This window comes from Ostrinia nubilalis, chromosome 19 (assembly GCF_963855985.1).
Source record: "Ostrinia nubilalis chromosome 19, ilOstNubi1.1, whole genome shotgun sequence".
Taxonomy (NCBI): domain Eukaryota; kingdom Metazoa; phylum Arthropoda; class Insecta; order Lepidoptera; family Crambidae; genus Ostrinia; species Ostrinia nubilalis.
In genome coordinates, this window is record NC_087106.1 from 1,384,696 (window position 1) to 1,456,784 (window position 72,089).

A 72,089-nucleotide genomic window follows, 5' to 3' on the forward strand; every position below is an offset into this window, starting at 1 on the left:
GATTATTTTGGACCAGTTGAAGTTGCCATCGGTCGCAGGAAGGAGAAACGTTGGGTGGCATTATTCACGTGCATGGTCGAGAGCCATCCACCTTGAGATCGTTGCAAGCCTCCCTGCGGATACGGCTATTATGTGTTTCCAGAGGTTTATCGCACATCGAGCGCCAATCTCTCCGATGATGGCACGTCATTTGTTGGAGCAAATCGGCAACTTCGGGTCCTCTACGATACTGCGGTTTCGGACTACACTGCGATCAATAAAATCGTCTGGCGCTTCATACTCCCTTCGGCTCCATTTATGGGCGGCACCTGGGATCGACTCGTGCGAAGAGTCAAGACTGATTTGATGGGTAGGAGCTGTTGGCGGAAGGTGCTCCGACTGGGTAGTAGATGCGAAAAATCGTTTTCCTTTAAAAAAGGGGAGGATGTCCACGAATGGACACTTTTTTATAAATATGTATACTTTTTTACGCTATGTTTTTTTATTGTCTATTAACTTTCGATGTTCGCTTTTTTTTATTAATGTCACTTGAGGAAGAATAGACGGTATACGTTTCTGAAACTGGTTTTTATTGATACGACAGAATTAGAATAGTTAGTTCGATTAACACCAAGATTCCAAAATGGTATAATACTGTAAGAAAACTAGTCGCAAAAAAGATATGCGTACCATTTTTACAAGCACTTCGCTTGTTAGTAGTATGGGATAAATCTTGCAACTAAATTTAAAACCAGTTCTCCTCAACCAATTGAGCTGAAATTTGGTATACTTATGTAAGTACGATGACAATGCAATATTATGGTATCATTGAGCTGGATGGAGTCTGGAGGTGGCCATAGGAACTTCTAAATGAAACGGCGGAATTGCATCTAGTTTAGGTTCGTTAGATTTGTCTTTTCAAGCACTTTGGTGCTAGATGATGTCCAGGATCCTGATGATGAAGTCAAGAGGTGGCCAGGAGCTGGCCATAGGAACTCCTTAACGAAATAGTGGAAGCTTATCGAGTTTGGGTTCGTTGGATTTGTCTTCTCGGGCACTTGGGCCATGAGATTGAGAAACAACTAAAAAGTTTAAAATAAAGTTGTAATCGCGCATGGAATTTATTCCTCTTTTTTTCTGTTTGCGCTACAAACTTTCGAAATTATTTGAACCTTGCATTCAATTATTTTTATAGTTAAATTCTTTCGTAAAATTTCGCATTAATGCTTGTTCTTAAAAAAGTTTTTTTTTATTATAACTTTATTTTACACTTTTTAGTTGTTTCTCAATCTCATGGTCCAAGTGCTCGGGAAGTCAAATTCAACGAACCCAAACTCGATAATCATCCGCCATTTCGATTAGGAGTTCCTTTGGCCAGCTCCTGGTCACCTCTTGACTTCATCATCAGGACCATGGACATCATCTAGCACTAAAGTGCTCGAAAAGATGTCCAACGAACCCAAACTAGTTGCGATTCCGCCGTTTCGTTTAGAAGTTCCTATGGCCACCTCCAGACTCCATCCAGCTCAATGATACCATAATATTGCAATGTCATCGTACTTACATAAGTATACCAAATTTCAGCTCAATTGGTTGAGGAGAACTGGTTTTAAATTTAATTGCAAGATTTATCCCATACTAACTAACAAGCGAAGTACTTGTAAAAATGGTACGCATATCTTTTTTGCGACTAGTTTTCTTAGAGTATTATACCATTTTGGAATCTTGGATAGTTGCGTCAACTTTATAATAAACTTGCCGCAGTAGTGTTCATACTGTTTTTTTTACAAAACGACGAGTCAAAGTGGAGTGAAAGTAAAAATCGTTCAAAATTTTAAGGAAATATCATATTTTGATTAACTTTTGTGTAAAAACTGCAAGGATTCTGAGGGTTTTAAGAATTAGGGTGGACAGCAGCACTACTTAAGTTGCCGATACAAACAAAAAAACAGAAGTATTTGAAAAATTGTGGTCGTGGTAATGTAAAATATCATAAGGGGTGTCAACTTTCGACGAATTTCATAATTTATTGTGTAACTTAAAAAATAATTGAGATATATTTTTTTTCTTATTTTTCCTAAAGTAGTCATGACTATGTCCACCCTGCGGCGCCGGCTTATCCTTGAATTTTGGGACACGTTGTATATTTGGTCTTATTTAATGCAGGATTAAATGCCCTTCAACCGTCAGGAAGACCACTTTTCGATAGTCCTTTACGCGGTATAACCGGAAAACCTATAAAGCGTCTCCGTAAACTCCGTCGAAGTCGAAAACCTAGGAGAGTCTTAATGGGCAACCAATGAAGCCATTAAAGCGATAAAATCTTTTGTAGGAATTATTTAGTAAAAACTCAGTAAAACTCATTTATTTCTGTAAGTAGGCTTTATTAAAAAAGCACTTTTACACGACCCAGTATTAACCCTACCACTGCTTCAGGACAATAAATGGGCCAGTGCTGAGAAGAAGCAGCGCAAGAAACTCAGACACTATTGTCAGCCTTAAAATGTAATTCACATTTCCGATTTAAAATGTAATTCTACTGGCCTATAATGTTTAAATTTAGACTAGCATCTATAGATACCACATTTCTACCCTTCAAGCGGCCAGATTTGTATTTTTTTCTATAGGTATATACATTTATTTTATGAGTTTACGTAGGTAGCCGAGATTATACTTTTTTAATCGATTTTAATATAATATCGATTATCAATATTTCGAGAAAACAGGCGAACTATTTAAATTTTATTAATTCAGTCACGATCCAATCTACTATAGTTGGTTGATTTATTATAAAATATAGATTCATTTTTTTTATGAGTGAATATAGCTAACCTTTTTAATCGATTATCATATCGATCATGTTTCGAGATTATTGAAAGCTAGTGACGGTAGATTAAGAGCAAGGTGTTTTAGAGACTCAAGTAAAAAAGCGGATAATTAAAAAATGAGGTTTACTATTATTTAACAAAAAACGTATGACAAAAGATCATTTTACAAACTACATTTGAAAAACTAATCATTTTTAAAAATTTTAAAAACTTTTAATAAATAATTCTTTAGAATCGTGTTTTCCAAACTTAGAAATTGCCTTGCGCATTTACATGTCTCTCATGATCACTAACTGCAGTGGCGAACGTTCTTTTTCAACATTAAAACGTATTAAAAATGAATTAAGGAACACGATGGGACAAGAACGTCTTAATCATCTTACTTTGTTGAATATAGAGCATGATTTGCTTAAATAAGTTGATATTGAAAGTGTTATCTCTAAATTTTCCCACATTAAATCAAGAAAAGTTCATTTGTAACAGTTAATTTTGTTTCATTTAATACCCTAAACTTGAGAACCTAAAGCAAACCAAGGGCCCCTTGATATAAATTTGCTACAGGCCCCGCGCTGGCTTAATCCGGCACTGCGTAAGATGTTAGCTGATGTCAGTAGCTGCTCTGAACGTCTGCCGTGTAGGACGCGCTCAGTCCGTAACGCTGTTTTGACAAAAGTCTTGTATCGTCGCAATGCATTCTCGGAAACGGAAAACATCACGGGCGCGGGAGCTGAGGGCAAAACATATTGTATGTAAACATATGTTCACGATAATAGATGTTTGCTTTGTACTGCACAGTCAAAGTCATCGCTCGCATATACAGAGGACACGTTATGTAATCGAAGTGCAGTATTAACAACAGTTATCGCGGCTACTATCAGTATTTCACTTCGCGGTCAAACTTTTTGGAACATACCTACAAGTCTGTCTACCTAGTTGATGCAATAGTACGAATTAAAGTCATGTTATCGACTACGATAGTTTATCAAAGTATCACACGTTGCATACAATTAAATGTATGACTTGTGGCCTTATAACCAGATATATTCCTATGTTTCGTGTAAATAAATTGACGGATTGATAAGTCTCGTGCCTATAAATTGGGAAACTGATAGCCTAGACCGACTCTCATCGTATGAACTTCTGAGACTGCAGAACGTATTCAACCGTCTCGCTGTTGGCTAGTGTTTTCCGCGTCATACGGAAACTATATTTCCTCTTAATCTCAATGAATTTGAAAGGAAAAAAGTCGACGTCAAAACGCCGCCGCGTCTCTGAAAATACGGCTGCACCATCACCACCGCTCTCAACATCGAAGCAGCCAGTTATCTTCTCCTTGGAGATGATTCTCTACATGGCCAACTTCATGTGCTTCCAAGACTACAAACGGTTTGTTCAATCCTTTTATCCCGATAACGTCGTGAATGATCTCATTCGGAAAAAGTTGTGGGAGCTATCCACTTGATAAGCCAATGGTGATCGAGTACAACTTCAACCCCTCAAGACCAAAAGAACATCACATACTGATGAACGTCAAATCTTTGTCACCTATTTTTGGTGGAATCATGTCTGAAACAATGAAGGAATTCACAGGGGTTCCTGAGCTAACGGATTTCATCGATGTGCACGTCCATTTGAATCAGTGCTCAAGACGTCAATTCGCTAGCTGCCCGTGTCACTTGGTTAACCCGAAAAGCCAAGATTTTGAAGCCTTCAGAAATCGTTCAAATCTGTCAGCCCCGAGCAACCTTCTATTGTGAACACCGCCTTCGGGTATATCGTCGCAGGCAGCAGTAACTCAATTGTAAATCAAAAACAAAACCAGGTGATATCTTTATTTTGTAGAGAATGCTCAAGAGAACAACGTGTTTGACAGTGTGACAATTTTCCAAGCTGAAATGAAGGCCCGATTGGGTCTTCGAGAGGCTCTTGTGGGTAAGGTTCTAAACACTGAGTACACGGGCTCCGAGCTAGCTGCCATCAATCAAGTGAAGATGGTATGGGAACACTCGGGCTACAAAGCAGTCCTGTTCATGATCGCCTTCATAGAGGCCCGCAGTGCCGTTTTAGAAATAGAAGCAGTGCTAGATCAGGTCTTGCCCTGAAATTCGCAATGGACCAAGCGAAGACCCAACCTCACTTCCCATTCTCGCGGGTTATCAACCCCAATGCACATCCCGAGCTGACACACAAGAACTTCAATCATCTATACGTGGCTGCCATAGCCTATGCGAAAAAGATGAAGAGCGTGGGAGAGAACTTCCGCACGTCGGAGGCCATTAAGAGCAACCAGCTCTCCCTCATTAATAGATACCTTGAAGAAGACGCCAAGCTCTCCATCTCTGAGCCCTCAGATGCTGTGTTGGAGAAGATGCGCATTCTGGGCCTTGGGACCAGAAGACGCCGTCGACGTGACGGGGATAGCTCAGATGAAGAGGACGCAGAGCCTCGTCGCAGAAAGCGTAGGCACTAAGCTTCTGATAGGTGTCGCCATACAATTGTCTTTAAGAAAAACGAGTGAACAAGTGTTGCCACAATACTGACCCAAGAAGCCATGGATTATGAGTAGGGTATGCAAAACCGAAAGTTTATCAAAAACCGATTTTTTTTTCGGTTTCCAAGAAAAAAAACCGGTTTTCGGTTTTTAATCGGTTATTATCGTTCTGTTTTTTTTTTTCAATCAACTAGTAGTTACATACAGCGATTTGTTACGTTCTGTCCGTTTTGTGTTAGATTACATTATTTAAGAGAGGGTTATAACAGTTTTGATAAATTTAGCTTATTCATTAGGAATTAAAGGCACATAATGCATAATGAATAAGCTAAATTTAACTCAAGGGATGGTAGTTTATCTCCATTGTACGTAATAATTGTCAACGAATACGTTTTTAAAATTCATTACTCTGTCGGTTTTTAGTATTTTGTTAATTACCACCATGTAGGTACGTAATGTACATCAAAAACGTATTTGTTTACAATTACGATTGATATAAGCAATATCTTAAATTAAAAAGTATAATAAAATGTAAAAAGCTTTATTTGTGAACGTTAGGTCATGTCAGGTGGCGGGCGCGGGCGGTACGAGTCTTAAATAATTATCGGGGATTCCCCGTTCAAAGGTAAACGACGGAGTAACCAAGTGACAATGTTTCCAAGTTATAAATTGTAAAATAACCAAATATTCGTCAAATATCAAAATACCCAGGTTATATTATAGGCCAGTAGAATTAGATTTTAAATCGGAAATAATTCCTACAAAAGATTTTATTGCTGTAATGGCTTCATTGGTCGCCCATTAAGACTCTCCTAGGTTTTCGACTTCGACGGAGTTGTGCTTAAGTGGTGGGGGCCCCCGAAAGGGGCGCTTTTTTGGTTTTCCGGTTATACCGCGTAAAGGACTTACCCTATCTAAAAGTGGTCTTCCTGACGATTGAAGGGCATTTGATCCTGTATTAAATAAGACCAAATTCATATGTTTTGGACAAACCGTTCTCCCGCAAATGTTCGGCAAAGTAGAAAATATGTGTATAATTAATGACCCTCTCCACGTCAAATAGCTCGTCACCCGTAGGCTCCCTAGCCTTGTAAAGGGTCGCCTTAACCAGCGTATCCCTGTCAAGGCTCACGAGTTGGATTCGCTTATCCTTGTTCGTCCCAGCCGTTCCTTAACTGCGGTTGCTGTACCTCTTCCTGGCACTCTCCTGAACGACTCTGTGTTACCTAATGTGGCTACCCCTCTTCCTTGTACCCTCCTGTACGATTACATTGCTTAGCCATATGCCTGGTCGAAGGTTCGACGCCACAAAATCAACTTTGTACGCGTGAAAATAGTTTAAATACTATTTTCCGTGCTTGCAACATTTTTCTTTACTGCTTCGCCTCTATTAGTCGTAGAGTGATTGTATATATCCTATAGCCTTCCTCAATTTATGAGCTCTTCAACACAAAAATAATTATTTCAATCAAACTAGTAAATCTTGAGATTAGCGCGTTTAAACAAACAAACAAAAAACTCTTCAGCGTTTTAATATGAACTTGTTGAGGTTGATTTTTGGCGTCGAACCTTAGACCAGGCATACGGCTAGGCAACGTAGTTGTACAGGAGGATACAAGGAAGAGGGACAGCCACAGTAGGTAACACAGAGTCGTTCAGGTGAGTGCCAGGAAGAGGTGCAGCAACCGCAGTTAAGGAACGGCTGGGACGAACAAGGATAGGCGCATCCAGCTCGTAAGCCTTGATAGGGTTACACTGGTTGAGGCGCTCCTTTTCAAGACTTGGAAGCCTGCGGGTAACGAGCCATTGGACGTGGAGAGGGTCATTAATTGTACACATATTTTCTACTTTGCCGAATATTTGCACGAGAACGGTTTGTTCAAAACATATGAATTTGGTCTTATTTAATACAGGATTAAATGCCCTTCAACCGTCAGGAAGACCACTTTTCGATAGGGTAAGTCCTTTACGCGGTATAACTTGAAAACCGAAAAAGCGCCCCTTTCGGGGGCCCCCACCACTTAAGCACAACTCCGTCGAAGTCGAAAACCTAGGAGAGTCTTTATGGGCAACTAATGAAGCCATTAAAGCACTAAAATCTTTAGTAGGAATTATTTCCGATTTAATTCATTTTTGTGTTTAATTCTACTGGCCTATTATAATAAAATGATATTGCTTATTTATGGAATTGGTTACGTGTATACAGATAGAATAACCGATTTAAATCCGGGTTTCGATTTTTAAAACCGGTTTTAGAATTCGTCGAAAAAGGGCGGTTTTTCCGATTTTTCGGTTTCCGATTAACCGGTTTTGCATTCCCTAATTATGAGGACGAGTATCCCTTGACCCTACCAACCGATAAGACAGGATTAACAGTTGCAGGAGTTGCCGGGGTGCCTACGACCATGCCCTTGAGCAAAGGAGGCGTGAGCACCAGAGGAAAAGCCAGGAAACCCCCTGAGAAGAATGCAAGATATAGAACTCATCCAATTTGTTCCTTGCCCCCTTAAACGTCGTGCCGTTGTCACAGTAGACATCGCTGGGCAAATTCCTTCTTGCAATAAAGCGCTTGAAGCACGCGAGAAAGCACTCGGTTGTCAAATCTGAGCAAAGTTCAAGGTGGATAGCCTTCGTGTAATAGTAATAGTTATTGTAATTTGTATTATGTAATTAGCGCATTATTTCTATTTCTTGTATGTAAGTTTGTAGAGATTGAACATTGAACCATGTATTAACGTAGATAATATATGTATGTTATTGTAATTAGCGCATTATTTTTTATTTCTTATTTAAAGGGGGGGAGTACTGTGCCGGTATGCGCAATACTTAATATCTTATCTTGATCACGTTCACAGTGTCAGCACATTTATCACGTATAGTGCTGATGCTGTGACGTCATTTATCTATAATCTACATCGTATAAATACTCGTGTAAAACAGACTAATAACAGAGACTAATACCAACTGTTGTATCATTCATACGGTCTCCCAACATGGCACAGAAGGCATTAAGAAAATTCATTCATTAAGTTTTTATTTACAAAAATTAAGCGACGCTCAATGAAATGTCTCAACATTCGATAGATAACAACTTGGAATCTATATCTATCTATATTAAGAATTTCCAAAGATTGGTGGAAAGCAAACCACGACTGTGAAAACGTAACTTACAAGAAAACAGAAAACAGCACGTATACCACTAGATCAGGAAGAACTGTCAAGCCAGTGGTTCAATTTTGTTAGATACGAACTCATCTTTATAAACATGTCACCATTTTTCACTACATAGATTTACTTTACAGTACAAATGTATTAACGTAGATATTTATTGTAATTAGCGCATCATTGTTTATTCCTATTTAAAGGGGGGAGTACTGTGCCGGTATGCACATAATTTAATCATTATCTTGATCACGTTCAGTGTCAGCAGATTTACCACGTAGTGTTAAGATGCTGTGACGTTATTTATCTTTTATCTGTATAAATACTCATGTGATATAATTAATAAATCAGACTAATAACAACCTTTGTCTCATTTATACGCTCCCCTACCATAACAAACTTCCCATCAGAAAACTTTCTGAAGAAGTTTCAGAATCCCACATCGTATAAATAATCACGTAGACCAACCAACAACCAGACCAACAACAACCTTTGTCTCATTCATACGGTCCCTACCATGGCACAGTAAGCGACATATCATAATCTCCAACAACTGGCAAGTTTTCAACTATTAAAGAACAGCTAATTAGTTGTTTTGAAGAATTGGAACAACAGCGGTTACATACTGTATAATCATCTATACAACTGTTATCAGATTTAGACCTGGGAGATCTGAAGCCATCACACCTTCAGCGCCGGATGCGGGAGTTAGGACGCGAGATATCTAATCGACGATAAAACTATTCGAGTTTTATGGCTCAGGTTATTATTACCATTTAATGTGAATTCTGTTTTGACCGTATCAGAAACTTCAGATTTAGACAAAATAAGCCAAATAGCTGATAAAATATTAGAGAATGCCAACATTAATGAAGTCAATGACAACGGCAACAAAATTCAAGAGACCAAACAATTGAAAATGTGTGCACTTTGTGTGTGCTCTCGTAGCACACACAAAGACGGAAGAAAACCATAATGGCAAAGATTCTGAAAATCATGACTATGGCCGCGTACGTTGGCAGTATCCTGTGCTGCGTATCCATTCACTCAATCAAGGGCATGATTGGGCTGATCCCCTACAAGGCAGACTGCACGTACCTGCTCAACGGGAGCCCGGTCTCTGCTGAGAGCCTAACGACACTGAGGTCATATGGTCTGATACAGGCTTCATGTTCAGACTGCATGACTAGTCATGTGTCCAAGTTTGAGGGGTGTGATGACTGCTGGATCTGCTCACACAATGAGGAAATAGCTGAATGCAGGTCTCGGGTTGTCCCAGTCATATGGTGCATCCTACAAAACCTGCGACTTCAGTATGGATTTCAAGTCACATTCGAGCTGTTTGGGGGCAGGCCTCTGTTGGAACTCTAAAGAATGCCAGCAGGGGGTCAGGCTATCAGCAGTCGGGCCTAAAGCCTACACACTCAACGATGCTCAAGTAGGCTGCAGGCTAGTGCCAAACATGGACGACCCTTGCACACATAGGCAGAAGTGTGTCTGGTATTACTGGGATATTGTGCCGGTGGTGGACAGGTGCGATGTAATATACCATTTGCTGGGAACAACTAAAATGGTCCACTACACACATAAGTCCATTGAAGGGAACGTGGTGTCATTTTCTCTATCACTGGAAAACCCACTGCTCACCGAGCCAGTAATAGTCCACCTTGGGTCGATAGATACTGAGTTTTACCCCACATACCCCAGCGTTAGGAAGCATGGAGAGATCCCACTTGGTGTGAATGCTGCCCTTAAGAATGAGGGGCTAGCTGGACTCTTAGGTGACCTGCAGCTCCCTCTCATGGGGGTGAACAACACTGCAAAATGGTCTTATCCGCTGCATGACATCATATGCCAACCGGACGGCAGAACAGTGGCCTGCAGCCCCCCCCCCCCCCCTTTACTCCACAACAATAGCAGAGAACTCAAGGCACGTTTTAGAGGGTTCATTTGATGACTCTGGCCTGCTCTTCAGACGAGTGAGAAACATCAGGGGAGTCATCAGCATGATGCTCAGAGCAGAACCCATAGTGGGTCAGGTGATAGAGCAGGCATCATGTGAGATAGAAGTGGAGTCAACCTATGGCTGCACCTCATGTGATGAAATGCCCTATGTCATAATCGGGCCACGCTCTGTTCAAAAGACTGGACTGGTGAGATTCGAGAGCAACTGTAGTTTCTACCTACCTGAGGTGTTCTGCTCTGATCAACCCCAGATCCTCAGGCTGACTCATCGGCCCGAATCATACAGTCTAAAGTTCAAAGACACCAATCAGACCATTGTCATCAACCTCAACTATGAGTTCTTGGGGCAAATTTATTTCAGAGGTGTTATGACCTACAAACCTGAAGAGACATTCTCAAGCAAGATGCGGCTGGCCATCCAAAGCCCAGATTTCCTAACCAGTTTGCAATATTCAATGATGGTGGGGTTCATCACAGCCACAACAGTCGGCCTCATTAAGGCCGCTCTGAGGTTCTGGGCGTTTAGGCAGGGGGCAAAAGAAGAGATCAGACCCCTTGCTTAAAATCCATAAAACACAAAGACTGTACTGTGCACTATTTGTAAACAGAATCATTTCTTATTTAATTGTGAATCATTTCGAGCTCTTCCTATTGAAACCCGTATCCAAAAGGCGTCAGAGGCCAAAGTTTGTTTAAATTGTCTTAGACCAGGTCATGTAGAAAATAAATGCAGTCTTGTGCCTTGTAAATATTGCAAAAGAATGCATAACACTCTTTTGCATTTACATGAATCAAACCCCACGCCTGGACCTTCTGTCCCAATTAACAATTTTGCAAATTCCACCGACATTAATAAGCAGATTACTACTCCGCCACATGTTTTGCTTTCCACAGCGATGGTGAAGGTGCTGGACAGCAAGGGCGCTTCAACAGTTCTTCAAAGAAACTTCTTAGTCGACAAGATAAACAGCTATTTAAATGCGCAGCCATATCCTTGGAATTCCGACAAAACGACAAATTATTAGGAACCCCCTATTATTTTGAATTGAACAATTGAAAGAAAGAAAGAAAGAAAATATTTTATTTGGCCCAACATATTAAATTATTACACAGTATACAGCTTGCAATACTTGCACATTTGTGGACAAAAATGGCATCCGCTCAGCATTGTGTCCTGCTCTGAGGTAGACCCCAGAACAGGACGCTGTTATTCTGCGGAGGCCATTGAATTAGAAGAACCCACACGTTCTGCGTGGCAGACTTTGCTCTATATCAAATAGTCAAAACTGCAACGATATTGTTATCAAAAATTTAGATTTTTCAGACTGTAGGCAGGAATACTACAAATTATTAAAATTGCATCAAAATCTTGTTGCTGCAAGAAATAAAATCAATTAATTTCATCTTGTGAGAAAATGATGTTTTTTTCATTCAACATTGTGAACATTGTTAGGAGAATAACGTTCTTTAGTGAATGCAGAGAAACTGCGTAAAATATAAATTTCAAATGGATGGAGTATAAGAAAAATAAAAATAAACGAACAGTTCTTGTTGAACGTTTTGATATTGCTGCTTGGAGACATCGTTTTACAACTAGAGTAGGAGGAACAAACAAGGTCCCAAAACCACCCCAACAGGAGGCAGCAGACAGAATTTCCTAGTCTTTTATCGATCAGACCTTACGATCAATCGGACACAAGAAAGCATGTCATCAAAAGGTATTGGGTCCTGGAGTGAACAGGTGGCCCTTGATTTACCTGCAGTAATTGATGATATCCCTCCTGGAGGCCTGCCCTATGACAATAACTTAATTCAATCAATGGGAGTCCCTGACCCAGGAGCCTATTTTGACCCGGATTGCCAAGTAGAGATTCCAGAGTTTTCGGCTACTGGGGAGGAACCTAGTCCCCAACCTGTTGACAAGGAAAGTCCTGCAACAAAAAAGAATCCTCAGCAGGAAGAAGGACAACAAAAACCTCCCCCTGACCCTATCAAGATCTTTAAGGCTAGATGGGGTGGGCTCCGGAAAGACTGCATTGAGCCCAAAACAACACGAACTGTAGTGATGACAATGAGGAAGGATGTCCTCACTTGCTTCAGAGACTCCAAGCTACTGGGGCAAGACACCCTAGATATGCTAGATCAAAACTGGGAGATGTTAGGGAGCGACAGGGTTTGCTCCTTTGTAGATCTGTTTCTGCAGAAAACTCCAAACCCTGCTTTGACCCAGAACACTGGCCCTTTTGCTTACCTGACAGGACTAATTGATTCAATGAGGGCAACTCAAAGTGACCTTTTCCTCAATTACATGGAGTCCCAAGCAACCATAACAGCTGACTTGAAGATGGCCGCAGCCTCCATATAGGGGTTTAGAAAATCAATCTCGGATGCTGAGAGTGTATGGCGAGCTCAATCATCTCTTTGCTCATCATACATGGCAAACTTGGAGAGTCAACTCAAATTACTCAAACTACATATTGAGACCCCTACAACACAAGCTCCCAAAATGTCGACCCCTCAACCAAAACCACAGTCTGCCTCCCTTTCCAATCCCCATTCCCCTTACCACTACATTAAAACATCCTCTGGCTATGACATTCAGTATGAAGGAGAGCAGACCCAAAAGATCAAGAATGTAATTACTCAAGTGAAATCAATAATGAACTCAGTGAGGATGCGTCCCCGCTAATTAGAGTACACCCAGAGGCAATCCATCTTCAATTCAAGGAAAAGTACAAATCGTGTAAGGACCCTCGGAAGGCAGTGGAAGCAATAATGATCAATCTGACACGGGGGATCAATTAAGAGTCTTCCCCTCCAACAGACCTCCGAAAAACCCACTCAACTGACCAAATTATAAATTATCAAAGAGGCAATCACCCCACCGCAGCACAAAAATCTCTTCGAAGAGATAAATGATGCAGCCAACTCCAGGGTGTGAGCGCTTCCTTTACTGACTGACTGAGTTTAATATTTTGTTTCTTTTCATTTGTAGCTACTGGATTGTGAATTGTGAGCTGTAGAAAACAAGCAGATCCCTGGTTCTCATAATAATGTTACTGCTGTTGGAGATAGGACCAGACCCCACGCTAAAGTTGCGTGACCATCCAAGAGCTGTGAGTATTTTTATAAACTCCTATCAGCGACCCATCCAAGTATAACCATTAAAATTTCTAAGCAAAGAGTTTGTCGTGTGCCCCGGCCCTCAAAGTGTCTTGTAAGCTTCAACGAAATTAATGTTAACTTTTCTATACTCAGATTACCGATCTCAAGATGTCCCATGGAAGGGACAAAGCGCCGAGTGCTTCGCGCGTTATTAAAGAAGCAGGGGTGTGCAGGAGCCGGGCTGGACTACACTTTTGTAATGATACGGGTCTATTTAGGGGTATTTATAAATATGTAAATAAAAATTATTAATAACTTCTTGGTATCATTGACGTAGAATAAGCTGACGCCACATAACGTCCAGTACAGTCTGTGGTACATAAGCGTACGGTCCATAACTTCGAAATGGAGCATCGCAGGGAGGTGATGAATACATTTTTATACTCAGGGGAAAAAGGTATATAATGCAATGTTTTCCAAGCTTCAGCCGTAAAGTCCAAATTATTTGACTATAAGAATGATCGGATGGTTCAAAAGTACGCACTGTGGCGCCCGTATCGCCTTAGCAGTTTTCATAGCATTGATCTACTTGTATCAATCTCGGCTGTTCATGTTCACATGCAGGCAGTGAAAACTTATTTTATCTCACGTAGTACATGTGGCGGGTTCGTTACTCCAGCTACACAGTTTTGTGGAAATGCAAGTTGATCTGCACGTGCGATAAGATGATAGCGGAAAACAAGTGTGAACGGCTCTTAATACGAACACACCTGTCACTTTCGGTTGAAGAGTGATACAGCATGAAGTTCGTAGCGTGAACGGCACGTTAGACGACGAACTTAAAACTCTATGACATGCATAGCGAGACGCGACTACGGTTAATATGGCTGGACCACACGGCGTACAAACCATACTGGACCTTTACACGTCAAGAGACGTCTGCACGACAGTTTCGACGCTCAATGTAAAAAAAAAAGTTGTATGAGTTTAGTGTCGCAACGTTCCTGTATTTCATCATTGGCTCTTATCTTAGTCTCGAAGTGCACGCCGTTCGCACGTGAATAAAAATGCAAATCCAAGGTGATAAACATCTGCATAACATAAAACATATTGTGGACATCTAACAATAATGGCCATGTGTGATAACACGTAGCAGCGATATCATAAATATTCATTTAAATGGCAATGCCAGATTTTGTATGGAAGGTGGCGTCTTTTTTTTATCGCGCGGCCATCGACCAAACTTTATTTTTTGATTACAGAATAGTGTAATAAACCAAACTTATTATCGCATGTATACCTCTAAACTCAGTCTGAACTGAGTTACGAGGATTAGAAGTTTGATGATTTTCATACTAGATTTGCTTTTTGCGCGCAAGTTTTGTAAGAAAGAAATTGCAACAAAATATTGCGCAATATTTTAATTGCGCTGATTCTGCTGCATACTGATGTCAGGAGCCTTTAATGGATGGTATTGTTTGTTTACACATACAATGTCACTATTTTGTTGCAATTTCTTACAAAACTTGCGCGCAAAAAGCAAATCTAGCATGAAAATCATCAAACTTCTAATGCTCGTAACTCACTTTAGACTGAGTTTAGAGGTATACATGTCATAGTAAGTTTGGTTTATTACACTATTTTGTAATCAAAAAACAAGGTTTGGTCGATGGCCGCGCGAAAAAAAAAAGACGCCAATTTCCGGCATTGTCTTTTAAACGTAAGATGTTAGCTGATGTCAGTAGCTGCTCTGAACGTCTGCCGTGTAGGACGCGCTCAGTCCGTAACGCTGTTTTAACAAAAGTCTTGTATCGTCGCAATGCATTCTCGGAAACGGAAAACATCACGGGCGCGGGAGCTGAGGGCAAAACATATTGTATGTAAACATATGTTCACGATAATAGATGTTTGCTTTGTACTGCACAGTCAAAGTCATCGCTCGCATATACAGAGGACACGTTATGTAATCGAAGTGCAGTATTAACAACAGTTATCGCGGCTACTATCAGTATTTCACTTCGCGGTCAAACTTTTTGGAACATACCTACAAGTCGGTCTACCCAGTTGATGCAATAGTACGAATTAAAGTCATGTTATCGACTACGATAGTTTATCAAAGTATCACACGTTGCATACAATTAAATGTATGACTTGTGGCCTTATAACCAGATATATTCCTATGTTTCGTGTAAATAAATTGACGGATTGATAAGTCTCGTGCCTATAAATTGGGAAACTGATAGCCTAGACCGACTCTCATCGTATGAACTTCTGAGACTGCAGAACGTATTCAACCGTCTCGCTGTTGGCTAGTGTTTTCCGCGTCATACGGAAACTATATTTCCTCTTAATCTCAATGAATTTGAAAGGAAAAAAGTCGACATCAAAACGCCGCCGCGTCTCTGAAAATACGGCTGCACCATCACCACCGCTCTCAACATCGAAGCAGCCAGTTATCTTCTCCTTGGAGATGATTCTCTACATGGCCAACTTCATGAGCTTCCAAGACTACAAACGGTTTGTTCAATCCTTTTATCCCGATAACTTCGTGAATGATCTCATTCGGAAAAAGTTGTGGGAGCTATCCACTTGAGAAGCCAATGGTGATCGAGTACAACTTCAACCCCTCAAGACCAAAAGAACATCACATACTGATGAACGTCAAATCTTTGTCACCTATTTTTGGTGGAATCATGTCTGAAACAATGAAGGAATTCACAGGGGTTCCTGAGCTAACGGATTTCATCGATGTGCACGTCCATTTGAATCAGTGCTCAAGACGTCAATTCGCTAGCTGCCCGTGTCACTTGGTTAACCCGAAAAGCCAAGATTTTGAAGCCTTCAGAAATCGTTCAAATCTGTCAGCCCCGAGCAACCTTCTATTGTGAACACCGCCTTCGGGTATATCGTCGCAGGCAGCAGTAACTCAATTGTAAATCAAAAACAAAACCAGGTGATATCTTTATTTTGTAGAGAATGCTCAAGAGAACAACGTATTTGACAGTGTCACAATTTTCCAAGCTGAAATGAAGGCCCGATTGGGTCTTCGAGAGGCTCTTGTGGGTAAGGTTCTAAACACTGAGTACACGGGCTCCGAGCTAGCTGCCATCAATCAAGTGAAGATGGTATGGGAACACTCGGGCTACAAAGCCGTCCTGTTCATGATCGCCTTCATAGAGGCCCGCAGTGCCGTTTTAGAAATAGAAGCAGTGCTAGATCAGGCTCTTGCCCTGAAATTCGCAATGGACCAAGCGAAGACCCAACCTCACTTCCCATTCTCGCGGGTTATCAACCCCAATGCACATCCCGAGCTTACACACAAGAACTACAATCATCTATACGTGGCTGCCATAGCCTATGCGAAAAAGATGAAGAGCGTGGGAGAGAACTTCCGCACGTCGGAGGCCATTAAGAGCAACCAGCTCTCCCTCATTAATAGATACCTGGAAGAAGACGCCAAGCTCTCCATCTCTGAGCCCTCAGATGCTGTGTTGGAGAAGATGCGCATTCTGGGCCTTGGGACCAGAAGACGCCGTCGACGTGACGGGGATAGCTCAGATGAAGAGGACGCAGAGCCCCGTCGCAGAAAGCGTAGGCACTAAGCTTCTGATAGGTGTCGCCATACAATTGTCTTTAAGAAAAACGAGTGAACAAGTGTTGCCACAATACTGACCCAAGAAGCCATGGATTATGAGGACGAGTATCCCTTGACCCTACCAACCGATAAGACAGGATTAACAGTTGCAGGAGTTGCCGGGGTGCCTACGACCATGCCCTTGAGCAAAAGAGGCGTGAGCACCAGAGGAAAAGCCAGGAAACCCCCTGAGAAAAATGCAAGATATAGAACTCATCCAATTTGTTCCTTGCCCCCTTAAACGTCGTGCCGTTGTCACAGTAGACATCGCTGGGCAAATTCCTTCTTGCAATAAAGCGCTTGAAGCACGCGAGAAAGCACTCGGTTGTCAAATCTGAGCAAAGTTCAAGGTGGATAGCCTTCGTGACGAAACATACGAATAGTGCAATGTAACCTTTTCCAATCACGGGTTTCCTGATGCGACTGTTTTTTACGGCAACCGGTCCAGCGAAGTCTACCCCGACCTTCTCAAACGGGCGGCATGCGTTGACTCGTGCTGAAGGCAAGGAACCCATCAGTTGAGTTGCTGCAGCGGCTTTCAATCTGTGACAGGTTACACATTTATGAATAACCTTTTTTACAGTGCGCAATCCATCAGGAATCCAAAATCTTTGTTTGATAGATGATAAAACCAGCCTTTGACTTGCATGCAGGAGCATAATGTGTTCATTCCTAATAATCAATTCGGTGATAATCGATTTTTTGGGCAATATTGCGGGGTGCCGATTTGCATAGGGAAGTAATGCATTTTGTAGCCGACCACCGACCCTAATAACACCGACACCGTCTATAAAAGGTGAAAGTTGCATCAAGCTACCTGTGACTTGTTTGCCAGATTGCAGAGACTTAATTTCATCTGGATAAAATTGATATTGTTCATGCTTCACTATCAACAGCAATGCATTGTCAAGTTCATCTGCGGTGACAAATCCTTTCCTTTTAACAGAGTTGGCCCCTATATTATTACAAAATCTAATGACGTATGCAAGAATTCTAGTCATTTTGTTTATACTCGAATACTTTTTTAGCCCATCAAAAATACTGCAATGAGTATCAACAGTTGTTGTACAAACAATTAAACTATTGTTCTTTTTTAATTCAGGTAGCTGTATCTCAGTTCGAGGAACTGGCAAGAATGCATAATTTCGATCATGCAAGAACGAAGGGCCGTGCCACCACGAAACATGGTTTTGTAGTTCGTGTGGTTGAATACCTCTGCTAAGACAATCTGAAGGATTATCACTGGTGTTAACATAATGCCACTCATAGCTGTGTGTGAGTTCCCCTATCGACCTGACTCTATTTGCGACGTATGTTTGCAACTGAGTGACGTCAGTTCTCAACCAGGCTAATACAATTTGCGAATCTGAGAAGAAATGAGTATCGTTGACTAAGAATTTTTTAAGTAACGTACCTTTTACTTTTTTAGCTAGCGTAGCCAATAATATCGCAGCATTCAGCTCAAGTTTAGGCATGGTAAGCTTTTTTTTACACGGATTTATACGTGACTTCGAACAAAGCAAATGCAAATGAACGTTACCTTGCTCGTCAATGGAACGCAATTTTTTTTTTTTTTTTTGGAAATAGGCTTTAAAAAAGCGCTTTTACACGTCCCAATATTAACCCTACCACTGCTTCGGGACAATAAATGGGCCAGTGCTGAGAAGAAGCAGCGCAAGAAACTCAGTCACTATTGTCAGCCTCCTTTTCAAGGTTTTACAGTCTTTAAAATATACAAATTATAGTCATAAGTATTAATGCGAGCTAGGTAGTTAAACATTCCAAACATTATTATCCTTTATATAATCATCAACTTTATAGTAGCCCTTTTTCATTAAGGTGCTTTTGATATGTGCTTTAAATTTATGAATGGACAATTCTACAACAGTTTGTGGTAATTTATTAAAAAGTTTAATACATTTCCCCATAAATGAATTACCAATCTTGTGCAGTCTGAAATTTGGAACGGCAAGTTTATTTTTGTTTCTTGTATTGAACTTGTGTAAATCACTCTTTCTAGTAAATTGCTCTATATTTTTGCGAACATATAAAAGGTTTTCATAAATGAACTGTGAAGCTACTGTCAGTATATTAATCTCCTTAAAGAATTCTCTCAAGGAAAATCGGGGTCCAAGGTTATAATAATATAATATAGGCAACACCCGTAAGCTACAGAAGATGCATCTGCAAATCCTATAAGCTGAATGCTTACTGCATTTATACTATACATATTTGGTTATACCTAATCGTAAGCATGTTACATTGTATCTTGTTTGTGGTGAGAAATAAATTCCATTTTTTATTTATTTATTTATTATTATTTTTTTATTTATTGGTTTGACACATCGCGGGATGTTAATGGTATTCATCTGTGAAAGATTTTTAACAAAGTCAAGCCACATTTGACGAATATTGTCTGGAGGAGTGGCGTCCCAGTCCGAATGAAATTTAATGAGTGAATAATTTATATCATTCTAAATATTAAAATTAACTTCTAACCCAAAAAACGTTTCGATCGCTAAAGCCTATCCACGCCTCAAGTTTATCGTCGTTGTCGGACCCGGAAGAAGTTGTTTTAACTGGACGTAGAATACCAGACAGAGTAAACATATTTGATGAACACGATGGTGAAAATTTCCGCGTCAGATATCGTGTTTCTAAAGCTTTTGGATTTAGAACCATTAACACAACGAAATTAAGCCATAGATGGCATAACCCAATTATTAATTTGTTTGAGATTCTTTGCCACTGGATCTTTTCAGCGGGTACTATAGGTGATTTAACCAATATTCACAAATCGACAGTATTCGATAGTATGTCGAATAAAACAGAGTGACGCGCAAGCTTGCAGATCTGAGCTCAGAATATATTAAAATGCCAGATAGGCAAGAGCTGAGAACAGTTGCAGAGAAATTCTATGAGATTATTGGATTTCCTGGGGTTGCAGGAGCCCTAGGTTGCATCCATATCAAAATAGTTAGCCGAGGAGGGTCGTAAGCTGAATTGTATCGTTGTAGAAAAGGGTAGTTCTCAATTAACGTTCAAGCTGTATGCGATGCTTCTCTAAAAATAAGAGATTGAATTATTCGATGGCTCGGATCTGTACACGATTCTACAATTTTCAATAATTCCCATTTGTGTGCAGATTTTGAAAAGGGAAAATATAGCCCATACCATTCATTAGGAGATAGTGGCTACTTTAATAAGAATTATTTGCTGACCCCTTTTTTGAACCCTCAAAATGGCGCAGAGGAAGCTTATAATAAAAGCCACATTTCCACCAGAAACACTGCGGAGAGATACTTTGGGGTACTTAAACGTCGCTGCCCATGCTTAGAAAAAGAAATTACTTTGAACAAAACTTCAACAGTTCTTCAGGTGATTGTGGCATGTGTGGTGTTACATTTGTATTGAGTTAAATGAAGTTGATCCTCCAAACGACATTGAAATTTCTAGATGAAAAACCAGGAAATAACAAATGGATCGACAAGATTCCAAGATAGTACAATTAATATCCCAGTCGTGCACTGCGAACGGACTATTTCAACTCCTTGGAAAGTCATCAGTAAACATACGGGAACAAGACGGACACAGTACCATATTATTTAATCAGCACAGCCAAAAACTGGAGATATAATTCAAAGCTTGGGAAAGCTATTGCAGGTGAGCAACGCATATGTAGTCAAATTACTCGTATATGTGGTCAGTGCATGTATGACCACATTACTACCGGCGATAATCGTGACACACTGAAGACGTTCTTAGTCGACAAGATAAACAGCTATTTAAATGCGCAGCCATATCCTTGGAATTCCGACAAAACGACAAACTATTAAGAACCCCTATTATTTTGAAATGAACAATTGAATTAGAAGAACTCGCACGTTTTCCGTGGCAGATTTTGCTCTATATCAAATAGTCAAAACTGCAACGATATTGTTATCAAAAATATAGATTTTTCAGTCTGTAGTCAGGAAAACTACAAATGATTAAAAATGCATCAAAATCTTGTTGCTGCAAGAAATAAAATCAATGAATTTCATGTTGTGAGAAAATAACGTTTTTTTCATTCAACATTGTGAACATTGTTAGAAGAATAACGTTCTTTAGTAAATGCAGAGAAACTGCGTATAATATTAATTTCAAATGGATATGAGCATAAGAAAAATAAAAATAAACGAATAGTTCTTGTTGAACATTTTGATATTGCTGCTTGGAGACTTCGTTATGAACAAGAAATTGTTGTTAAACGAGCGGAAGGAAAACCACTCATTTATTTAGATGAAACGTATGTATACAAAAATTATAAGCAAGAGGCAAAGTCCAATAAGTGCTTCACCGTAACCAAGGCATCTTGAACACAACTGACGACTAACGGCGACAGGTTTTTTAAGCAGCTCCAGTATATTAATAATGGACCGTTTTGTGGTATTTGGGACATCAGGAACCACCAGCACGCTACTATAAACCGTCGATTTTATAAGTGGAGCGCATCAGTTCACGCGTGCAAGTAGACATCTTGGGGACATCTGACAGGCGACTTTTTAATTGACCGGTAAATGTGTAGGCAACTTGTTTTACTACAATTTTATTAGCAATGGCGGCGTAGATAAATAATAAAGCGGAATTACATATTGCGTTCCGAGAATTTCCGACGAATAAAAACAATCCAACTGACCAACTTTATGGTAAGTAAACAGTAACCCCTTTACTAATAAAAAGTTACAGTTGCTGAACACTGTTTTAAAATGACATTTCCATACTAAACGTCACTTTAAAACACTGTTCAACGAGCGTGTAAGTTTTATTAGTAAGGGGGTACAAATATGAAATACAAACAAATACAACGACGTTATACCAAGAACCTGAGAACAATGCACTCTTTGAAATGTAATCGCACTTGGTCCACCAAACGTGATAAACGCTTCATGGAAAACAAGTATAACAATGAACAAACGCCCGTTACCAGAATTATGTATTGTCCACCTTAACAAAGGACAACTGATCGGCTGAAGTGTATGTCAGTATAACTATTGTTTAACAATGTTGGCAATTGGCTCACCATAGTGGTAGCAGAGCCGAGTAAAGCCTGTATTCGAAGTATAGAAACACCGCGACATTAAAACTTTCGCGAGTTAAAACCTGTTAAAATTATAACAGGTTTTATTAACTCGATAAGCGGTTAGGTAAATATTTGCCTGATGTTTCAACCGGGATGCACCGGCCGTGGTCAGCCTGTGACCACGGATCCCGTTTAAACCTGTTAAAATTAATTATACCGCAACGTTATGTTTCAACTTCGGGCATAATTATGTAAATTATTCTTAGTGTTTTTAAAAATCAAATACGCAGCTCGCCCATACATATTTTGTTCAGAAAAAAAAAAGTTTTGAAGATTGGAGTTTCTTTCATATAAAGTATACCAATTTGTATGAAGCACAAAAGCTGCAGGAAGAGTATTGAGACAACATTATGTACTTGAGTTTTTTCAATAGAAAAAAATTGTTATTTTGTTGATTTACCGAAAATATCAACTGATTCGAAAAAGTCAAGTGAAGAACAGAAGTGCAACTTAATGCAAGAATTTTATAAATAATGATTTTATACAACCACATCAATTACAATATTTCCCAAATTCCAAACATCTGACAAACTGGTTTAGTGAAAACATGCGGTAAGCCATAAAATATAATGTTTTGTTGCATCAGACAGAGAAGAATTCAAATCGTTCGAAAGCCTATGGTATGGCTATAAACATTCAGAATTTTATTGCTTTATTTTTATGGGACACAACGTTAAAAGTCGTTAAAACGTACTACAATATTCAGTCAGACTGTTTTCTAATGCAGAACGAGGTAAAGTTTGCAACCAGTAAGTGCAGAAATAAATGTTTTATGCATTTTTTTTTATTATTACTACCAAATGAGATATGAAATAAAGACCAAAGACAACACATTTAGAAACAACGAAGCCTTCTTCCTATACCAATATTTTAATTTAATCTTTATGTATTTCATAAAGAGATCTGCATAGATTAACTGTTGCTAAACATATTTTTCAGCATTATTATTTTTGACAATCATATTTTTTTTGCAAATAAATACACAACTACAACAACAACAACAACTGAAAATTTGTTTCAATTTCCATTTATAAAATTACTTCAATGAGAAAGCTAAAACCTGACCAACTCACATTTGAAGAACCACAAAATACAAGCCAACGACGACAGCAGACTGACATAAACGTTTAAGGTGAGGAAATGAGATTCCCACAGTAATATTTCCAGTCTCATAAAACCTGTTTGCCATAAGCAACCAAGTGAAACACGAGGGGACAACCAATAACAGGTTCAACATATTTTTATGACGCTTGAGAGTTTATATGCCGACACATGCACACAACATGTACATGATTTTTGATGTCATTTGTATCAATTGTATTGATTGAATATCTCCTCCATAAGGGCATTTTGTATCATAGATACAAAGAAAATTACACCAGACACACAGTTGATGTTTCTTTAGGTATTGCTCCTAATATTTTCCAGAAGCTTCATGATATCAGCCGCAGCGCACTCAGCATCTTTTTCTCTCATGGCATTAAGCTGTTCTGTTACATGTTTGCCGAAGAATCGATATGTTTCACGATTTGGCTCTTTGTTGACTAAAGGCTCCATGGATTTCACAAGATTGTCTATAACTTTTGTGCATTTGCTTGTCTGTACTTTAGAACAGACTGCTTTTCTCCGGGGCCTGTCGGTTCGTTGGCCCCGTTGCCTTATTCTCAGTAAGCCATTATCGTCAAAATCAGACTGGGATTCTTGCTTGACTTCGACTTGCTGTTCAACTGTGTATGGTGCTAATTGTCCAGATTGATAACCCTGTAAAGAAAAAAAAAATTACAGTATTTCAAGTCTTTCAAATATTTCAGAGTAAGTTTAGTTACAAAATGCTTTGGTATTATCAATTTGTTGATGATTTTTTTGCAGACCTAAGCAAAGACACGTACACGCAAGTCATCATACATTCAACTTTTTTACGCTTATGTTAAGTTAGTAGTAATTTAAATATTATCATTTAAAATAGAAAATACTACAAATTTTGGAATTAATTAATTGTTACACGCACCTCATATTTGACATCGTCACTTCTTGCCACTTCTCGTAGAAACTGCAATGGTTTCCACAGCGGCCAGCAAGGGACGTACACCTGATCCAATGTCTGCGCTGTCTCCTTCGACCTTTCCACTCTCCGGAGGTTGTGATTGAACGTGCTGCGGATGTTCACCCAACGGTCTCTGACTGAGCGAGCTGAAATGTTAAAATAATTTTATAAAATATTGACTAAAAATTGGATCAACCAACTTAAATAACTCTAACACAAATTAAATGTCTCAGCTACCCACATGTGAGTTATGTGTGCCCAGAACTAAGTATTCACAACTAAATAAGATTAAAATGTCGAAGCATATCTCGACCGTTTTCATGTTTCGAAATAAAGTATGCGTACGTGACCTACGTGACAAAGACGAATGAAAATTATGAAATGGACACACGCGTAACACGAGAGCCGTTATAGAGCTAATATGTGTGATCTTATTCAGGCGCGATAAGGGCGAAATTAAAAATGCATATTTTGCAATACACAGTTACAGTCTGTCCTATGAACAAAGGAATGTGCTTACCAGTGAATCCACGCCCCAGCCGAGCCGCAAACTCTGCGAACGCCTTGTACTTCTGCTGAATATGGTGATTTGTATTGCCAACAGGCTTCCAAACGAATTCTCTTTCGCGAATGAAATCAACCAATTCGAGCTCCAACTTGCGAGTCCAATAGCAAGAGCTTGGTGGCATTTTCAGTTAATAAAGGTTGCAATCTTTTGTTCAAAACGCGGTACGATTTTGTGTGAAAATAGATCAAATAAAAGAATGAAAAGAAAACTAAATTTTTCAATCCGTCTGTGCCACAAGTTTATGCACACGCACGGTCGGTACGCTGCGCTTGAAATGAATGAATAAAATAAATGAAATGAATGAAAGAAAGAGCAGTGTTGCCAGTCCGGTCTTGTCAGATATTACCAAAAATAAAATAAAAAAACCTGTTTCAATAAAAAGTAACCTTTCATATTTTTTTTACTGGAAAGGTATTAAAAGTTGATAGAATAGAATTTAGTTGCATTAACTTTCAGAAACATCGACGAGTATTTGAGCACTTGCTCGCATTACTTGATTTATTCATATTTATATGTTACAGTCAATCATAATCGGTAAAACAAAACCACTTTTGACTGCAAAATTCAATCAAAAGTTATTATTAGTGAAAATTAATTGGAAATCATTAAAAAATTTAAAATGTCACGTTTCAATTGAAATAATTTGTAAATTGACATTAGTAAATATTTTTTATTCATTAACCTTTACGTAAAAATTAATTCTACAAATTCGAAAAAATCACCTAAAAGTAGGTAACCAATGCAGCTCAAAAATCAGCTAAAGGTTACAAAAGTAACCTTCTGGCAAGACTGAAAGTAACAGTGTTGCCATCTCACAGAATAATTTTTTTGCTTCTAAATAAATCACCAGAATTCACTAAGTAATTTTTTGTCGAGTCAAAAATTATATTTTAACTGTGCGGCGGGGGCATCATATCTCATCATGCCATGAGTTAGTACTATCTATTAACAACCATCTTCTTGGAAACGGTAGCGAGGAGCCGGATGCCGGATCATCAGTTTTGTCGGACTTTTTTTGATTAAAAAAAGTACCTATTTAGAATTGCTTCCAATAATAGTAATTACATCAGCCGGGAGTTAACTGAAACAGTTTTTCTTCATTAACTTTAACTGATTTCTACTTCCAAAACATGTATTTTTTACTCGGCGGTGTATATTTTACTTTAACCAGGAATACCAGGATCCAAAACTCACTAGAAGTCATCAAATAATTTTTTAGTTTTTTTTTTAGAATATCCCTGTCCATCCCTAAAATTCATTAGATCTAGTAACAAAATCGCTAAGGTGGCAACACTGGAAAGAAGAACGAACGAACATGGCAGGCGCGCGCAGTTAAAGTGATGTGCTACGTAATGCGTGACTCGAGTCAGTTTCGATTCCTACAACTCGCTTATTCGGATACCAATATAATAATTTTGAAAAAAGTAAAAAAAAATTGATTCTTAGATATTTGAAGATTTGATTCTTAGATATGCATGTACCTCCGTCGCATGTTTTATATTTTCTGGTTTTTTGATCTAGACAGTCCTGGCCCTGGGCCCCGATTGCGCTAATGTGTAATGTCTCCAATTCATTCACACCTCCATCTACAGTCGTGCTCCATTTTAATTTCAGCTGAAGTGCAATTCGGTATCACGGTAAAGTTCACGCACGAACAAAAATGAAAGTGCATAAAGCACTTTCCATTAAAAGTCTGAACACCTTTTGAAACTAAAATTTCTAAAACAGCAAATATTCGTGAAGCGTTTGAGATAATGTAGCTTTCTGTCAGTTTTTACGTAAAGGCGCAACTGCGCTCCTATTACGTTACAGTTTCGTTTGAACTAGCTTTCAAAACGATATACCTCCATAGTATCGCGGCGATACAGATTTGTCAAAAAGCTGATTGTCGTTCGTCGTCCAATCGCGTTGCAGCTGAAAATTATTACCGCAATCTAGGCCTAGGCAGTGTAAAAAGGTGAGTTGTAATTTTTAAAAGGTCTTCGCTCTGGCGATTGTATGACGAAAGGGATTTGATTTTCGAAGCGATCAAAAAGTGCTAGTATTCGACTTAGTCCGAATAAACCGCAGAATCGATGCACGATTCGAATACCGAATAACTCGACTCACCAAAACAGCGAATATAGATTTTCAAGAACACCCTAGCGCCGTTTTGACAGCTATCCAAAACATTGCCGCAGCGCTAGTATCGTTTAGCATGAAACTTTCTACCATTCAAGTTCAATGTTCGAAGACGAATAGAGTTCCGTTAACAGACGGTAGATGGAGTAGTTGGCATTCTATTAACTGTGAACCTTGTTATGAAATAGTAATGTCAAACGAATATAGATGTCTCTTTTTACGTAGATTATTGTTTATTTAATGCAGTTATGAAAAATAGTGTATTTTTTTTCGTTGAAATGCTATCGGTTTGCTCTTACTATAGGAGCTAGTGGGTTACTCCGAGCGCAAGGCAGTGTTAAGATAAGATAAGATAAGATAAGATAATTTGTTTATTTGCACAGAAACATGGTACAGTCTTTCCGGGTTATTTAGTGTTAATTATTATTTATTGAATTCTTTGAGATGGCTAACTATGTAATGGATGAATGTGTGAAAGCTGTTATTGGTTTCGTCTTTTTTAATTTTTCGTCAAAATAGTGTATTAGATTAGAATGTATAAATATTTAGTAGTAGTGTCTATGACCAGGTTTTTGAATTGAGATTTCCAGCTTGAGCGTGCTCTATATCAAAGGATGAATTTAATAATGAAAAGTTCATAGCCAAAATCTCAATTCAGTAACACAAAATCGTCGTGATAATGGATGGGTGTGCGCGACACACATTAAGCCAGCCTTTCCCAAAGTAGGCTACAACGCCCTCTTGTGGGGGCGCTGCAGGTGTAAAGAGAAGCGGTAAGAGACCCATAATAAAAATCGGAGTAGAGGCTTGGAGGGCGATTAATTGTAATTTTATCTACTAAGACATTGGTTCCCAAAGTGGGGGGCGCGCCCCACGTGAGGTAAGTATAAAAAAGCTGCGACCGCTGAGAGAATGCATTCCAGACTGCTCGATACGACCAATAAATAATCTTCACTGGAGAAGGGGGGCGCGGAATTTTTTGTATGGTCGAAAGGGGGCGCGTCTCAAATAAGTTTGGGAACCAATGTACTAGGATGACTCTTAGGTTGAGTTGCACCATCTTCTTCTTTTATTTTGGCAACGACTTGGTTTTGAAAACCATGATTTCGCCAATGTCACGTAAACAGCTTTGACTTTAATAAACATCAAAAATTTGTCAATCTCCATACAAAAAAACACCGGTTATTGTATGTAATTAATGTTAAAATAAGATGGGGCAATTCAGCCTTAGACACTAAATGAGCTCTCGACTACAAATGGGGGCGCTAAAAATAGTTTATTCTCAAAGTGGGCAGTAGACAAAAATATTAATAAGTTTGGGAACCCCTGCATCGAGCCGTTAACAGGGTACATTAGGGGGCGTCCATAAATTACGTGAGGCTTTTAGGGGGGGGAGGGGGTCAACAAAAACCTCACCAAATCTCACGTGGGGGAGAGGGGGAGTCTCGGGAAATATCACGTATTTTTTTCCATAAGAAATAGAGAAATAGAGTTTGCTAGAAAACTGGGTTAAATCTTAAGTAAAAAAATTGGCCAAGTGCGTGTCGTGCCACGCGCAGTGTAGGGTTCCGTAGTTGTCCGTCGTTATCACAATATATTTCAGAAGTAAGCAATTACTTCATCTAAAGTCACTTTTAATATTTTCTTCTAAGGAATTTTTATTAGGTATGAAATTTTATAATACACGAGTAAAACGACTATTACTCTTGAACTAACTGATCTATCTTAACCGCTATAGTTTTCCTTGAAAGTTCATAAAAAGCACTATAATCTTGAATTTTTCCAGATTTATCAAGCCAACAGTTAAGTTTTTAGCGGGGGGGACGCCCTACTCGGACAAAAATTTGCACTTTAAACTTAATATTTTGCAAACGGATTCCTAAATCGAAAAATGGTCTTAGAAAACCCTAAGCCATTTTAAAAGACCTATCCAACGATACCCCACACGATGGGGTAGAAGACGAAAAAAAAATCATCCCCACTTTAAATGTAGGGGAGCTAGCTACCCTAGATTTTTTTTTTTTTTTTTTCAAAATTTTATTCTACCCTTTTGTCGGCGTGATTAATATACATAGCTCTACAAAATTACAATAGTTCCAATAGTTTCCAAGCAAAACCTCGGACAGACAGACAGCCAGACATATCGAAACTATATCGGGTTCCTTGTCAGGACTAAAAAATGATATTTGTATGATGATATTGTCATTTTATTCTATACAGTCTAAACAAATAAAACTAAAAATGCTTCCGTCTGCATGTGTGAATACTAAAATGCAGAATAAATGACGAAATTAAAAAAAATATAAAACAAGTTCTTTTTTTATCAAAATCGATTTTGCTATATTATTAGTGATTTTGTAGAAAGGAACAATTAGACTGGGTACTTCTGTAAAAAAACAATGTGACCCTAGTACTAACACTACACGTGTTTTTCTGGATCTATTCGTAATCAGTGGGCTTAGTGCGACTTTACACAATCGTCATCCGCTAGCGACTGTGTAAAAAATGACGTACATTAAATGTATGATGATTGTACAGCGTCCCTAGCAGATACTTTCAAGAACTAAAATCTTTAACTTTATAGATCTTTTTGATGCACTCGTTAGCGACAACGTTAAAGCACACAAAAGAAATGTTTCTCAGTTATATTACTCCAAAACTATTAAATTTCGGATTTTTTTTAATATCACGTGAGATTTGGGGGTGGGGGAGGGGGTCAGGCAAAATCTCACCAAATCTCACCAAGGGGGGCGGGGGGGTTGAAAAATAGCCAAAATTGTCTCACGTAATTTATGGACGCCCCCTTACCGCTTATCGCTGACTTTATGCCTTCCTGCTAGTCGGCCGAGTTTTTGAACTCTGTAACCGCCTCTGTGGTCTAGTGGTAAGACCTACTTCAGACGCAGAGGTCTCGGGTTCGATTCCCAGTGGGTGCAGATTTTTCTGTTCGATTTGGTTGGTGGTAGGGCTTGTTCTAAGTCCGCCTGGCTAGCTACCACCATCTTACCTAAGTCTGTCGCCATAAGAACAATATTAACAACATTGTTGTGTTCCGGCAGTTAGAAGTAAGATAGCCAGTTCCTGAGTGGTTGAGGATTCCGGGTAAAGCTCGCTTCCACCTTCGGCCTAATCATCACTTACCATCAGGTGAGATACAGGCCAAGAGCTGCCTCGTTGGGAATAAAAAAGAAAAAACATGCTGCACCAGTTATAACAACCCTTTCGAATTAACATATTTATTTATTTAAAATCTTTATTGCACACAAAAAATAGTGGTACAACAGGCGAGCTTAATGCCATGTAGCATTCTCTTCCAGCTAACCAGAAAATTAGACAAAACAGAGAATTTAAGTAGGCGGTGCAAAATAGTACAAATACTAAAAACTTAACATAGTAAATAAGTAAAGACTAATGTAAGGCGTCAAAATGAACCAAAATGTATTTTTTTGTGTTCTGCAGTAATCTCTTGTGTTTATTTATGACTGTTGTTCAAACTCTTTATTAATAAATAGGTGTGTCCCTTTTCAGGGTCCCTTTGAGAAGAAGAGGCGGAAGAAACTTGCTATAGAAAATGACGCACAGAATCATCAAGGTAAGCCATGGTATCATAAAGGTAGTATCTATACTTAGTTAGTATACTAATTTACTAGGCTATTATTGGCAATGAAAATGTGTAGCCTGATGCGCCCTAACTTCGAACTCCTCCAGTAATTTCATCGCGGGTCCTATGACAGTTTAACTTAGTAGGTAACCCCCGGGACGAACTTTCATTGGTTGGGTTTTTATTAGCTTTCAAGCTGTTAGATCTTTTCTACACAGGGAACGAGAGGTGGGGACAGTCCCGTTATTTGTTTTGTACCAATGAATTCCAATGAGCATTGTTGCAGCATACGCCAAGTTCGCTTAAGTAACCGGTCTCTTAATTCAAATGGCCCATTAGCCAGTCTGGCCTATGTAAGCAGTCTTGTCTCGATCCGTTGGAAGTTTCCTTTCTCACATTTACACTGATCAGTGTGTCCATGATGACGTTACGAGGTAGGAATTGACTTTTACTTTTCCTAACTGTCATGTCCGTATATAGGTAACTAGCTTTCCGCCCGCGGCTTCGCCCGCGTGGAATTTTGTCTGTCACAGAAAAACTTTATCGCGCGCGTCCCTGTTTGAAAAACCGGGATAAACACTATCCTATGTCCTTTCCCGGGACTCAAACTATCTCTATGCCAAATTTTATCAAAAGTGGCTTAGGCGTGAAAGCAAGACAGACAGACAGACATTCGCATTTATAATATTAGTATAGTATAGTAGTTACCTAAGTATAGTTCATAGTATAGAAGTATAGACTAGTTACTTTCTTCTGTGACAGACGTCATTAGGCTCCTGGCCCATAAATAAATAGATAGGACGTACTTAAATATTATAAACTCCAAGGAAAATATTAACTTCTGACTATGTAGAACCAGATTGATTAAAAAAACAACCAAAACCAGGCTGGCGGGTGAGCCGGGCCACCAGTTAGTTATTAGCCTACCTACCTACTTTTTGGGAGTTAGTGAAAATACTACCAGAGTAAATACAAATGAGTAGGTCAACTTTATAGAAACGCACCGAGCGCGGTTTGTATGTGAGCGCGCCAATACGTATGCGGCGCGCACGCACACACTGATAAAATTCGGCGCAACATTACTTATTCTGTGGCGCAACACCCCGCTAATCCACGCTAAATTTTGTCAGTGTGTGCGTTTGCTCTGATACTACCTACTAATGTCCCTATTTATTAGAAGATTGATAACATTAATTAATGGTTAGGTAATAGGTAACTACAAAGTGCGTGCGAACGAAGTTGTTGGCAAAATGCTTTTTCCTTTTCATATTATTTTAGTGTTCGCATTACCTGTGGGTCTTTACGTTACAAAAGCAAACTCTTCCCTTTTCCAAAGACGGTAAATTCACAAAAAGATTGTAATTGACTCGACATTTCTTCCCGTTGTGGCTGTCGCGAAAAAGAGGTGACGCGACTGAAAAACGCCTTACAAAAGCTTAATGGCAACAATTCAACGTTCGTTGTATTTTCACTCAATCGACAAGGCGCCAATTTAAATAATGATTGTCCTTGTCTGAATCGGTATTTCAATTATACAGGGTGTTAGGTAAATCTATACTAATCTATACTTCTATATTAATATTATAAATGCTAAAGTAACTCTGTCTGTCTGTCTTGCTTTTACGCCTAAACCACTGAACCGATTTTGATGAAATTTGGCATAGGTTTGGTCCCGGTGACAGACAAATTTTCACGCGGGCGAAGCTGCGGGCGGAAAGCTAGTGGGTTTATAAGTCCACACTAGCCCCTGTTAACATGTGCATATAAATGGTATGGTGAAGTCAGAAAATTGATGTCATCATTTTAATTATTTTAAATTTTCATACAAATCTGATATTATAAAATTTATTTTGTATGATTAAAAAAAAAATTGTTCCGAAATCACATTTTTAACTAAGTAGGTATTGAATTAAGAAACACGTCTGCCAAAACGCCCAAAAATTTACTATGAATTTAAGTAGGTGGATGAACAAAAATATAAGTAGGTAGTCAAAGATCGGGTTCGTGAAGTGCCCATCGTGTGACAGTGAAATCATGATATCTTAATACCACAAAAACTCAATAATGTAGGCTTAAACCCCGTTATTTTAATACATAAGCCCAAGTATACACTCAATAATTTCATGCAATGCAAAATGCAACACAGCTAGTCGCGGCAACGAGTTCGAAACTTTGGAACATTTTCGTTTCAATATCTAGTAGTAGTTGAACGTTTGTCGAGTTGTGAAGCAACTGTTTGCGACGTTCCAGTATTGCAAACTTGAGAGGCATGCTTTAAATTGGTATAGTCTTCGCTAAAGTATACAGGGTGGACACGATAAGTGATCTCACTCGATTATTTATAAACTATACAAGATATCGAAAAACTGGTTACTGATCCTGAAAGTGCTCCACGAGCTTTATCAAATGATACCAATGATATGTTGCAGAACAAACGGGATCTATCCGAAAATTCAATGTTTCCAGCTTCCATACTAAATGTATGCCAGCCACATAATATTAGAAGTGTATTTCCGACTCGTGAAGCAATATAATGCCCGTATTCACAAACATTACTATGAGGTCTCACAGTGCGCGTGGACGCACAGGGTCCCACACGAACCATTCACAGAGCTCTATTCAACGCTGTGCATTCGATTTACTGCTTCACTTAAGCAATCGTTTGTGAATAGGTACGTGGATTATTTTTTTCTTTCTATTCGCGTTTCGTTCATTTAAGCATTACCTACTTACATACAAATTAGGTATGAAACAGGTAACGTCCTAGCAAGTTGGAATAAAACGTGACCCTAACTGAGAACTAATTAACCCTCGCAAATGACAGGCCTCTCACCGCTGGTCACTCGTCCAATTACGGATGCAAGGAACAACACAACTATAAAGTACCTACTACTATTCTTCTTAGTTACTATAGTAACTATTTATGTAATAAAAATGAATCTAAAGTAAAAGTTTTCAGTTTCAACAGTAGAGAAGTAGTGTGATTCAAGATTTCAAGAGTATGTTTATTACGTAGCTCGGGCATAACCTTTATAATTTAAAAATTAATAAATGTTTTTTTCGAAGTCAGTTTTTTGCTGATTCGTGATCAGAATAAGCTACTTAATCAACTCCCTAAATATGGCGAGTATTGAAATCAACACCCTGTATTTTAGTAGCAATCATCACAATTCACATGCGAGTAAATATTTTTACTCATGAGGCAATTTGTCATTAGAGTAAAAACTGGCCCTAAGTTGATCGATGTCGCAGTTTTGTAAGTTTCATTCTTAGGTACAGTGAGGTACACTGAAACGAAATTCGTGATATCAAACGTTCATTTGTCATGAACATTGTAAAACATCTGACTACAGGTTTTTTGTGACGATCGACTTTATGGCAAATTGGCTGACAATAAATAACTCCATTTAACAATTCCGCCACAACTATTCATAAAACCATTATTGACGCTCAGAGCGACTGATTGAAAGTCTACATTCAGCATCCATTATTTAGTTTACGTAGGTTTATTTTTAGCGTGGTTAATTCGGAGGATTGCGCCTGAGTCCTGAATCAATAATGTGCTGTGCAGTCGACTAATGGCTACAACAACTCACGGTTCCTTTTCATTGGGCTTCGATGGACACCGTCGGGTTTTGGGGTATGTCCATTCTTTCGGCCTTGAGTGGGCAAGACCTGGCGGGAAGAACCCCCATGGCCCATCCAATGGTTGTCCCCATGGGTCAGTGGGTATGTGCAAAGCATTTCCCGACGTGGAGTGGAGGCCGCGTACCGAAAAACGCAGCGTGGGACGTCCTCCCACAAGGTGGACCGACGACATCATAAAGGTAGCAGGAAAGCGCTGGACGCAGGCCGCTACCAACCGGGTAACATAGAAAGCATTGGGGGAGGTCTATGTTCAGCAGTGGACGTCCTATGGCTGAGATGATGATGATGATGATGATGATGAAGAATTCCCGACGTGACTTTGTCCAGCGGTGGACGCCATTTGGCTGAAACGAACCACTAGACCAGAAGGCCGTAAATAAATAAAGTTTGATATATACCGTCTTTTCCCTTAAAAAACTACCTCAGTCCATATTTGGGCAGTAGATAAAAATGGCGTTTCATTTATCTAATCCCACGGCGTCGGGCGGCCAATAAAAATTTCGCAAAATGCCTCGTGACTCGGCTGTATTTGGCGACATGTCGACAAGTATACGGGCATTATTAATCACACTGGGTGACGTACATCGTGCCCGTCAGGCCCGGCACCTTGCCACAGCCGGTGTAAAACAATACACTCATAATATTTTTTTAAATTTATATTAGGGAAACAAACAATGTTGATACACAAACAAATAATCACGCAAAAAATAGAACGTTCTATTTTTTGCGTGATTATTTGTCTGTACAGAAATCAGTAAATTTATAACAGACTAGCTTTCCGCCCGCGGCTTCATCATCATCATCATCATTTCAGCCACAGGACGTCCACTGCTGAACATAGGCCTCCCCCAATGCTTTCCATGTTGATCGATTGGTAGCGGCCTGCGTCCAGCGCTTCCCTGCTACCTTTACGATGTCGTCGGTCCACCTTGTAGGTGGACGTCCCACGCTGCGTTTTCCGGTACGCGGCCTCCATTCCAGAACCTTTCTGCCCCATCGGCCGTCAGTTCTGCGTACTATGTGCCCTGCCCATTGCCACTTCAGCTTGCTAATCCGTCGGGCTATGTCAGCGACTTTGGTTCGTTTACGGATCTCCTCATTTCTGATTCGATCTCGCAAAGAAACACCAAGCATAGCCCTCTCCATAGCACGCTGTGCAACTTTGAGCTTCTGTATAAGGCCTATAGTGAGAGGCCACGTTTCCGAGCCATAAGTGGCTTCGCCCGTGTGGAATTTTGTCTGTCACAGAAAAACTTTATCGCGCGCGTCCCTGTTTCAAAAACCGGGATAAAAACTATCCTAAACTAAAAAAAAATCATCAAAATCGGTTCAGTGGTTTAGGCGTGAAAGAGAGACATTTATAATATTAGTATAGATAGTAACATCAGCCGGGCTAGAGAAATCATCATCATCATTTCAGCCACAGGACGTCCACTGCTGCACGTTGGCCTCTCCCAATAATTTCCACATCTCCTGGTTCGTAGCGGCCTGCATCCAGTGTCTTCCTGCTACATTTATGAGGTGGTCGGCTCGGCCAGGCTTCGCAAATGTATGTGATTGGGCTTATCGATAAATGTTTATCATGCATCATGCATTATTCATTATTTGTTTCAAAATATTGCTTGTGATTTTTACGGTAAAATATTGATATTCTTTTCTGGGTGAATATCCCAAACACGTTTTTTACGCGGCGGAGCTGAGAATCGATGGGAGAAATGTAACTAGAGCGATGATTTTTTTTCTGTATATAGTTTATACAGCGTTTTACACGATAGCAAAGTCTTCAGGACAATAGGTAGTTATTTTATGTACTAAAAAAAATTTCAAAGACCCAAAATCTAATAGCGGTGGCGCGTCCTAACTCTATTTCTACTCATAAATTGTGTTATTCCTTCTTTCTCGGGGATTCTAGTAATTTAAAAATAGTATAGCCATAAAATACATTAAATAAGACTTCCAAATCATATGAAAGAAATGTGATATTTCATATTTTAAGTGTTTTAAATAGCCTTTCAAAACTGTCCCACGAAAAAAAGCAATTACAGTGGCTCAATTTCGACACTCTCTTACTTCTCCAAAGAAGCTTTGAGAGACGTAGAGTTCTTCTTCCCTGCATCACTCAACTGTGTCCTCCTGATCGGGCTATAAAGACTTGCGACTTGTGGTATTGTTTTTCCAGCAGACCCGTAAATATTAGTATCAGCGGCACAGGAATACAAAATTTTTCAATTTCGCTGGCAAGTGTATGAGTGAAAGCTACTTACTTAGATGCTAAACGATTCTTTAACATGATTAAAGTTTGGTGTTTTGTTGTATCTGCATACAGAAATTATTGATCAGAATTATAGTTTTCTTTATAATTTGAATTTTGTAACAGTTTTTCAATTCCGGTGGCGCAATTTCGGTGGCTCCGGTGGCGAATCTATTGCCGGAATTGGTCTTATTGGCTCTGGAGCATTGTACCTAGGTCTACTAAGGTCTCAGTCATAACTACAATATCGTCAGTGAATCGAAGTTGTGTGATGTACTCGCCGTATCTTGATACTGAGCTCGGTCTAGCTCAGAAGCTTGAAAACCTGTAAGTGGGAGGTAGTGAAGACTTTAAGAGATTATGGTGTCTCCAACTCTGAACCCTCGCAGCAATCAGATAAGTTTCGAGTTCTGATCTTGGGGGAGGGCTGATATGATGAAGTTTTCATACAAATACTTCAGAAGTTGCATGTATCGACAGTAAATTTGACGCCATTAAAGAGACTGTAGCACAGCCCAGGTCTTGACCGAATCGAAGAAGGTACAAAAAGGCCAATAATAATGACTGATTATAGTCCTCAGTCTTCTGCATAATTTGACGCAGCATTAAATATGTACGTAGTATTACAAACGTCTTTTCGAAAATGAGGTTGTCTGGGAGACTGGATGTTTCAGGAAAAAGCTGCCTCACCTGACTCTGGACCATCGCCAACGTCCATTCCATTCCAGTCTCTAGCACCACCACCATGTCTTATTTTTTGGTTTATCGACCAATAAACATGGTGGTATTTAAGAGAACTTTAGTACTAGCATTCCATCTGATTTCATAAGCTCAGTTGTGTTTTCATTATCTCCTGGTACATACCTTGTTGTTTTTAATAGGGCATTCTAATCTCACTCAAGCTAAAGTCTAGGATATCTTCGCTAAAGTGTCGGAATAATCTCGATCTTCAGCCTAATTACTAGTAGTGCTTCTTAATCTCTCCTAGCAGCTTAGGCATTTACCAAAATGGTTCTGCTATCCTCGTTATTCATGTTGGTATATTCAATTTGGTCCTCGCAAATACATACTTTCGATTTATTACAAAAAAATCGTCTCTATAATACACTTTGTATCAGCGTGAGGACTTGGATAGCTATTACATCGATACTAAGCAGAATCTTAAAAACAGATGAGAATAGTCCTGAAACAGCTAAAATTTCCCTAGTCTCGTAGGTTGCAATCTATTCTGCCACTCGAGATGAAAATTCGTGGGGCTTTGGAGCTGGATTGGCACTGGTCGTGGCTTAGGCTTCATCAGTCGACAGCTTTTGAGCATCTTTTATTCGGCATTCTTCTATTTCGGTGATGACTTCTTCTTCTTCCTCGGTCCCTCACTGATGAGGATCGCAACCGCAGATAGTGTTCCTTCATAGACTGCTGTCATAAGCTGTGTGGTGATCGGAGAATGCAAATGTGATTAAATTGCCTGTTCGTCTAAAAATGATTACTACATTTTGATTTTTGCAGTACTATTAGGGTGCAACTCAGTACGCTTTTACAGTTCTGGCATCTTTTGCTAGGCCTTCTCTCTCTATGAGGCTGGCTGGATTTAGTCCTCCGTTTCTTAATTGTACTACTTTCATCTAGCTCATTGTCGCTAGGTTTGCATAGTTTTCCGTTAAATTACCCTGTCACAAATATGTAATGTGTTAGTTCAGTAGCTGGTATAGATCTAGAAATATCTTCATACTTAATCTCCAGTTCGCATGGTCTTTAGCGAATAATTAGTTGCGTAATTCTGAGTATAGGATAGGTATGATACCATCATGAAAACTTGGCTAGCCTGGACCAATATTTTTACTTATGGAAGATAAACCTAACACCAACCTGGGGCAGTTGGTCGCCCTCCTGGGACTAGAGTTGGTTTCTGGGTTTGAGGGTCATGTATGATGTCTTTGTGATGACTCTAGAATAACGGGGCTGTTGGCGGCTAGAGCCAGAAAGTTTTGGATTTGTTCTCTATGGAGGGATTTTGCCGTTATCACCATGCTTAGCAGGCTAGTTGGTAGTTCCAGTATGGTAGTATAATACCCGGAAAGATGCTGCAGCCCACCCTCCAGTATTTTGATTCCTTAGTCGGCTATTACGACTCACGTGGGAAGATTTGATGCTTTTTTAGGGTCACAACACAGGCCTGAATATTGTTTTTAATTATAAACATCTTTACTGGATAATAATACTTAATTGATTACAAATAAATAAGTAATTTGAGACAATCATCCGTAACATTCCGAAGTCCGCTGTATAAATAAATTTCGGTGGATTGGTTCTTAATTCCGGTGGCTCAAATACAATTTCGGTGGCTCTTGATAATTTCAAATTGACATATCTCGAGAAGTATTAATAATATTTTGATCTCTACCATGTCATTGAATAATACAAGTTTTGGTGCCGGTTGGTGGGCACCATAGAACAACTTGTATCAGTGACTTCTGTAGAGATTCTATGAAAATATAACTCGCGCTAAGTTTGATAACGTGGTTTATTCATAAGCTTAAACACAGTACATTTTACTTGCACAATTATTTATAATTCGCGGGCGAGTCTAATAGTACGAAGTGTCATCTCGCGGCCGCCTGCCTAGCGAGTCTTCATGTTGGTAAGCCGAAGCAGTATTGCCAACCACCCGATGACATTTCGCTACACCACCCCCCCACGGAGTAAAAAGGAGAATTATTATCAATACACCGAGATAACAATTATATTTAACATTAATGTAAAGGAGTGGTGTTCATACAAATAAAATAAGTGAACTTGTAAAAGATTTTAACCTATTTACACATCACAACCCGTGAGAAAAAAGAAAACCAAAGGAAACAATACACTTAAACTATGTTACATACAGTCTACAGACATTTAAAAATAAGATAATATATCCTTTGTTTTGATAAATTTGAAAAATAAAAATAATAATAAAAGCTTATTTACAAATCTAAAATAGTCTTAAATCTAACCTTTCGACCAGATCGAGTGGTTATGGGCTGCTGGGGCAAAGTACCTACAGGGCTAGGAGGTTGCATTGATACTGAAGGTTTATTAGGGATAGGGGTGGTGGGTTTAAGAAGGCTAGAGTTAAAATCGGATGAAATATACGCAGGCTTAGTACGATCGATGCTAACTTCTTGTTCTTTGCCAGATACGTCAATGGTAATGGTTTTGTTATTCCGTTTTAACACCTTATAGGGACCAGTATATGGTGGTTGAAGAGATCGACGCACTGTGTCATCCCGTAGAAAAATATGAGTAGATTTTTCTAAATCTTTGAAAACAAAAGACCTTGGATTTGAGTGTCGAGTCGCGGGAGTGGGACGTATTGCTGCCATGATTGACCGCAGACTAGCGATAAACTCCTCTGAGGTTTCCTTAGGTGAGCAGTCGGAAATCAAGAGTTCTCCAGGAAGACGCAATGGTTCTCCATACACAAGCTCAGCTGAGGAACATTCTAAATCTTCCTTAAGAGCCGAACGTATCCCTAATAGAACCAAAGGCAGGGCACGATACCAAGAGTCTTGGTGGCACATAATAGCTGCTTTTAATTGTCGATGAAGTCGTTCCACCATACCATTCGCTTGGGGATGATAGCTGGTGGTTCTTATGCGTTTAGTGGCAGTTATAGACATCAGTTTGCTGAAAAGCGCCGATTCAAACTGCCGGCCTTGGTCTGTGGTGATGGTTGCCGGTACGCCAAATCGAGCAATCCACCCGTGGATGAGCCGTTCAGACACTTCTTCAGCAGTGATACCGACCATTGGAAACGCCTCAGGCCAACGTGAAAACCTATCTATTGCTGTGAGGCAGTACGAATATCCATTAGAAATTGGCATAGGCCCTATAATATCAATATGGATGTGTCTAAACCTTGCCGTTGGCGTGGAAAAAGTTTCCAGGGGAGAGAAAACATGCCGGGTAACTTTGCATTTTTGACATGCCAGACATTCTCTTGACCATTGCCGACAATCTTTGTTCATCCCAGGCCAAACGTAACGGTCCGAAACCAGCCGTGCGGTAGCAGAAGTACCCGGATGACTGAGGTTGTGGAGGTGGTTAAAAGTTGCTCGACGAAATGAAGGTGTCAGGAAAGGTCGAGGTTTGCCAGTAGACATGTCACAATAAATTTTAGTGTTGGTTCCTGGGACTGCTACTTTAGATAATTTCAGGCTCGATCCATTCTGAAGTAAATTAGCTAGCTCAGCATCGGATTCTTGGGATTTTTCTAAAGATTCAAAATCCTGCCCTAGCGCAATGGCGTCAACACGGGATAAAGCATCCGCTACCACATTATCCTGACCCTTGACATATTGAATATCAGTAGTAAACTGAGCTATAAAAGATAATTGGTTTAATTGTGGAGGCGGAAGTTTTTCTCGGCGTTGAGTGAAGGCATAGAGCAAAGGTTTGTGATCCGTATACACTGTTGCATGCTGAACTTCTAGAATATGTCGAAAATGTTGAACACTTTCGTATACCGCTAGGAGCTCTCTATAGTAAGCTGGTAATGCAGCCTGTTTGGGAGTCAGTTTTTTGCTGAAGAAGGCTAAAGGTTGCCATTCTCTATTGACCTTTTGTTGAAGACAGGCACCAACGTGGGAGCTTGAAGCATCTGTAAAAAGGCCCAATGATGCCTCTTGATGGGGATGGGCTAAAAGAGCGACAGAAGACAAACTTTTTTTACACGCTTCAAAATGTTGTAACAATTCCGATGACCATATAAATGGCTTCGCACCTTTTCCACCAATAGCCGTCAGCGCATCAATAAGGGGTGCTTGATGCTGGGCTGCGTTAGGTAAAAATCTTCGATAAAAATTAATCATCCCTAGAAACCGTCGCAAGCCTTGCACCGTCTTTGGAGGTGGAAAATCAACGAGGTCTTTGATACGGTTCTCCGGGGGAAGAGTACCCTCTGCATTTATTGTGTAGCCCAAGAAAGTAACTTGCTTCTTTCCCAAAACACATTTTGTTGGATTAATCACCATCCCATAATCATGAAGCCTCTGAAAAAGTATTCTGAGATGTTCTTTGTGCTCCGACATGCTCTTTGAAAAGATTAGAATGTCATCAACATAGGCAAAACAAAAGTTCAAACCACGCACAACCTCATCTACGAACCTTTGGAAGGTTTGTGCCGCGTTCCTAAGTCCAAAACTCATGAGAGGGAACTCGTACAGGCCAAATGGAGTTGCAATGGCTGTTTTGCACACGTCGTCTGGGTGGACAGGAATTTGATGATATGCCTTTGCTAAATCCACTGTACTAAAAATAGTTGATCCAGCCAAATTATGGCTGAAATCCCCTATGTGCTTTACGGGATAAGAGTCAGGAATGGTGCGAGCATTTAGGGCGCGATAATCCCCACATGGGCGCCATGTTGAGTCCTTTTTGGGTGCCAAATGCAATGGTGAGGCCCAGGGACTATTAGAAGGGCGTGCAATTCCACACTTAACCATTTCTTCAAATTCTTTCTTTGCAACTAAAAGTTTCTGAGGAGCTAGACGACGGGGACGACAGCTGACCGGAGGACCTTCGGTTGTCAAAATATGGTGTACCGTGTTGTGTTTTACCTGTGTTGGGAGACCTGGAGGACGAGTGAGGTCTGGAAATTCCCGTAAGAGATCCGCGAAAGGAGAGTCGTTTTGAAAAATAGCTTTGACACTTTGCTGATGATGAGACGAGACGCTTGCTGGCGATGTTAGCCCTGTACTACCGTCTCTTTATGTCGACATAGTCGAAGTTTATGTCGACAATCAGGTAAAAGGTTATAATAAGCTAAGAAATCAGATCCCACGATTGCCATATCTACATCTGCAATAACGAAATTCCACTTAAAATCACGTCTTAGTCCGAAATTGAGAATTAACGTGCGACAACCATAAGTATTAATTGAAGAGCCATTAACTGCACTTAGCTGAAACCCTGTGGGTTTGTGGTGAATCTTCAAGAATTTTTTTGGAAATATACACAGATCAGATCCTGTATCGAGCAAAAACTGTACCTTGCTATTTTTATCCGTGATGAAAAGACGGCGACTAGTATAACTGCAATCAGATGTCGCCATCACTGATTGCCGTCTTGATTTCCCGAAGAGGTCCAGGAACACGGTTCTATACATTTCTTAGCCTTCGGTCCGAAACGGTAATGATACCAACAGAAAGGCCGTGCTCTAGATGAAGATGATGCTCTAGAACTCGAGTTCGAGCGAGATCGCGAGGAGTCTCTTCTTGACTTATGCTGCGTAGAAAGAGCCGCTACCTGACTAGTAAGAGTTTGCAGTTGAGAGGTAATTTCGGCTAAATCAAAAGCTTGTGAAGGCATTTTTACGGCACTTACAGTGATTGGGGACACTTCAATGATTTTATCTGCAATCTCTGCAATTTTGTCCAGGGGCAATTCAGCTTGGGTGGCTAAAATGGCTTGAATATTGAAAGGTAAACGATGTAACCAAAGTTCTCGCAAAATTGTATCATCTGAAAGAGTTTTACCTGCCAGAGATCTCAGATGACGAAGGAACTGTGTGGGCTTGCGGTCTCCTATTTCCTCCCCCGAAATGAGTTGCCTAACCCGCTGAGCTTCCGAAATTGAAAACCGACTTATCATTTCTCTTTTGATCCAATCATAACGCTGGCCTTTAGGTGGAGGGTTAGTGACGAGGTCTTCAACCTCATTCGCTAGTCTGGAGTCAATCTGGGCTACAACATAATTATATTTAGTCTCATCGGCAGAAATCTGAGATAAAGCAAATTGTGCCTCTATATGAGCAAACCAAGCTGCGGGACGGTCTACCCAAAATGGGGCCAATTTTGGGCTGATTGCCAATGATTTGGGGACATCGCTTACTTGCGGTGGATCTGCAGATGGTTGCGCGGAAAGCCTATTTTGTAAATCCGCATTTTGTTGCAGCAATGCGTTATTTTGAACTAAAAGTTCTTCCAAACGATCTTGTAATTCTTTAAATTCTGCCATATTACAAACCTGGTTAGATTATTCTTAAAAATAAAATGTTATAATTTAAGTGAAAACAATTAAATTAATTAAACTTAAGAAAGAAAATAAAACCTTTTTTGTGCAATAACAATACGCAGAATTTTGAATAGTAAAAACAAAACTCTATAAAAAAAAAATTAAAAAAAGTTTCAGACAATAGACAATGCAAAAACACACACAGCTGTTTTAGGGACAATGGCGGCAAAACAAAAACACCAACTATGCCGTACACTTACTGAACTACCAAAACTATTTATTACGTATGATACTACTTGCATGTCCTTTTCACTGTATGATCCTCATGAATAGAAGTCCTAAATCTTGCTTGTTAACGTAGTCTGATTGAACTCTTGAAACACTGGATGTGGTTGGTTACACGTAAAATTTGCACGGCCAAAACCCGTCCTTTTCATTTAGCCGATGTTGAAGATGAAATCCAAGGCAATCTTGACTGTGTTTTAATTTCGTAGCATGATGTATTTACAGTGCTGATTGCAATAGTAATGTACTTGTACTGTATCCTTGTTTCGTGGTCAGACGCGTCGGGGTCACCAATTTGGTGCCGGTTGGTGGGCACCATAGAACAACTTGTATCAGTGACTTCTGTAGAGATTCTATGAAAATATAACTCGCGCTAAGTTTGATAACGTGGTTTATTCATAAGCTTAAACACAGTACATTTTACTTGCACAATTATTTATAATTCGCGGGCGAGTCTAATAGTACGAAGTGTCATCTCGCGGCCGCCTGCCTAGCGAGTCTTCATGTTGGTAAGCCGAAGCAGTATTGCCAACCACCCGATGACATTTCGCTACAAAGTTATTTACTATTATTTCTGCCACAAAAAAGTTTTGGAAAGTGGAAATTAAAATTCGCCACCGGAATTAGGCAAAAAACGAGTTTGTTGATATTCACCCTTCTATTAAAAATGCTACGCCTACGGTTACGGCTACGCTAAAGTTAAGATGGTGAAACCCAGCTTAAGTAAAGTTAGTTAGTTCTGAGTAGGCTGTTCTAACCAGCCTGCGGGGTGTGTTGGGACCTTTTTAATTCCCGCCTATTTTTACAGGCTAAACGATGTATCATTCTGGGGATATCATTAGCACGAAATAACACCTAATATGAGTTTTTATTCATGTTTGAGATGTGTTTTTGTGGAAGCAGGAACGATTACTCATGTGTGATCCTTGTACCGATTTCATTTTTATTTACTCATCTTGAGTTAGCTGGAAATTTAAAAGAGTTATGGCGTGGGAGAGCTGATCTTCCCTGCCCTTTTGTCCGTATGTCTGAGAGTCCTCCGCCTGGACATGAGCTCCCCTGGCTTACCTGGAAGTCTTTAAATAGACTTCGGACGCAGGTCGGCCGTAGTAAGGACAATTTGTTCAGGTGGGGATTCTTGGATGGCTAAAACTTGGAGTGCAGGTGCGGTTTTGTTCCCCAGTCGATGAAGCACATGATGTCGCGCCCTAAGTGCCCAAACAACTGCATGCAACAAGATTTAATGAATGCTGCTGACAACGCCACTGGTCGCCACTCTTGTAGCGGAGTTTTGGGCTGACACTGTATAGGTTTGTTGGCGACACGACAAGAAGAAGCCTGAAATTGAGTTCAGTTTTGAGCTTCGTTGTTGTAAGTTTAGCGTTTCATCCACGAAGACGCGCCCCACCAATTTTTGGTTGAGTGAAGCGCGGGGTGCGGGGAGTTTGATCCGAGCAATCCGAGCGTCATCATTGTAGTGTGCGTGTGCACTCATGGATAATTTAGCGTGACGACAACACTCAAACGTTAGCGGAAGAATGGTGGGGCGCGTCTTCGTGGATGAAACGATCTATAGGTTAGTAGAATAGCTAATCTGTGCTCGAATTTGAGTCTCTTTACAACGAATATACTACTCTGAACGCGTGTGAAAATCATCACGGATTGCAAAAACGATCTAGCTATCATTTTGTCACATTAGGCTTTTATCGGGCGCGCTCCCAGTTTATGCCTTCCTCTTCCGTCGCGGCGCCATTATCACGCGCACGGGCATCTGTGACGTCACACTGCAAGTATGACAAGCAGATTCAACTGGATAAACTTTGGATTAAGCGCTTGTAAAGACGATAGGGGGGCAGGAAAGTTCTCGAGTGGCGACCACGGGCACGACGTAGCGTGGGCAGGCCTCCTACTAGGTGGACCGATGATCTGGTGAAGGTCGCGGGAGGTGCCTGGATGCGGGCGGCGCAGGACTGGTCTTTGTTGAAAACCTAGGGGCAGCCCTTTGTCGTCTTTCGGCTTAAACGAACGAACGAATATAAGTAGGCAAATGAAAAACTACTGACCCTTCCCACGTTGTAGTGTAACTGTGGAGCACACTTTATTGTGCGAGATAATAATTTAACACTGCATTTGGGCAAATCTCACCCTTTTATAACGAGTATTTATGGACCTCTGTTGATAAATGCTCTGGCAGAGTGCACGAGGGTGGTTTTAAAGGGTAATTCAAAAAACTACCTACTTATCTACATAATACATACTAATCTGCTAAAAGCTGAAGAGTTTGTTTGCTTGAACGCGCTAATCTCAGGAACTAAGTGGTCCGATTTGAAAAATTATTTTTGTGCTGGATAACCTATTTATCGAGGTAGGCTTTAGGCTAACATCACCCTAATGCCAATAGGAGCGGAGCAGTAAAGAAAAATTTAGCAAAAACGGGAAATATTATTCAAACTATTTTCACGCGTACGAAGTCGCGGGCACAGCTAGTAAAGAAGATAAAAATAAGTAACTATTATTCTCATCTCCTGTTCCACTTGGGTTTCTTTGTGGAGAATCTGAAATAATGTTATTTTATTATGTGCTGAAATGTCTTATCAAATGGAATCATTGTTCTAGTGGCCTCAATACCTAATCCTATAAGTACCAATCAATGTTCAAACAGTAAATTATTTATTTTATTAAAATATGATACACTGTTGTAGTATTTTAAAGGTAGGTAATAGGTATATTGCGTGGGACGTCCACCTACAAGGTGGACCGACGACATCGTAAAGGTAGCAGGGAAGCGCTGGACGCAGGCCGCTACCAATCGATCAACATGGAAAGCATTGGGGGAGGCCTATGTTCAGCAGTGGACGTCCTATGGCTGAAATGATGATGATGATGAATAGGTATATTGTCAGAAATTGAACCGTGTTGAGAAAGTTGGATAGAAAGACAGGTTCAGTCAAATCTCTGGATAATTAATTGATTGAAGAAAAAAAGCCTTAAAAGATGTACCTACTCGTAGTACAATTACGAGCTTTGTTAATTTTGGGATCACACAGTGCTGCGTAAAATGTCCAAGGATATTCTAATAATGAATATATAAGTACGTATACCTAATGCACATAATGTAGCTTTTCCCACTCACGCACGAAGGGAAATCTGCCCTAACTAAAGATTACAAACAAAACTTGCCTTGTTATTTACATTCCATCCAAACCCGCTGGAACTAGGGTTGCTACGCTAGGAACAAAAACACAAAAGCCGGACAATTTACCCTAAAAGTCGGACATATCATTTACCTGAAATGGATATGCGGTGCAACAAGTATTAGCTCATGAGTGAGTACTATCAAAGCTATCAGCTTCAAATCGGTAGCCCAACAATCCTGATGTACGCTCGATATTATTCTGTGGTTCGAATTACGACTGGCGCGTGAAAAGCGTAACGACGGACAGGCCGGAAAAGAGCGTATTTGGCCGGACCCTAAAAGTCAATCATGTCCGGCTAAACCCGGACACCTGGCACCCCTAGCTGGAACTAGCATGGAACAATCCCGGCACAGTAGATAAATCAAACAGTACGGAAGCTTCATACAAACGCTCGAAATCAGACTCACGCACACAGACGCACGCTTTACACGGGCTCTAAGCGAACCTCGCAGTCCATCCGTCGCGAGTGGTGTCGCGCGCGTTGTGTTTTTAATAATAATTTTATTGCATGCACTGTCCGCTGTATTTTTAAAAAACATGCCCCGAGTGTATTGCGTAGTATACGGCTGCTTGAACTCGGCATCTTCAATACCAGAACTTTCATTTTTTAAACTTCGTAATAATTCTGAATTGTAAAAATGATTAAATATAACTTTTTAAATAAAGTGCTTACATCTGATTTTGTAATAGTTCTTTTTAAATTACGTAATTACGCTTTTTAACAATTTATGTGTTCTAGTTGATAAAGTAATTTGCTCCGCGCGCTTTTGCACTAAGTGATGAACTGTATTTAAAATGAGGCAATAGCTACGTGAAAGTAAGTATCCGGTATTTTATTTATGAGAATAGAATATATCTTCTACCGGCCTCTAATAGTACTTAATCAATTTATTCGATTATGTATTCGATCATTATAGAACCTAATTAACGTTTTATTTTTTGTTAACTACTTAGTCAATTAATTTATTCCATTAGGTATTTGATAATTAAAAAACCTAAATAAACGTTTTAATAAATAAGTAAGTCAGAACCTTATTAATTTTATAAAGATGAGGAGTGCCAACCCTAACACTCAGTTGAAGTGTAGGTATTTAACTCGCCGAAAGGGCTAAGTTTCCGTACTGCTTTAGCTCATATATCTACTGTGATCCCGGTTTCGGCATTTTGCTCGTTTTCCTATGTATGCGCTAATGACTGGAGTTCGCGAACTCCCCAGCCTCGCTGAAAACTAGGCGTGATATTTGTACTGATGTCAAACTAAATAGAAACTTAATATAACTAGCGGTCGCCCGCGACTTCGTACGCGTGGTCCCGGTTTTACCCTATTAGGGGTTGAATTTTGTAAAATCCAGTCTTAGTGAGCACCTACGTTCTAAAAAGAATCCCCATGCAAAATTCGAGACGCCTAGCACTTGTAAATAGTTTCTGAGATTTTTTTTATGTGTGAGTGAGTCAGTCAATCAGTGACTTTTCTCTTTTATAAATATAGATAAACAAATAACAAGGCGAGAGTCAATAGGCAGTTACAGGGCAGGTGTGTACTCGTACCATCCTAGACTGCATAGGCCTGCAAAAATTATCAGGGCTCTTTTCCACGGACTACCCCGTGGTAGTTCTGGAACAACGGGATCCTGCAAAAAACTTTTTGCAGGATACCGTTTAGTAGTAAGTAGGTTTGCGAATTTTAGGCTGAGTTGCACCCATTTACTTTAACCGTAACTTTAGGTCTGTCTTTTGTTTATCCAGTTTTGAACTTTGTTTCATTAGGAGCCTGGGATATTAAGGGATATGTCGAACTACATGATTGGCTGAATAATACATACTTGAAAATTATTTCTACATGTTTAGTAACAGCAGAAACACCCAAGACATATCGCAGCGTTGTATTATAGCGTTAAAATAAATCACTTCGCTTGTTTGTGCTGGGCTACATGTCAAGGCATATTTGCACTCAATGTTTGCTGCGGCTGTTTTGCTAGTGTACTGTGAGCCAAGTGTATTGGCTTGAGTGGTGGGGAAATATAAACAACAAGAGAAATATAAACACGACGGTGAATAAGTATTATTCCGTAGTGATTTTCTATATCGAAATTATACAACTAATTTCTGGATGGAAGAGAAAAATAATAGTTCAGACAATAAGCGTAGAGAAGTAAATACATTTATTTCTCTGGACTAATTAGATTATGTAGTCGTACTTGAAATTATGTAGTAGTACTTGTAAATCGTCAAGGAGCCTTTACATGTCTCATTATTTTTTGCCCTACTACCCGCGCTTCGAGTCCGAGACAAAAATTTGGCAAGAAGCGCCGCAACAAACTCGTGATGACTGAGTCAGTCGGTTAAAAATACAAAAAGAAGGGTTGCAATATCAGAAGCAAGTTACTTACATTAGAAGATAAGTAGTTAATGTTTATTCCAAAGTAACAAACTATCATAATTCGTTAAAACTAAAAATAATTTAACCTATAAAATTTAGGTTCTGCTGCACTAGGTTATGTTACGAAATCGGTAACTACGTTCAATTGCTTGAACTAATACAATAAACCGAGTGCGGCGAAATACAAGCGTTTTCTTGGAACCGTTCCGAATAGTTCGTCAACTAACTCAGCAGGTCAGCGCTTTAATGAACAAACTTTAGGTCCCCTAGTAACTGTTCACAGCTGGTACTTTCCACATGGGGTCCTTAACATGCAAATACTAGTTTAGTGTTAAATCCAAATACCTACTACTGTTTTATCGCGAAGCGGCCATTTTGAAAATCATTGGGGGGGAGACCTATGTTCAACCTTGGTACTATTACTTATTCTGTGGTTTAGCATTAGCTGTTCAATGACTGAAACGATGCTAAAATGCTAATAATGTGGTAATCTAAGAAGGAGCAGCTTAAGAAACATCCGCAAAAAACAAAATCGCAAAAAAATCCGTTGCGTAGGTAGTTTAAAAGAACTAACGTCTGTATTCATAAACAACTATGAGGTCTCACAGTGCGCGTGGATGCACACACACGAACCGATCACAGAGCTCTATTCAACGGTGTGCGTTCGATCTGCTGCTTCACTTAAGCAAGCATCGTTTGTGAAAACGCGCGTAAGTGTAAGTTCATACTACGTACCTACCTATCGATACGCAACAGCCACAAAACACATTATGGCGTGCGATCATGTTAAAAGTTATGGCTTTCCTTCGCATGATGACCCATATAGTCCCCATAAACATTTAGCCATGTTTTTTCTGACATTTCAATTGTGAATTTTCAGTTACATGCGCTGCATGTACTTATATTACCTATGCCTGAGAATATAAGCAATGTTTTCCAGTTTTAATTACAAACAAATAATAACAATTAGTACTACATTTACTCCAATATTAAACTACCGACAAAACCGACTACTGCAAAGATAGTAAAACTTGCTATTATTAAACCGTTCAAATATTTTGTCCATGGCTCAAGAATAAGAATAAGAAAAACTTTATTTGACCCAAAAACAAGAGATTGTGATTCGAAAATTCGAATTTCAAATTACCCCAGCAAAGACTTGCCTTCTTTATTCAAAAAGGCCTTAGTCATTTGAGTTTCTGTCACAATAACACTTCCATATTGTCCGCTTGTCGAGGAGGTTCTAAGCACTATCCACCCGCATTCTTGTTATTTCTCTACAAGCAGAGCGCGATAGCCCGTATTCGTAAATAGCATAGTGTACTGTTTGTATAGAAACTCAGTTCGGTCCGAGCCTCTGTGGGGGAGAGACGCGCGCGGCCTCCGCCCTTCGCGTCATCGTAATACATTAATTAAATAACATTTTTAAAATTACTCGACTACTCAACCCTCGCGATTTAAATTTGTAATTCGAATTCGAAACTTTGACAGCGTTGTCGAAACTTTTTAGTGACCAGTGTTTTGTTTTTTAGTGCAGTGAATTAAAAGTGTTGTCTTAAGGTTTTTAAGTGCTATTTGAGTGGTGAAGAGATTTTATGTGACGTAATTGAGTACCAACAGCTATTTTCAAGGTGAGTGACAAGCTTATTATGCCATTATGCAGGAGGCACGGTGTCGAGAAGTTATTAAGTTATAGTCAATGTTGGCAGGTCCTTAGGAGATTGTGATAAGGGAAGAAATTGGTTCTTGGTTGATGCGTTTAAATTTACTAAGTGGTCATGCCATGTGCCTATAAAATTGTGCAAATTAAAAACAAATAGCATTAAAAAATTGATTAGTCTTTTCATAAATATTAAAAGTAAATCAACAAATATTTTTCTTATTTGATTAGATACCTTATGTTAGCAATTTAAATTTAAAATTTAAAAATTCTATTTTTTTTACGGTTTAAATAATTTAAATAGTTTTAATCGGTTTTACGGAGATTCAATACTGCATTTAAATAAATAAATATCTTTATTTTTAAAAATGCTTTCTCGGCAAAAATAACAAAAAAGATTCCTAGTTATACAAAGCGTCTTGCTCACTTTAAAATAAAATCCCTGGAAGCACGTAGATCTACCCATGATTTAACTTTTTTGTTCAGAATTTTAAACTGTAAGGTTGATAGCCCCAATCTACTTTCTAAATTTAAACTTAAAATCCCTCACAGATACCCAAGGTACCATATGAAACTGCTATGCCCTCCTTACCGTAAAACTGTATCAGGATCCAACTCCCCTGTTTCAAGACTGTGTAAGTCATATAATAATCTCAGCGCTGATGTTAATTTGTTTGGCACAAATATTACTAAATTCCGTCGTCAGATTAACCAAATAACCTAACTTAATTAATTATCTAACTATTGTCTATCTTGGCACTCACTAGCCGCCTTGTGGTTGCTCGTTGCTTTGCAATTCAGTTTTTAGACTAAGTACTTACTTTCTTTGAATGGTTTGGTTTATACAGGGTGTTTCAAAATACCCCCTAAAGCCTGAAAGGGCACAGAAACTGAAACAATCTGAAATAGAAGCCGTTGTTCCTATTGTCATATCTTGAACGGTTTTGGAAATAACGTACATCGAAAGTTTCCAAAAATATCGATATGAATTCCCTCACTATCGATCAGCTGCAGCGGGGTTCATCGAACGCAAATCATAGACTTTGTATTTTTCAGAATGTCAATTAGCCGCATTTTTTGCCTACTTCCTTTATCGATGTGTTCAAAGCATGTTTGTTCGTTAAATAAACATTTTAAATAGGTACTCACTAACACTTTACATGTGTACGTACATTTGAAAAATTTTGTGAAAACTTCATCTATCGAAACCAGGCCACTTGATGGAAAAAAAATCGTAAGTAAATAACTTTTTCCGATAGCAACATCACTACTAATGATAGTTTTCAAACATTCTTAGACAACAGAAAAAAATAAAAAAATCCGTGAAATTCCAGGTAGGTTACGTTACCGTACCTTTAGTCGAATTCTGTTATTATTTAATCTTTGAAATTGCATTTCCGCCCATCTTTCCGCCCCTCTTTAGCTTACTCCTAGTACCTTTCCTGGTACCACCAGGAGTAAGATTGAATTGTGTTCCGTATAAAAATAAGCATTTAGTAACCCGTTTGTAAGTTCACCATAAGCACCAATAAGGCCTCATAATTACGGAGCCGCAGCGCATGATAAACACAAAAAATATTGATGCGAGTCGGGTGAAGTGGTGTGCCAACCTCTCTTCCCGCGGTGAATCCTTCAGCGAGTATTGCCACGCATGCCGCAACAATAAACGCCGTGTGAGACGCATCGAAGCCATCCGCAGGATTCGGCTGCAAATAACGTTCCATTTCAAGAATACGCGTCTTAAATCGCTTTTCCGTAAAAGCACTTATGCACACACAATGCCAATGTTTGAACTCAGTTGGTCGCACAGCGTAAGATGCCCGGCGTCTCCGTAAATGAGGCCTTAGTTTTATTTCATTTTTTTATTTTAACAATTTGTTGAGTAGTCATTGGATACAGAGGCGTTCACATCATATTTTACAAAATCCTTGCAAAATGGGTCTTATTTAAGCAGCAAAAGGTTGATGTCAACGCATCTGTACCATTATTATTATTTTGTAATAATTTGCCAATAATAATAACATTAATAGCGGCATTTAAAAAAATGCTGAGAATTTAAAACAATTCTAAAATAATAATAATAACAACAACAAAAAACGTAGGTACATTTTGACGAACATTTTATTTAGTAAGGCAAGTGCTCAAAGAAAGGCCAACGTGGAAGCAAAAGTACTAGGGAAACATCAGTGCTTGAGCTTAAGCATTTTGGGTTTTCAGTTTCTTTTACGAAACCCTAATAGACAGTGATTGTAAACATTTTTACTTAGAATTTTTTTTGGTGGCATGTTTTGAGTTTGCACATTTGCATAGTAACGGTTGGCACCTTTTAAACCCGCGCGTTCGCGGGGGCGAGTGGGGCGCCTTATTACATTTTTCAAATATCCCAAAAATGAAATTTTAAGTTGGTATGAAGAACATGACGTCATACTGCAGCATCGTATCGTACAACTCCGTGTAAGTTTTTCCCTCCATTCGATAAAATTTGTCGTAACAGAAAATCAAAAAACATTAACTACTCACATCCATAATCATTATTTCAAAACACATAAATGCCTAGTCTACTAGTCAGGCATGATTCATGCATGATACAATATCGTAATACTAACTTACCATCAGGTGAGATCGCGGCCAATTGTTAAACTATTCATTTAAAAAATATGCTTTTATTTACTCATAAACCTTTCTTTAATAAATTTCAAAATCGTCTCGTACTTTTAAACTTAAAATCTTAAAAATCAATGAAAAATTAAAATAATACCCAAAGAAAATGTTGGCAACCTCATTAGTGAGTGGGCTAGGGAACACCACCCCCCGCCCTGGAGCCCACCCCCCCCCGCCCTGGCGCCCACTCTAACGGCTAACTCGTGCGCAGCGCTGCGCGCCTGGTACATAATGGGCCGAAATATGCATTGCGTACTAATTCCGGACCAACAATATTTTTTTATACACAAATAATTTTAAACATTATGCCTTTTGTATGTTAAACTTTTGGTGGTACAAATACTCTTAAGATTGTGTATGTAATTCTAATTCAGCAAACTCTTACTGTAAACGTAAACTTATTACAAAGGTAATGCTAGAACATAATCACGGGATGCCATTACTTTAATATTAGTCCAGTAGAATTAGCTTTTAAATCGGAAATAATTCCTACAAAAGATTTTATTGCTTTAATGGCTTCATTGGTTGCCCATTAAGACTCTCCTAAGTTTTCGACTTCGACGGAGTAGTGCTTAAGTGGTGGGGGCCCCCGAAAGGGGCGCTTTTTCGGTTTTCCAGTTATACCGCGTAAAGGACTTACCCTATCGAAAAGTGGTCTTCCTGATGGTTGAAGGGCATTTAATTCTGCATTAAATAAGACCAAATTCATATGTTTTGAACAAACCGTTCTCGTGCAAATGTTCGGCAAAGTAGAAAATATGTGTATAATTAATGACCCTCTCCACGTCCAATGGCTCGTTACCCGCAGGCTTCCAAGTCTTGAAAAGGAGCGCCTCAACCAGTGTAACCCTATCAAGGCATACGAGCTGGATTCGCCGATCCTTGTTCGTCCCAGCCGTTCCTTAACTGCGGTTGCTGCACCTCTTCCTGGCACTCACCTGAACGACTCTGTGTTACCTAATGTGGCTGCCCCTCTTCCTTGTATCCTCCTGCACGACTACGTTGCCTAGCCGTATGCCTGGTCTAAGGTTTGACGCCAAAAATCAACAACAACAAGTTCATATTAAAACGCTGAAGAGTTTTTTGATTGTTTGTTTGAACGCGCTAATCTCAAGAATTACTAGTTTGATTGAAATAAAATTTTTTGTGTTGAATAGCTCATAAATTGAGGAAGGCTATAGGATATATACAATCACTCTACGACTAATAGAGCCGAAGCAGTAAAGAAAAATGTTGCAAGCACGGAAAATAGTATTTAAACTATTTTCACGCGTGCGAAGTTGATTTTGTGGCGTCGAACCTTGGACCAGGCATACGGCTAGGCAACGTAGTCGTGCAGGAGGCTGCAAGGAAGAGGGACAGCCACAGTAGGTAACACAGGGTCGTTCAGGAGAGTGCAAGGAAGAGGTGCACCAACCGCAGTGAAGGAACGGCTGGGACGCACAAGGATAGGCGCATCAAGCTCGTAAGCCTTGATAGGGTTACACTGGTTGAGGTGACCCTTTTCAAGACTTGGAAGCCTGTGGGTAACAAGCCATTGGACGTGGAGAGGGTCATTAATTATACGTATATTTTCTACTTTTCCGAACTTTAGCGCGGGAACGGTTTGTCCAAAACATTTGAATTTGGTCTTATTCAATGCAGGATTAAGTGCCCTTCAACCGTCATGAAGACCACTTTTCGATAGGGTAAGTCCTTTACGCGGTATAACCGGAAAACCGAAAAAACGCCCCTTTCGGGGGCCCCCACCACTTAAGCACAACTCCGTCGAAGTCGAAAACTTAGGAGAGTCTTAATGGGCAACCAATGAAGCCATTAAAGCAAAAAAATCTTTTGTAGGAATTATTTCCGATTTAATCAATTTTTGTGTTTAATTCTACTGGCCTATATGCTTAAACTAAACAAGGCGGCTGAATAAAGGTATGGGAGAAATACTAAGTAGGTGCGCGTTATTGACACTGCACTGATATCAGAACGTGTAAACATTGAGGCTCAGTCAAAGAGAAGGTGACCTTTGTTCCTTAACTCGCCGAGCCTATTATTTACTTTGCGTGTTTGAACACATTCACTCAATGTTTTGTTAAATTTAAGTTTAGCCACTACCTACTTAATGGCATGTATTTAATCGTTTTGTAATTATCTCTTTGTCAAACAAAATAAATCAAAAATAGCAAAAAAAAAACTGACCTTTACACGAAAAACGCAATCTATGTAATTCAAACTTGGCATCAGCTTTCGTCTAAGCACAACTATTTGAATTGCATACTCATCTGTTTTCGGAATGCATATTTGGCTAGCTGATTCTGGTTTTACATTAATTGTAGAACAGTCATGTTTCTGATGTTGCAGTAAGTTTAAGAGGAAAGTTTATTATTAACAGAGATGCAATTAATGTTCCCGTGTAAACACGTTTAGGATTATTATCTAGTACAATACTGTCTAACAAGTCTGCAATGCAATGTCTTTTCATCATTGTAATTTGTAGTGTTTTTTCTTAAATGAATAAATTAAGGTACTATTTGGAACCGAGCTGCCGACTGTAACTGCTGACAGCACGTGCAGCGTCCCGTTGTTGTCTACGTCACTCACCATCAAGTGACAATGGGACGCTGCATGTTTTATCATATTATTATTAAGGAGGTTAAAGATTAGTTCGGTCCATTGGGGCTTCGGTAGCTCAAAGGTTAGCCACCGGGATTGCGGAAAACGCGGGTTCGATTCCCACACGAGATCATCAAGGTTCGGAATTCGAATAGTGTTCTATCTTTAGATATTAGTAGGTACAGAGGCGTTCACATCAAGTTTTACAAATGATTAAGGCTGATTTACACGTAATAAGTAGGAAACTAAATTTGAATTTGCATGTCGTTTAAATGCAATTTAATCACTTAAAATTAAGTCTTAAAGGATGATTTTCACGTATTATGTAGTTAAGTAGATAACTAAATTTTACCTTCATTTTTCGGGTAAGTTGGTGGATGGGGCCTATCACTTGACACCTTTTGATAAGCAGTTTCATACTAATTATGAGACATTTGGACATAGACTTAAAATTAAGTTAAAATTTAGTTACCTACTTAACTACTTAATACGTGTAAATCAGTCTTAGGCTGCTTTTGTAAAAGTGAAAATTATTAAGGGACGCTTTAGAATGTTGATATGAAAATAAATCTGAGAATTCATTAACATTTCTTCTATTTTAAAATGAGACGTAACTTGGTAGACAAAGTAGGTACATAAACGACATTGCGACATTCCTTTACCTGCGAAATAAAAATTAGCGTACTAAAATCATTGTTAAAATGTTGCATTGTCATAATAAGAAGTTGCAAAAATTTGGCATGTGGCACGATCCCGTTCGCACCACTTTGCACTGCGGAAGCGCCGAAAGATCGCGACACCGGCCGTCGGCTCTTCTTTGATTTAGTCGTTCATATGCTTCGTGCGTGATTGGTGTGTTTTCCTATCGTTTAACTACTTTCGAAAGCTTTGTGTTTTGTGTTGTTTTGCTACAATGGCAATGTTTTCTAATTCCGAATATTATGAGATGATGTTGTGTGTGGCTCGAGCTGATGGAAATTTAACTCAAGGCCGTGAACTTTATCGGGAACAGTTTATCGAAGGTAGACCGGCGGCTGACCAGCGACGGCTTCCGTCGTATCAGTGTTTCCATGATATGGTGACACGTCTCCATTCTACGGGCTCTTTTCATCGATCGGGTTCTAGTGGACGCCCAAATACAAACGAAATGCGTGCAGAAGAGGTTCTGCAACTCTTTGAAGACGAACCGACGACCAGTACAGGGCGCGCCGGGGCGCGACTTGGAATGAACCATGTTTCAGTTTGGCGAACACTGAAAGAAGATGGTCAACATCCGTACCACTACCGCCGCACACAGGAATTGATTCCTACTGACTTTGCGCCGCGAATAACAAGACGGGCAAGAATATGCGTGCAGCAAGGAGGACGTCATTTTGAGCCACTTTTGTAGGTATGTACCTAACCATAATTTTGAATGCTTGTTGTTTTGTTAACGACGTGCGTGTATTTTTTTCTCCGTAGGTATTAAATAATAATAATACCTAGTAAATACTAGGCGCACAGAATGTTTTAATGAGGCGTGGCCGGGGGCGTGAACATAGAAAGTTGCTCCTGGTCACTCCTGGTAGGACAATGAACCCAAATTAGTGATGGGAATTTTTATAATCGATATTTTTATTTTACATAAATTTACCCGAAATTTGAATATGTCGCTATGACTGTAAGAAATTAACAAGGGACTCTTTATAGACGTCTATTAAATACCCTTCAGTTATTAGGGGTTTTTTTGAAACACCCTGTATAAACGCATGCAGTGTTTACCTACTATAATATATTGTACTCTTAGAACATAGTATTAATGGATTTTTTTGTTATATTGTATGTATTATTGTACAATTGTTGGTAAACCAATAAATAAAAATAAAAAAATAAAATAAAATAAAAATAAAATAATTATTTCAGTCATGTCCTACCTACATGTATTTTTATTAAATAAAAAGGATAACAAAATATTACAAAACCCTAATTACCTACTAGAGATTACTACAAGCCTTTATACCTACATTTTCAATTTCCATTTTCTCATAACCGTGACCGCTCCGAACAAATGTTTATTTAAATTTTTCTTAGTTACCTCCATAATCGTCCTGGGGAAATCTTTCAGCAAAATGAGGGTACACTGAAATTAATAATACAATGTTCTTTCGTTTTACCTTGTTTCTAAATTGTAGGGTCTTTTAAATATCATTTTCGCAAATAGGTTCTAAATATCATTTTGTGGTATTGTTTTTCCACATTATTCGTATTTTTACAACTAAATGAATTACCTAATTGTGTATCAGGTAGGCTGAAAAAGTGCCAAACGTTGTAAATCTTACCTTCAAAAGAGTACTGTACGCGATGGTACAAGATATGTGTTGTAGTTGTGTTGTAGTTGTCTTGATAGAAGGAAACTCTTGAAACTCTTGATTATTTATTTAAGATAATTACAATATAAATCTTGACAATTGTGTGCACACTAATTAATAGGTTGAGAACTTGTGTAGAACTGGTCGGCGAATGCTTCAAGTTAATAAAATTAAATATTGCAGCGTTTGCATGACCTACATAATTACTCGTGACTTATTGTACTTTGTACAAGTACAAAACCTTTTTTTTTCCTTTTTTTTCAAATACTTATGTCTACGTCGAGTCAATATTTAAACTGAATATTAAAGTATGATGGTGCCAGCCTTAGAGTTCTGGCCAGTTAGTTTTTTTTAATGCAGAACAAGGCAGTTATTTGACCGAAAAAAATTGCACTTGATGTTAAGTGGGATGCAGTCTAGGATGGTACATATCTGCCCTGTAAGTGCCTATTCACTCTCGCTAAAGGCCCGTATTATAGTGTCCGGGAAAGACAGCAGCAGGCAGCAAATTCCAGTCCCTAGCTGTTTGCATTATGAAAGAGTATCGAAACGTGGTAGCCCAAAATGTTTATCCTTATATTTTGGTTTTATCGTTAAACGTAACGAAAATTGAGTTACGATGTTTCTGCCAGTTAAGGCCAGGACAGTTTAATTAGCGTTCGCAATTAGGAAAGCTTTTACCGGCTAGGTGCGGCGTCAGAAAACTTAACACTTTTGCGAGTTCAGCCATAATACAGGGTGATTTACTCAAGTGTGGTTAGGCAAATGTACTAAAATGAAATAAAGAAAGATTTTTTTTATAGTGACACAGTTGTCAAATTTAAGTCTTTTACTTCTTGCTTTGAAACTGGTTGGGTTTTTACTGCCGGTAAATTGGGATACACAGGTCGTGCAGTGGTGGGAAAAAGAGGTGGGAATAGTCCCGTTCTTGCTTTGAAAATCACATAAAATGCATGTTAGGAACTCTTTAATTTAATAAATTTCATAGCTGTTTATTCCGTGGACTTAGAAAAAGAGAGAATGTATTAAACCAAAGCTGTTCCATACCAAGTCTACAAAGAAAAGACATAAAACAAATTCAATTACTTAGTATTCTTTCAAAGATTATAACGTTTAAAATAATATGTAGTACTCGGCGTCTGTTATCGGTCAATTCAGTAGAAACTCCAATCTGGATCTATTTCAAACTAACTAATATAAATAACCTTAATAGCATGTTCAAAAGATTTATTTATCTTGAATCCTTTCCCTTGTTAATACGTAAATAAAAATCCCACCAAAAACATTCTGTAAAAAACTAGCCAAGTCTCGATGGAGCTGCTTGTTTATCTCTAAAAAGTAATGAAATCTAGACAAAGTCGTGCCAAGTCTATGGTTCCTTACTGCAATTTCTTTATTATTATAGTTAGTGTTGTGTGACTTGGCCGTTGAACAATCTTCATCCATCCTCCATCGAGACTTGGCTAGTTTTTTACAGAATGTTTTTGGTGGGATTTCACTTCTTTTTGTAGAAAGTGGCATAATTATTTAACGTCGTCTTTTCTTTTAAAATTATCGACATTTTTTTTACGATATTAAACACAAATAAACTAAACGACCTTTAAAATGGACAACAAAGCAGAAGTTGTTTTAATAACTTAACCTTAGCCAACCTCACCATATAATAAACGAAATCAACGAAATTCAAATATTTACACAACATTCAACTTAATCGACGGGGGGATCTAGAAAGGAAAAAAAAATCTGGACACCGCGGTGCAGAAAAATGACGCTCAAAGTGCTAGCGCCATCTAGCGGTGAGCGGTATAGGCGAACACCACGGTGCCGGTGTGGCGCTAGTAGTATTCATTATGAATGTGGTGTTACTCCAGATCTTCGATTTTCCTAGTTTTTATAGTTTTCCCTTTATGTAGTCATTAAACCCTAACTCTGTACCAAATTTCAGCTCTCTGAGTTTATGGGAAGTACTAGTTCTATTTTGATGATCATCAGTGAGTGAGTGAGTGTCATAAATGCGAAACTTTGCTTTCGCTTAACTTTGAAACTAAATGACCTACAGACTTGAAATTTTGGATTTTAAGTATGTGATTATAGCTTACTAGATAACGAAAATTTCAGCGTTCTGGTCTTATCCAGAGGTTCTCAAATAGAGGCCTGAAAATGCGGCGAAATGGTTCCAGTAAAGGATGGTACGGCAGTGTTTGCTTCGCGCTCGACTTGGCGGGGGCACTGCCGTGCCCCCAGATTCCAAGAACTTTCTACAAAAGCTTCGTAGCCTAATCTATAATTTTATTCTCAATAAACATTTGTAGCGCTTTGTTTCATTTTATTGTGAACTAACTTTCCGCCCGCGGATTCGCTCGCGTGGAATTTTGTTCGTCACAGAAAAACTTTATCGCGCGCGTACCTGTTTCAAAAACCGGGATAAAAACTATCTTATGTCCTTTCCCGGGACTCAAACTATCTGTGCCAAATTTCATCAAAATCGGTTCAGTGGTTTAGGCGTGCATTAGCAAGACAGACAGATAGACAGACAAAGTTACTTTCGCGTAAAAGTGCTTTTTAAAAGCCTATTTGCAAAAATAAATGAATTTTATGAATTTTTTAATTTAATTTAATTTTATTTATAATATTATATAGAAGTATACATTCATGTAATATACTAATTTGGGATATATTAAGATGTGAGTGAGTAGATATTTTTTTGATCCGCAATTTTTGGTGATCTAAACATAATGAAAATAGAGTTTTATTCTGAAGTAAATTAAATATAAATGAGATATTTCGTCTTGTGTAATGTTATCTTGGATGATTATGTTATTTTGTACTTTGGAGATGAAAAGATTCAGAAATTCCAGGCCTAATGTATATGTCAACGTAAAATTGTGAACTCTGTGAGTTTATAATATAACGCGTTAGATTGTAAACTAACAGTGGGTTAGGTTAGGTTAGATTGTAATTTAACTACGTCAGAATATAATCTGACGGAATTCACAATAATAATATTACGGTGACATATACAGTACATGAATTAGAAACAGTCTTAGAAATAACGTGATTACATTTTGGTACTTAATTTAACAACGTTTACAAAGAGAGCAACATCGATATCGTGGCAAATGCTTCCTAACGATAAGACCACCCTATATTGTGCCGTTCTGTTTTGATTATCTATTAATTCGTAGTTTTATGTAGTGTGCACTAAAAAGTATCTCTAAAATCAAATAATGACTGTCAACTGGTGGTGACTGAGTTTGTTCCGGCGTTTCTTCTCAGCACTTGCTATGTTTGTCTCGAAGCGCTAGTAAGGTCCAAAATATAAAGAGTCATGTAAAGTGCCCCTTAAGGGCTACTCTTTTTCATTTTTTTATTTTTGACGTTCATAAGTGCCAAACTACTGGTTTAAATTGAATAAAGTACTTTTGATTTGATTGAATAATCTCCAAAAATGTTCAAGCCATCATTATAAGAAGAATTCTTTTGAATTTAGTCCTTAGTTCTTTTAGAGTTAGAATGAATAAAGGTATATTTTCTTCTTATTCGTTTCGCTCTTGGTACAGTCAGGGTCAAATAGTTCATGACACCCAAAGTAGCCAATATGTTCGCAACACGTCTTTGTTACAATTGAAATAAGGATGTGTTATCAACTTTAGAGTAGGCGCACACCGTTGATTTTTCGTCGGCCAATAGTTTAGTCGGGCAGTTGATCAGTATGGGCATGTATGGGAGTGCGCACACTACGCCGATTCGATTTGGCCGATTCTTCATACAATTTAAAATCGGGCACAACTATCGGCCAACTAAAAATCAACGGTGTGCGCCTACTCTTATGGTTACTTTGGGTGTCCAGTGGACACTGTCCACGAACTGTATGACGCTGACTGTACGTTCGTGGTCACATTGAGGTGTTCACGTCGGTTGTAGAGGTACACCTATACGACAGAAAAAACATGTTCTGTAACCTAATTGAAACTTGACATGAAGTAAACTGTAACCTGAATAAACAATTTTTTGCTCAATAAAAATTGTATGTGTCTCTTTTACCTCCAAAAGCGAGTAATGCATATTCCAGAAAATTTAGTTGAAGCTTCATTCAAAGACTGTAGCAAAGTTTTATTATAATAGGGCACACGCCATCGTCCAGGGAGTTTGTCAAAGCATCGCATGCTTGAATTTTACCACTGCAGCGCTCGGTAGCAATTTTAGCGTTCTATACAGGGTGTCCCAAAAAGTAGTGTCTAGCCGAAGCCCAGAGGTAAAGCATCACTAGGGCTACAGGAATCACCGCGACTTTTGATAGTTTTCGAGTTATGATATTTTTTACAACATATAGGATTTTTTGATTTACACGTGTTATGGATGTAAATACTTCTATATCAGATAGGCCCAGTATTCCTTTAATAATAATAAAAAAAATCTGGCATGTACCTTATCTATTCGCGCCACAGTGACCAAAAAAGTGCCTAGGCACAGAAATTTAAAACAATCATGACTCGAAAACTATCCAAAATCGCGGAACATAGATGGGGGTGATTAGAACATAGATTAGGGCTTCGGCTTGACACTACTTTTTGGGACACCCTGTATACTATACATGTACATAATATAGACTGCAAAAGTTTTAACTACAGCTGTGGTGAAGGCAAATAACCTTATAACTAAGGCTTTGAGCTGAGTCGTGGTATTCAGAGTTCCGCTAAGGAACGTACCCACGGGGTAAAGAACCTCTTTGGGGGTTGGCTTTGGTTTGCAAGACTACTTGGATGGTGTAAGTAAACAATAAATACTATAAAATACAACACGTAAGTATGTGTATAATGCGTTTAAGTACACATAGGGATACTATGCATTGTATAGGATGTTTTTTTAGAGGTATACAACTTCAAAATGAAATAAAATATGTAAAAATATATTTTATGCATATGGTATTGGTCTTGTTTAAAAGATATTCTTATGCCATTTATGCTTCTAAATGATTTCGGGCCTAAGGGTGCCACGGTTGGCTCAAATTTAGCGTAATCAAGATGTCCAATTTTCAATTTCTTTTTCGAGCAACTGGGGCCATACATCGGCAATAACGCGACGAATGTTGGCATTGAATTCCGTAGTTTATCTGCGCAGTAGTGGACTTCACATATCCCCAGAGAAAATAATCCATAGATGTGAGATCACACGATTGTGGAGGCAAATTCAAAGATCCATCACGTGAAATTATGCGCTCATCGAATGTTTCCCGCAATAAATTGAATGTGTCGCGTGCTGGTTAGATGGTAACACCATATTTTTTTTTTTTTTTTTTTTTAAAAGATTATTAGTAATTTGTTATTTCACAAATTACTAATACTCCCGTTAGCCCCTCGTACTAAGCTAAATATGCTTGTGTCACGAGTGAGCTCACCACAATAGTCGAGCGGCGGCGGGGACCGAACCCGCATTCCCCGGATCACGAGTCGGCCAGTCCGACCCCTTCACCGTTCGGCTATCGTGGCTTCAAATTATTATTGAAACCATAGCTCTGCCATATCAATATAGTCCAGTCATTATAGTAAGTTCACCTCGGAATTCGAGATACCCAGCTGTAAGTCTGTAAATACGTGTATATTGACACCCTAAAAGTTGTCTCAAAACCTACATATGGTAGGGTGTAAGCAACTATTAAATTTCAAGGTTAACGGTCACAAAAATCGGTTTTTTGCGCTTTTTTTAGAAATATCTCATTTCCTGTGGGTTTTTTGCTATTTGTATTTATTATCAATATTGTAGAATACTAAATTCTCTACAAATTTTGTTTAAAAACTTTTTTTATACGGTGAACCGTTTTCGAGATAGAGGGCGGAGAGCGCGCGGTCACTGCATCACTTCAGGTCTACTTAAGCGGTTTAGATTTTTCATACAAAATGATTTTCCCGCTAATTCCTGTGGGAATTTCGGGAATTCCTTGTTGTAACTAAGCTTTGAGTTTACTAAGGTACCTACATGCCAAATTTCAAGCGTCTAACTTCCGTTAAGCGTTTAGATTTTTCATACAAAAGGATTTTCCCGCTAATTCCTGTTCCCGTGGGAATTCCTAAGTATACTATAACCTGCCCAGGTGTATGAAGAATAATTGTACCAAGTTTCGTTAAAATCCGTCGAGTAGTTTTTGTTTCTATAAGGAACATACAGACGGACAGAATTCTATACATGAAATATATTTTCAAAATAACTATCAGGGGGTGATTAGTGATCGATACTGATGCCAAAAATGCAATCAGTAAAATTTTTGTCTGTCTGTCTGTCCGTCTGTCTGTCCGTCTGTATGTTCCTTATAGAAACAAAAACTACTCGACGGATTTTAACGAAACTTGGTACAATTATTCTTCATACACCTGGGCAGGTTATAGTTTACTTAGGAATTCCCACGGGAACAGGAATTAGCGGGAAAATCCTTTTGTATGAAAAATCTAAACGCTTAACGGAAGTTAGACGCTTGAAATTTGGCATGTAGGTACCTTAGTAAACTTAAAGCTTATTTACAACAAGTAATTACCGAAATTCCCACGGGAATTAGCGGGAAAATCCTTTTGTATGAAAAACCTAAACCGCTTAAGTTGACCTGAAGTGATGCAGTGACCGCGCGCTCTCCGCCCTCTATCTCGAAAACGGTTCACCGTATAAAAAATTTTTTTAAACAAAATTTGTAGAGAATTTAGTATTCTACAATATTGATAATAAATACAAATAGCAAAAAACCCATAGGAAATGAGATATTTCCAAAAAAAGCGCAAAAAACCGATTTTTGTGACCTTTGACCTTAAAATTTAATAGTTGCTTACACCCTACCATATGTAGGTTTTGAGACAACTTTTAGGGTGTCAATATACAAGTATTTACAGACTTACAGCTGGGTATCTCTAATTCCGAGATTCTTACCTAATTTAAGCTTAAATGACTGGACTAATATCATTCATCTGAGGAATGAAATGTTTCGAAAATTACGTAGACCGTAATATGGACATTAATTGTATGGAAAACTGAACCATGTTTTTTAAAATACATTTTCACAATTTGCAAGCGTTGTTCTGAAGTAATTATATTTAATTAGGAAATGCCAAAACCTACTGTCCACAAAATAATGTACCACCAACTATCAAATTAACTATCACTAGAAACAGTGTAACCAATTTAAAGTTACCTCTAAAAAAACACCCGTTACATGTGGAAATCTTTTAGATGGGCTGTTACTATTGCCTGCTAATAATTTTAGAAATAGGACTAACTAGCGGCCGCCCGCGACTTCGTACGCGTAGACCTCGTTTTACCCCCGAACTAATTCGTAAAATCTGTTGTTAGATATCATCTTGATAGATGGCGTTTCACGGCTTTCCCCGCATGAATATTTACGAACGTCAAAAACAGTAGTTTGTCCAGCGCTGTAGATTTTAACCAATGACGATAGATGGCGCTTTTTAGACACGTCTTATTTATTTATTGAAATTTATTTGTCACATATCGTCAAAAATTATAGCCTATATGTTAACCTGGGTTATAATACTGTAAAGTTTCAACAACATCCGTTCAGTAGTTTTTGCGTGAAAGAGTAACAAACATCCAGACATGCAGACATCCACACAAACTTTCGCATTTATAATATTAGTAGGAGGATGTCATAATACCGTATTCCGTACGTCTAATATTCACTTAAAGTAAGCTGACTCGTATTAAGTTAATGCTTACTGTAGTGTATGAGTAGTACGAGTATTTTCTTAATTATTTTTAAATTTTCGCGTTGCAATTTAATTATTTTAAAAGGTTTGATACGTGGTTAAATATTACCTGTTTTTGCCTGACGTTTAGACCGGGTTACACCGGCCGCGGAGCGTCGAGTAAGGCTGAGTTGCACCACCTAACTTTGACTGTAGCTTTGACGATAACCGGTGTATTTTGTAGGAAGTTTGACAGATTTTTGACGTTTGTTAAAGTTAAAGTAAAGATGGTGCAACCCAGCCTAAGATTTTTTTTAAAAGTAACTTGATTGTCACCGGTCATTCGCTATGCACTGGGGGGAAAGTCGATCCATAACTTCGAACTCCTTCTATGTTCTTCTGATTAATTTCATGTCCGGTCTAATAACAATGTCCCCTGGGACAAACTTGACCTTTACTGGTTAAGTCTTTAGTGGACAAGCTGTAGATCCTGGCTACACAGGAGTTGCAACGGCGGGAACAAGAGGTGGGAATAGTCCCGTACTCACTATCATCATCATCTCAGCCATAGGACGTCCACTGCTGAACATAGGCCTCTCCCAATGCTTTCCATGTTGCCCGGTTGGTAGAGGCCTTCCTGCTACCTTTATGATGTCATCGGTCCACCTGGTGGACGTCCCACGCTGCGTTTTTTTTATGCTAGACAAGGCAGGTATTTGACCGCAATCGCACCTGGTGTTAAGTGAGATGCAGTCTAGGATGGAACATATCTGCCCTATAAGTGCCTATTCACTCTCGCCTTGAAAACGCCCGGATTATAGTGTTCAGGAAATACAGCAGCAGGCAGCGAATTTCAGTCCCTAGCTGTTCGCATTATAAACGAGTCGTCGAAGCGCTTAGTGCGAGCTGGTGGAATGTCGACAATGTAGGGATGGTTTTCTGGTACGCGGCCTCCACTCCAGAACCTCGCTGCCCCATCGGCCGTCAGTCCTGTATTATTGGCATTATAATGGCCTATTTTTGTTTATTATGGCGGGATCGGGTGTGCGAAGGCATTCACTAGTTTCCCTTACTAATCGTGGACCCGCCCCAGCGCTCCGATAATGTTCCGATTGCGTGTATCGCTTCGTATATCAGCTAAATAACTTTCCTTTAGTTTTCGTTTTCACACATCATTATGGTCGAGATTGTATTAGCCGTTGGTAATGTGGGATACATAGCATCAATTTTGGATACAGGGTGTTTTAGAATATAGATAACTTCAAAATGTTTCACCAGATAAGTGTTTTTTTTTCGGTGATTGGTGTTTTTTTTCGGATTTATTTATGTAATTATGTTGTATGTATATTTTTTTGTGTGTGTGTTTTTATAATTGACGATTAAGTAAAAAAAGATGTGCAAACTTTAACATATTGTTTCAAATACATAAGTACCTACTAGGTTTTATTTCGAAAAACATCTATTTTATACACCACCTTCTTTCTTTATTAAATGTGACACAGTGCAATCAAGAATTTTAATTTGAACCGTTCGCGTTCCCAAATTTGGTGCCCATAGTTTTTGGGCAAAAACGTAGCCTCAAATTGAAACTTGGTCGCTCGACATTGAAATTCGCGAACATTCTAACGTTCGCAAAAAGTCTATTAGCTACCAAACTCAATCACCATTACGTTGGAAGCCACACGGCGCTTTAGAATGAACCATTGTAACGGTTCAGTAGCATGTTCAACGGTTATATGGGGCTACTTTTAAACTTCTCGCTTTTGTGAACTGGTGTAGTTCTTAAAGTATAGGAAAACAACCTAGACATTTAGGTATATAGGTTATGTAGACATGCGCGTAGAAATTGAAGTAGGAATAATTAGTATTTAATATTTAAACTGCGGCCCGTAGTTTCTTTAATAAAAAATAACTATTTCAACCTCTCGCGATTTACCCTGTATCATTTATTTATAGACTATGTAGTCCGTCCGTGGTATAGCGTAGCACAGCACAAATGACTGCGTAGAGCCGTAGAGCTGTCGCTACGATTCGTAGTAATGTCGTAGTACTTGTGGACTACGAATACGCTACGTGAATGTTCGTAACTCTACGCGCATACTATGGTATGGACTATGGATCCCTAGAGATATGCCTAATTATTACAAGAATTGTAGACTGTGTTCATTCGTAGAATATTACACTGCCCAACAAATTTAAACTTTTTAAAATTTTCCAAGAATATTATTATTATGTTTCAAGTATTATGGTGTGCTAATTTCAAAAATCACACCAGAATTTGCGTAGCAGCTCTAGTTTTCGAGATTTTTCATTCTACCCGCATTGAAGGTGACGGAGCATTATTCGTCAAATTTAAACGGGTACATTAAAAAAAATCGCAATTAAAACAATGGCTACGAAGGGAAGACGTTGTTTAAACGATCCAAATAGTTTTTGTGTTATTTGTGGCTTATATACCTTCGCAAAGTATCGTAAATCCATCACGGCCTTCGTTAAATCTGCGTACTTTAAAACTACTTTTATATTAACATTTCTTTGGTATTGAAAAAACTGAAGTATGAAAAGCATAGCTGGAAAATCTGTGTAGATGTGAAAATAGTGAATTTTCGCTTAGGACAACAGGCAGGTTATACTAAGTATTCATGTTTCATATGTTTATGGGACAGCCGCGACAAAAACAAACATTGGACTCCAAGAGTGTGGCTACTAAGTGAGTCAGTAACTGATGCTAAACAAAATGTAATAAATCGACCTTTAGTTCATCAAGACCGAACTTTATTGCCACCACTCCATATAAAACTTGGTATTAAAGCAGTTTGTAAAAACCCTCAATAAAGATGGCAAATGTTTTGCTTATCTGTCTAAAAAAAATACTGGATTGAACAATGAAAAGTTAAAAGCAGGCATTTTCGATGGACCACAGTTTAGACAACTGATAAAAGACCCAACCTTTGTGGAATCTATGAACGAACTTGAAAAGCGAACCTGGAAATGTTTCGTTTTAGTTATTCAAAATTTTCTTGGGATTCATGAATCAGATAACGATTTCCAATTAATTAATATTATGTTGTCTAATTTGAAAGACTTAGGATGTAACATGAGCATTAAACTGCATTATTTACATTCTCATTTGGATCGATTTCCCGATAACCTTGGAGATGGAAGGTGAAAGGTTTCACCAAGATATTCGCACTATGGAAAAACGTTACCAAGGCAGATGGGACATACATATCATGGCCAATTACTGCTGGAATCTTTGTCGGGATCTGATACAGGCACAGCATTCAAGAAAATCTAATAAAAGACATTTTTTTCCTCAACCACAGTTGCTGTTTTAAATAAAGTACGTAAAAAATCGTATTTTTGTAATAATTTTTAACTTGGGTATAAAATGAAAACTAGAGCTGCTAGAAAGAAACCAATGGTATTTTCGTAATCAGCACACTTCATTTTACTGAAAACAAACAAAAAGTCTCTGGAAAATTTTTCAGTGTTGACCAGTGTTATTATTGTAGAATAATAAATTATGTAGCGTCGTAGCGCTAACGCTACGGTTCGTAGTATGGCGTAGTACTCGTAGACTTCAAATACGCTACACATGGGTCCCAATAGGTCAACACATGTCTCATTAGAACCAACTTTGGAATATTATTATGTTATTGAGGCTACTTTCAACAATTATACAAACTTGTCAGCCTCTTTTCCAAATGTTTTTGAGATATCTAATAGGCTTCTGGCTTGGAAGTTTTTTAATTTACTTTAAAACTTTTTAATTATCTTCTGCTTTAATTTTATTTTGATAGTAATAATTTCTAATACGTAAATTCCGTTCGTCTAATCTACATATTTTATGTGACATAAAAATTAGTTCTAGCTATAAGACAAGGACTCGTCAAAAAATTATTAGGTAGGTATTTCAATTAGGCTTAATCTTAATTAAAGATATTTGATTATTCTGAAATCAGTAATTAGGCAATATGCTTCAAGATAAGAAATAATAGGCTAAAACTAATTTACCAAAAACTTAATAAAAGTTCTTTGTAAATTGCTCAATTAAGAACAAAAATAAATCTTTAATATACGGTTTTGTCATTATAACGTTTGAGATTTTGGGTTTGATTACCTAACAATGTATTAAATATATTAAAACTAGCTTTTGCCCACGGCTTCGCCCGCGTGAAATTAAATTGGTTACAAATCGTTGTAAATTATAGCCTACTCGTATATGTTATTCCGATGTATGAACAATAATACAGTAAAGTTTCATCAAAATCCGTTCAGCAAGTTTTTGCGTGAAAGAGTAACAAACATACATCGCATTTACAATATTTAGTAGAATAGTTTTATTTCACACTTTTATTTTATTTGCTTTTTACGAATATTCAGTTTAAAAAATAACTAATTTGTGCTGTAATAATATAGGTACTGGCTTAGTTTAAACTGGCCTACATTTTAATTTCATTAGACTAGCATTTTCCTGCGGTTTTGCTCACGTTTCAGTGCATCAAAGCATTTTATAAACACGTATAGAGCACCTTTACACCGCACAAACAAATTGACTTTTCAAAGCAAGGACTTAAAAAGTAGGTTAACTGGAGTTCAAGTAGTCTGCCATGAAGTGGGTTGTGTTAACTAACATGTTAATGAATTACAGTGTGAGTTAACTGAGTAAACTTAATTTAAATTATAAAACGTAAGTTATTAAAAAGTGTTGAAGCATACATTTGAACTTAGTACTTAAATGTTATGACACTGTCGCCCGTATTCAAAACGATGCTTGCTTAAGTGAAGCAGCAATTCAAACGCACAGCGTTGAATAGAGCACTGTGATTGGTTCGTGTGTGACCCTGTGCATCCACGCGCTCTGTGAGACCTCATAGTAATGTTTGTGAATACGGGCGTGTGTCGCAAAGGGGTTTAATATAATTTATAAATTGCTTAACAAATATTATCATTTACTTAGCTTCAGACCGCTGCATCGCCCGCGTGAAAATTTGCGCTTTCACTCCTAAACCACTGAACCGATTTTGATGAAATTTGGCATAGAGATAGTTTGAGTCCCGGGAAAGGATAAATAAGGATAGTTTTTATCTTGGTTTTTGAAACAGGGACGCGCGCGATAAAGTTTTTCTGTGACAGACAAAATTCCACACGGGCGAAGCCGCCTGCGGGCGGAAAGCTAGCTAGTATTAAATAATACATGTTTGATTAACATACTCTAAGGCTGGGTTGCACCAGCTTACTTTGACTTTGACAAACGTCAAAAATCTATCCCATCAAAAACAATACTTGTCAAAAAAACCAAGTCTCGCAACTCAGTTGTTCTACGGTAAAAAGTTGTGAGATCCATGTAATATCAAGTCCAGGCCAGGAAATCTTTAACGTTTTACATAAATTATTGACTTGGCCATCGCACTAAATAATTTAATTTACACGTGTTTTCATGCGATGGCCAAGTCAATATTTATGTAAAACGTTAAAGATTTCCTGGCCTGGACTTGGTATTACATGGATCTCACAACTTTTTACTGTAGAACAACTGAGTTGCGAGACTTGGTTTTTTTGACAAGTATTGTTTTTGATGGGATCTCATTTCTTTTTGTATTTTGTAGACAGCAGTTATGTATCTAGAAAACTGGACCGAAATTGAAAAATTTTACTCGACTTGGCGGTTGCGCTACCGTGCCCCCAAATATTTTAGTTTTTCCTTGATTCATACACCAAACACTACTTATATTCCAAACTAGCTTTCCGCCC

At 38.8% G+C, this 72,089-nt stretch overlaps 2 protein-coding genes across 2 annotated transcripts; one reads left to right on the top strand and one right to left on the bottom strand.

The window, feature by feature from the left end:
- Positions 1-10,303: 10,303 nt before the first annotated feature.
- Positions 10,304-19,474, top strand: LOC135081037 (uncharacterized). Its single transcript, XM_063975761.1, has 2 exons — positions 10,304-13,541; positions 13,684-19,474. Exon 2 carries the CDS (start codon positions 16,557-16,559, stop codon positions 17,130-17,132), a length of 576 nt encoding a protein of 191 aa, XP_063831831.1. The 5' UTR covers positions 10,304-13,541; positions 13,684-16,556; the 3' UTR covers positions 17,133-19,474.
- A 2,275-nt stretch (positions 19,475-21,749) lies between these two features.
- LOC135081036 (uncharacterized) lies at positions 21,750-25,166 on the bottom strand. The gene is made up of 3 exons (XM_063975760.1): positions 24,851-25,166; positions 24,295-24,476; positions 21,750-24,047 (listed from the first exon to the last, which is right to left on the bottom strand). The coding sequence occupies exons 1-3, from the start codon at positions 25,017-25,019 to the stop codon at positions 23,688-23,690; spliced, it is 711 nt and encodes a 236-aa protein (XP_063831830.1). The 5' UTR covers positions 25,020-25,166; the 3' UTR covers positions 21,750-23,687.
- Between the last annotated feature and the right edge of the window lie 46,923 nt (positions 25,167-72,089).

Coding starts and splice junctions, on each gene's coding strand:
- LOC135081036 (XM_063975760.1), bottom strand. CDS start 25,019: ATGCCACCAAGCTCTTGCTATTGGACTCGCAAGTTGGAGCTCGAATTG. Junction 24,477..24,850: donor GCTGGGGCGTGGATTCACTG/GTAAGCACATTC, acceptor TTAACATTTCAG/CTCGCTCAGTCAGAGACCGT. Junction 24,048..24,294: donor GTGACGATGTCAAATATGAG/GTGCGTGTAACA, acceptor TTTTCTTTACAG/GGTTATCAATCTGGACAATT.
- LOC135081037 (XM_063975761.1), top strand. CDS start 16,557: ATGAAGGCCCGATTGGGTCTTCGAGAGGCTCTTGTGGGTAAGGTTCTA.